This window comes from Magnolia sinica, chromosome 1, assembly GCF_029962835.1.
Source record: "Magnolia sinica isolate HGM2019 chromosome 1, MsV1, whole genome shotgun sequence".
Taxonomy (NCBI): domain Eukaryota; kingdom Viridiplantae; phylum Streptophyta; class Magnoliopsida; order Magnoliales; family Magnoliaceae; genus Magnolia; species Magnolia sinica.
Genome location: NC_080573.1, coordinates 55,328,734 through 55,400,822, shown reverse-complemented (window position 1 = coordinate 55,400,822; position 72,089 = coordinate 55,328,734). Strand labels below are relative to the sequence as shown.

General features: G+C 40.1%; 1 protein-coding gene and 1 long non-coding RNA gene across 2 annotated transcripts; one reads left to right on the top strand and one right to left on the bottom strand.

Annotated features, from left to right (window-relative positions):
• Window positions 1–1,966: 1,966 nt before the first annotated feature.
• On the top strand, window positions 1,967–2,416 carry LOC131246469 (uncharacterized). The gene has a single exon (XM_058246636.1). It carries the CDS (start codon window positions 1,967–1,969, stop codon window positions 2,414–2,416), a length of 450 nt encoding a protein of 149 aa, XP_058102619.1.
• A 9,765-nt stretch (window positions 2,417–12,181) lies between these two features.
• On the bottom strand, window positions 12,182–31,051 carry LOC131250196 (uncharacterized). Its single transcript, XR_009173130.1, has 3 exons — window positions 30,945–31,051; window positions 24,623–24,847; window positions 12,182–12,444 (listed from the first exon to the last, which is right to left on the bottom strand). It is a non-coding gene; the product is annotated as an uncharacterized LOC131250196 (long non-coding RNA).
• Window positions 31,052–72,089: the final 41,038 nt, after the last annotated feature.

Here is a 72,089-nt window from a genome sequence, read left to right as displayed (position 1 = left end):
AAATTCAAAGCAATAATGATGATAGAAGATAAAAGATATAGATGGAAGAGGGTAGGGGCGGATGGGGATGGATGTGGCTTCGCTCCACAGTAGTTAGCCCTTCGAAAAGGGAGGGCTTTGCACCCACTTTTTAGGAATTAGGGCAATAAAAGTTGCACCTAATTTTGACCCCAAAAAACCTTTTTCAAAAAATTCATTTATGAACCTGATTAAATCCTAGAAAATTTGGAAGAACTCTATTGGAAAACTATCCGGCCCAAGTGCCTTATCTCTCCCCAATTCTGATATAACCTTCTAAATTTCCTCTTCTGAAAATGACGTCTCTATTCTCTAACAAATCTACCACGACAGAAGATTAGGATGCAAAGGAGAGATTGTCGAGCTTAGGTCTACTCATTCTTTCCAGATAATTGTATCCTAGACATGGTGTGTTGTAAAGGCCGTTACGTAAAGGTAATGTCGACAATCGTCACACATTACGGGGTCGTAACGGTTGTAACAGCCGTTATGGAAAAAAATGACATATAATTGCCGTTAACAGCACATTAACTCCCCTATAAAGGCCATAACAACCCCGTAATTGTCTGTTATGGGGCAAATATAAGTTTTCCATACTTTTTAATCAACATTATGGGGCAAATACAACTTATTCATGATTTTTTTTTTTCATTAAAAAAAGAGACCGTAACGGCCGTTATGACCCGTATCGTAAAGGTAACGGTGGTGGCCGTTATGGCCACCATTACCGTTACAAAACACCTTGGTCCCAGATAAGAGGCTTAATAGCTGACTAGTGGAATTCCTTGGAAGTTGAAAGTTTTGCTAGTTTCAGACTGCATAGAAAGCTGAAGTTGTAAAAAAATAAAAAAAAAAAAATAATAATAATAATAAATAAATAAATCAAAAAATAAATCAAAAAAATCAAAAAATAAAAATAAAAATAAAAATAAACAAAAATCAAAAATCAAAATATGGAAATAAGACGGTGCTAGGGGCTCGGGAGGCAAAGTTTGATAGAACAGATAGGGAAGTGTACTACCTAGATCTTATAGAGGACCCATACGAGCTTTTGACTAAGGATAGGGATAAGAAGGTTGCCCTCTATTTAAGTTAAACAAATTGTTCTAAATAGGAAATTAGATGGTGGCAACATTCTAGAGCGGTTTAATTAAAGGAGGGGGATAGAAACACATTATTTTCATAGTATAGCAAGTGCTCAAGCTCGTTGTAATCGAATTGGCAGTCTAATTATAGATGGTGAAAGAATATCAGACAAGGGAAAGATTTGTGACTCTATTATTAACATCTACAAGAACTCGCCCTCGAGTGACATTTGGAATAGGCCGTGGCTCATCAATCTTGATTTTCATAAGTTGTTAGGGGACGAGGCTTCTTCCCTTGAAGCCTCATTTTCAAAAGATGAGGTTAAAGCAGCCATCGACTCCTTAGGCGGAGATAAGGTCCCTAGCCATGACGGTTTCCTAATAGCATTCTTTGGTAGACTATCAACAAGGACATTATGGAGTATGTGTCAGAATTCTTTGAGTGCAATCGACTTTTTATGTATACAGGGCTTCATTAGCTCTTATCCTTAAGCTAGAAGGGGCCAAGCAATTGAAAATCTTTTGTCCCATAAGTCTTATTGGGGGCCCATACAAGATTTAATCCAAAATCATTGCTTTGCAGCTTCAGAGAGTTTTGTCCAAGATTATTGCCGATAATCAAGGGGCTTTTGTTATGGTAGACAAATTCTTGATAGTGCTCTCATCGCTCATGGATGCATCAACTCTAGATTCAAAGATAGAAGTAGCGGTTTGGCTTGCAAGCTAGATCTGGAGAAGGCCATGATTGGGAGTTCTTAGATTATATATGTTGGTCCGAGTGGGTTGTGTTAAAAAATGGAGGGGTTGGATGAGATTTTGCATGCAGTTCACCTCTTTCGCCGTGTTGATTAATAGGTCGCCTAATGGCTTTTTCAGGGCCTCAAGGGGGTCTAAGTCAAGGGGACCACCTTTCCCCTTATCTTTTTGTGATTATTAGAGAGGCGCTGAGCAAGATACTCTACAAGGGGGAGGAGAATGGTCTTATTAGCGGCTTCAAAGTGTTTGAAAACAAAATTCAAGCTAGCCACGACACTTTGCTATTTTGTGATGCATACACAGATTTTATGAATAATTTGGTCAAAATTCTTGTTTATTCTAAAGTTATTTCAAGGCTTAAGATTAATGTGGCTAACAGTGAAATGCTGGGAGTTCATGTTTTCGATGAAGAATTATCACAGCTTGTGAATGTTTTTGTGTGTAAGAAATGTTTGTTCCCCTCCTCATATCTTGGTCTGCCTTTTTGCATCGAGAAGCCTGCTAAGCGTCTATGGGAAGGGGTAGTCAAAAGAATCAAGAGGAAACTAGCAAGCTGAAAGTGTTGTTATCCATCTTTGGGGGGGTAGTTGACCCTCATCCAATGTGTCAAATGCCATCGCATATTTGCATAAAAATGTGTTGGATCGCAATGTCCAACAATCATAAATATAACCTGTGGGACCCCCTTTTTTGGCATTTGGGGCACTTTTCCCTATAAATAAGCACTCATATCCCTCACGCTTTTTTCTTACTGTAATGTCTCTACAAATCATTGTCGCTTTAAAGTTTCTCTTACTATTCATTTCCCATTCACAAAATTACGCTTGGAACTCTTCCAAGTTTCTCTCTTCATTCTTCAACAACAACAATCAAGGTCCAAGAATTCAAGATTCATCATTCAAGTTAGAATTTGAAGTTCAAAGTTTAAGTGTTGAACCATCCAAGTTTCGACAACAATCAAGTTTCATCCAAGATCAGGATTCAAGAATCAAGATCATTTGATTTCTTATTCTTTTATTTTTCATTCATTCATTAAGAATTAAGAATGCCATTAGCTCATATACATATAGTAATTACAAATTAGTAATATTCATTTATTCTTATTTTTCTTTTACTTGCCATTCTCTCTCTCTCTCTCTCTCTCTCTCTCTCTCTCTCTCTCTCTCCAAGTGTAAGTGTGTGTCTCTCTCTCCCCCTCTCTCTCCTTAAGAATCAAGACCATGTCTTCTTCTTCCCAATCTTCTACTTTGAAACCCAAGTCAAATGACTTTGGTTGGAAGTACGAGCAGTATCGTAGTGCTACTGAAAAGACACATGGCATGTGAGTTATGCAGGTTTGTAAGTGTCAGTGGCATTGCATGGCACAAGCAACACCTTACGCACATACCGAGATATAGATATTGTTGTCAATGTAGATTAACCTACCCCCTACGATCACCAGGAGATCTAGATCACCAACCGCAAAAAGAGCTCATGTGCCAATAGGTAAGTGGCATAAACCACATCCCAAGGATGTGGTTGACCAAAGAGGTAAGGGAAAAGACCTACGCAAACCACTTTAAAAACCGTTATAAGCAACACAAAAAAAGAAAAGAAAAGGAAAGAAAGAAAGAGAGTAAAAGAAAAACCATGATTAAGGTTGTATCAAGTGGGAGTTGCTTTCAACACTATCAAATTGAAAAGGTTCGAAGTTATGGTGGAAGCAATGGGTCAATTTGGACATGGGCTTAAGCCTCCTTCATATCACAAAGTGAGGAAAACGTGCCTCAAAATTACTATTGATTTTACTAAAAGCTTCATTATCGAATATAAAGAAGCATGGAAAACATATGGTTGTACTCTTATGGCTGATGGATGGAACAATGAATCCAGTCAGACATTGATAAACATTCTAGTGAATTGTCCAACTGGGACAGTGTTTTTGAAGTCCATGGATGCATCAGCCCATTCCCACACAGTCGGCTATTTGTTCATACTGTTAGATAGTGTAGTTGAGGAAGTAAGAGAAAAATACGTTATCCAAGTTATCATGGACAACATACCTTCATATATAGTTGTCGTTAGCCTTTTTATGCAGAAAATGCATCGTTTATTTTGAAACCTTTCTATGGCACATTATAGAAATATAATATTAGAAGATATAGGTAGGTCGTACATTAAAGTGATTGCTAGGGCTAGAAGAATCACGATCTTTATATACAAACATGTCATCCTTCTTCATCAATAGAAAATACATTTGATGTTACTTGCTTCGTCCAGTTGTCACCCGATTCGCAATAGCCTTCTTAAAATTACAACGGTTGTATTCAAAGAAAACGGAGCTTAGAAGATTTATAGTGTCGGCCGATTGGAATAGTGGGTCTCAGTCAAAGAAGGCCGAAGGGAAGCCAATCCAATAAACCATCCTTCCACAATATTCTTGGACACAAGTGTTAAAATTCCTAGAATCATTAGAACCCTTGGTGGGTGTGGTGGACGGAAACAAGAAGCCACCAATGAGCAACATCTATGATGCGATGGAGAGGGGTAAAAACATAATCATGGATCAATTCAACTATAAAGAGCATGATTATAGGCCATTTAAAATATTATAAATAAGAGATGGGGCATCAAAATGTCATCTCCATTGTATTCAGCTGCTTATAACCTTAATCTGATCGTATTCTTCGCTTTCGTCGATCGAACAGAGTCAGAAGCGACACATATGGTTGGCTTTCTTAACGTCTTGGAAAGAATGGTTTCAGATAAAGAAGAATAGGACATGATTTCAGCTCTAATGGACTTCCTATATAAAGAGTGCAGGTATTTTCTCAAGAGAAATTTTCATCAGGCATAGGACTATGAAATTGCTTGGTAAGTATGAACGTCTTAGCAAGTTGGTCTAAGTAACTTAGAAATAGTTTCTTATCATATACAAAGTCAAACCTACTTCAATTGTTATTTGCAGTTGACTGATAGTTGCATGTAGAGTGGACCCAAACGAGAAGAATCCAACACTAAAGAAGATGGCCATGAAGATTTTAGGACTTATGTTTTTATAGCAGTTGCAAGCTAGAGTACATTCAAATTGGTAAGTTTCGTAATTCACTCCTTAATGTTGATTTTAATCTTAAATCTTAGGGGGTTAAAAGTAACAACCATTGTTAATACACTTTCTTAATACAAATTCAGAATAAAAAATTAATCGTCTTAAACATAAGAAGCTCAATGACTTAGTCTTTGTCCAATATAACCAAAATCTACAAGAATGATTCAAAGTTAGGCGAGAAAAGCGGATTTTTGTGATCCTATCTACCTAGATGATTTGGATGTAGATCATGAGTGACTAGTAAAGATAGAGGACCCGGTCGTTACAGGCGAGGACTTAACATAGGCCCAAGTCAAAAATGTCGCATTCAGATTGGCACCTCAAAAAAGTTATTTTCCACTTGAAGGTAGAAAAAAGTAGCGAGCAGTAGCAATCAAGGCTAAGCAGTGGACAAGATTGAGGTGATAGACAAAGAAGATGATCAAAATTAACCAATGCATGTGGTTGAAGTACTAGTGTGAACCAATAATGAAGATATAAAAGAAGATGAAGTATATATCGAAGAAGGAGATGACTCGATGACGATGGTGTTGATCAAATGCCACAATGGCAATTGAATCAATGTATATAGTAGTCAATGTTAGTATGTTTATTTTTTATATTTTGGAAGTTGTGGGTTTTTTTTTTTTTTTTTTTTTTTTTTTTTTTTTTGTAAATTGTAAATTTTATTGTAAATTAAGTTGTAACTTGTAACTTGTAAGTTGTTCAAGTTATAAAGTTATCATTTATTAATAAAATTTCTATGTTCAAAAATTTTAATAATTAATCTCTCTTAACATAACTTGTTGAATGTTTGTTAAATTATATGTAAATATGTTTTAAGTAATTAAATATATAACTTAATTTATAGATGGTCTAATAGTTTTAAACACTCAAACTACAATGAAATAGGTAAAAGAACCCAATCCAATCACTTATACTATTTTTTTAGGTTTTTTTCATTTTTTTTTTTCAAAATTTCCCCTTCTTAAACTTTTTTTCATATAATTAAAAAAAATAAAAATGTGCGATCATATATGCAAGAATGTGGTCACATATGCGAACAATATATGCTAATCACATACAATCGCATATGCAATTTAACAACATTGCCCTCATCAAAGCAGCCTTCTCCAACATGCCGGTGTATTTTATTTCTCTTGTAAGTGTCCCAAGTCAGTGTTAGAAAGACTTGAAAAGTTGAGAGGGGACTTCTTTTGTAAAGGGGCTAAAGATGGCCAGAAGTTTCATCTCCTAAATTGGAGGAAGGTTCGTAAGCCGATTACAAAAGGGGGAGCGGGGATAAAAATTTTGGGCCTTTCGAACAAAGTGCTCCTTGGGAAGTGGCTTTGAAAACTAGGCTCCAACGAGGGTAGGTTTTGGAGGGAGATCATCGTTAGCAAGTATGAAGTGTAAGAGGGAGGATGGATGGTCAAGACCTCTTCTCTATATCGAGCCTCAAGTATTTGGAAGGCAATAGCGATGACAAAACATTTAATTCATAGGAGAATTGCTTTCGCTCTTGGAAATGGAAAACGCATCCGCTTTTGGGTAAATGTTTGGTGTGGTGACAAGGTGCTTCACGATTCCTTCACTAGAATAGCTTCTTTGGCTTCGGATCGTTTAGTTTCAGTTGAGCGATGCTACCAAGGTGTTCCGTTGCAGTATCGGTAAGGGTAACGATGCCCACTGTTACCAATACGGATACGCCCCGTATCGGCCTGTGTAACGGTGCAATTTTTAATTTTTATTTTTTGTCAAAAAATTATGGAAAAATATCCATTAAATCCGGAATATTCTAAATATTTCAAATATGCATTCATTTATAATTTGGAACATGTTTATGGTGGTGCAACGGTCCACTCTTTGGTGAGAATTCTATATCGGGTTGTTTGATGAATTTATGAACCTGTCAACCTGGAATTAATTGCAAACCTTTTATATTTAGTTTTCTAACTATATAATATCTATATAAATTTGCTATAATGAATGTAATACCAAAACATCTTATATTTTTAAGTTTTCCTTTCATTTATAGTGCTAGTGCATTGCATACTTCGTGACTCACATACATTTCATTTCAATATATAGAGTTTAGGGACCTTTGTATCCTATTATGTAATTCATATACCTAACAATTTGATATCATTTTCCCCCATAAATCTTTAAAAAATTAAAATTAAATTAAGGTAAATAGTGTTGTCGATTCAAGGCTGATTTGGGGACCATTTGATGCCCTAAACTAGCCTTAAATTAATGCAATCTATTGGCACTTATCCCACTAATGGATTGGTGGACATTTATTGGACAGTGAAAAATGAAAAATATCAAACGGTCCTATTTAAAAAACAAGTGTCTGCAAACTAATGGTGAAAATTGTAGGAGTTATTTAATTTTGGGATTGTGACTTAGCAACAATGGTCCTAAATTTTAATTGGTTAATTTTGAGTTGATATACACCCCATGTATAAATTTTTAGGGCCATGTACTGGGGTCCACTCAATTATGCATTATATATCCATGTCATCCATCCGTTTTGGCAACTCATTTAATGGCATTGGAAAAAAATAAGGTAAATCCATATCTCAGGTGGACCACTAGTGGGCCAGGCGGCCACTTCGATGTATTTGTATATCCATGCCATCAATCTGTTTTGCCAACTCATTTTAAGGCATGGTCCAAAAATTCAGGTAGATCTAAATCTTCGGTGGACCACTACTAAGTATCCCTTTAAAAGTGGGGCCCACCTTAATGCATTTGTTGTATATCCATGCGGTTTATCCTTTTTGCCAACTTATTTTAGGGCATGGTCCAAAAAATGAGGTTGATCCAAATCTTAGGTGAACCATAAAATAAGGATTTAATTCCCACCATTAAAAATTTCTTATGACATTTTTTTTTTTTTGGATCAAGCTGTTATTTGTGCTCTCCCTTCATCAAGGTCAAAGTCTATGTGACCTTATCAATAGGTTGGATGGAAAACAAATATTATAGTGGGCCCTAGGAAGATTTTAACGGTGGGCATTCAATCCTAACTGTGTGGTCCAATTGAGATTTGGATCCCTTCACTTCAAGGATTGTGCCATAAAATGAACCGGAAAAATTAATGGACGGCATGGATATACTACACATAAATCAAGGTGGGCCCCATGTTACAAAACAGTGCATGTGCATTGCACTGCATGCACCGCAAAGCGTTTAAAAAATAAATAAATTGAAGTGCATGGTTGTGAAACAGCCACGCAGTCCATTCATTTTTCAAGACTGGAAATGAAAAGGAGAGAGAGAGAGAGAGAGAGAGAGAGAGAGAGAGAGAGAGGGAAACTGAAAAGATAAAGAGGGAAAGAAGAAAGAGGGAAAGAGAGAGGGAACTGAAGAAAGAAGAAGCAGGGCAGCAACTGCTCCCACTGTAGCCACAGCAGCCTGGCAATAACAAGAAGAAGAAGAAAGAAAGGGAAAAAAAAAAAGGTATGTTGTTTTTTTTTAAAATTTTTTTTTTTTTTTTTTAGGGGGTTTATGGCTTGTAACAGTTGTTACGGTACCGTAACGGCCTTTATGGACTGTAACGGCCGTTACAGGCACAAAAAAGAGGGGTTGGCCATTACGACCACGTAACGCGTAACAGTCACGGCCGTTACCATTACGTATCGGCCGTTATGGCCAATACATAACCGTTTTCGAACACCCTGAGTGCTACTCTGTCTGTAGCGTCTCGGTCGTTTAGAGCCCTCCTTGCTGTAGGAATATGACGGATGACACGATCATAGAGTTTGTCAACCTTTTGGAGTATCTAAAAAACGTAGCTCATTTGCCTCGAGAAGACAATTCGCGCTCTTTTTAGGCTCTTATCTGAGTCTTCTCGCAATCCTAAGCCCTCTCATCCGTTTCATCATTGGTTCAATGGTGCCCCTCGTGTTGCTGTGTTCGTGTGGTAGAAAGAGAGTTATAACTATTGACAATTTGCAATGGAGGTCTCTGATTCTTCTCAATGTATGATTGATTTGTATGGCAAAAGCGGAATCTATTGACCATTTATTTATTCAATACTATTTTATTTTTTTGGGTTAGTTTGTTAGTGCACACCCATGTCAGTACGCACACTCCATGTTAGCCACCCCCACTAGGGATCGATACCAAGACCTCAGGTGTTCAAACGAGGTATCTCCACTTAGTCTGCCTTCGCTCGAGAAGTGTGGGATTATTTCCTTATGGCAACTCATACGTATTGGGTGACATTGGAATCAGTGGAGGCTCTTCTTTGGGCTTGGCATGGTGGGGGTGTTGAGCAAGCTGGTAAAGCAATTGGGAGGCTCCTCATTATGACTGGGTTTTAGGTATTTGGAAGGAGCGGAATGGGCAATGCTTGAGAAATGAGAAGACCACGGTAGATGGGGTGATTAGCATTATCAAGGGCTTTGTTTCAGGTTGGGCTCACTTATGTCGAAGTAGCTAAGGCTGCTATTTCGTCTTTTGCTTGCAAGCTTTAGTGTAGCATTGTATTCTTTTTTGACTTTTGGTAGGCGTCTTGATAAATTTTCAGTTCTCTCTCAACATGAGACACACACACACACACACAGATTACAAAAGGAGAGGTTTCCAAACAAGAGAGCATGGCGATGGACCTGTTGCCTTGTCAAAGAATCTACCAATGGTCCCCATCTTTACCACATTGGAGGAATCACCATGACAGCACATGCGACCAAATTAGATCACCTATCCTAATGAAATCTGTTTCCCAAAAGGCAAGCAAAGACCCTACAGATTCCTCCCCCTCATCCTGAATAATAACCCCCAATCCCAGCAAGGCCGCAAGGGTCAGATTACAACATGAAGTAACATCAAAATTAATCTTCCACAAACCCGAAGGAGGTGGATCCGATGTCGATGTTTTTATTATTTGTTTTCTAACAGCCCCTATGATCTTAAATGACTTCCATCCATCCTCTCCTCAGATCATCCCGAATAGCATGGGAAGACCATTCACAAACTAATGGCCAACAAATAATCTTAGTGATCTCCCAATAAAGCTCCTAGAACTTTTTTAGTGTTACTTCAAAGGTGTGATTACTGTGCTCCTTGAAGTCAACCAGAACAAAATAAGTAGGGTTAACCTCAAGGGGGGAAAAAAAAAAGGAAAAGGAAATAGACAAAGAAAAGCTTCCCTTGGGGGATTTGAACCCAAAATTCTACACATCCAAAAGTCTAGCAATTGAATTAGATCATCCTATCTCAAACAAATTAAATGCCAGCAAACCTCAAGAGAGAAGGGTGCGACAAACAAATGATTGACTGATTCTGCTCTTAAGCTTGGACCGCGACAACTGACAATCATGTTGCCTGATACAAAGAGAACCAATAATGAAGATCTTGTCAAATCCTGCCACCCAGCAAAACATGCTGCCTCCAACCATGAGATGCACTTCGAAGGATTTAACTGAGAACATGACAATTGGCTTTGCAGATCTCTATCAGTTCCCACTGTTCACCCTGAGAACGAACACTCCCATCTCAGATAATAAACAAAAGAAACCATCTCCTCATCTCTTAAATTACTCTGATGAGAAGAGTTCCAAACAACATGCTCACCAATCCATCTAAAGCATTGGTTGATCAAAATTCCCCTCAGGGCCAACCTAAAAGTTGCGACCCATATTGGGCCTTCGGATGGCCATATTCTTGGTGCCAATACACTGCTACCTACCATGAGATGCTCTTAGAAGGATTTAACAGAGAACTCACCAATTGGCTCCCACATCCCGATCTCTATCAGTGCCCACTCATAAAATCAACACTCCCTCCCTCCAAGATAGAACATCATTTCTCTTCATAATATCAGATATTGATAGAACATCACGTGTCTTCATAATATCAGATATTGACCCATTCACCTCTTGTTATTCAACTCCCATTCTAAACTTACATCCAACATACTGCATAGCTCCTAAGACCTAGATGTTTTATAGGTCATGTCAACAAAAGGGACCCAACCCCCTCCACTTAACCTGTACACTGCATTAATCACCTTCTTCCATAAACGATCTTCTTCCTGGACAAACTACCACCGATATTTATCCTAATATAGCCATCTTCAACATTTTATTTCTTTACCACTTTGTTTTGTCAGCTCATAAACCTGTTTTCATTCCACGAAATGGTACTTACTTTTCTACTCCATCTCCAGCAAAGGGAATTCTGTCAGAAGCCTCTACAACCTATCCACCATAGTAGCTAATAAAACAAAGACATGAAGCAGATGAGCATGTTCAAAATAGATTATTTTTATTAGCTTGATTCCACCTCCAACGGACGAATACCGTCTCCATAGAGGAAAACATTTTCCACCAATTCCACCACGGGAACCCAGAGACCTTTTAGTGAATTTCCCGCACAGAGAAGCAAGCCCAAATATGCCAAAGGGAAGACTCCTTGTCTGCATATAAGAGTTGAAGCCAAAAACGCGTTCCTCTCCTCCGAAGGAACACAAACTGATGGTGGCAGAAAGTGCCAGCAGAGCCTCAAGGTGGCATTTATCAAGAATAGGGCTGGACAGCATTTGGAAGAATGGGGATATTGAGCAGCTCCAATATGAAGGTTGGGTCATTTCGTTTGTCTCCCATCTCCCCCATAACCCTTGTCTATTGGCTTTCAGGACATCTTCAAGATGGTAGGCTTGGTACAGGAGGTCATGCTGCCTTTGGGAGAGATTATGGTAATAGTATGGGTTTTCGCTTTGTGCAAGTGAACTTACAGGAGATGCTGTCAAAACTATCAACAAGATCAACTGGTGCTGATCTGAACTAAGGGTCCAAAGGTCCAGATGTGGACCATATTTGATGAAAAGCAGTCGAGGGCTGTGTTTTGAGAAGATAATGGTCAGAATCCTAGTGAAGAAGCATTATGTTGCGGCTCAAGTGCTTCACCAAGTGCAAATGCACCAAACCCACTAGAATGCAAGAGAGACACGAGGGAAGGGTTGGGGTGTATTCTTGAGTACTTTACACCTCATTGATTGCTTGAATATTTAGATGTCATCAGTTCTTTCCTTCACAGCAGCAGGACCTAGCCAGACGAAGGGTCAGGGTGTTTTCTTGTTGATTGCTACAGGATTGCATAAAATCTAAAATTGGAGATTGCTACTTTTGAGTTTGCTGTTACAATGAGTTTGAGGTGATGTGGCACAAAAGATCTTTAGCATAAGGAACATATTCTCAATCCCGAGAAAGTTAAAATTCATAAAGCAATTAATGCGCTAGATCATAAAAACACAAATCAGTTAAACCAACAAGGAAATAGACTGGAGAACCGTATTGAATTTACCGAAACTAAAGCCATATGTGGCCATTAAAGCTTTATTGACAATGATGACTCCAACAGAAGTAACAACATTGAACATCCATGAGGCCACATCTAGAGCAGCCTTCTTGCCTGCCTTGCTTGCTGGTGCCATTTCTTCTACTCCTCTCTGCTTTTATCATGAATCTCTAACTTGTAACCACCATGAAGGCAAATCTTAGGCGCCTGAAGGAAAAAAAAACTTATCATCCAACAATGCTTCCGAAAAAAAAAAAAAAGTGAGATAAATAAAGACTAGATTCAAGCATGCCTACAAAATAGAAAGCTTCCACATGTTTTACAAATAGGAACTTTAACAAAGAAATCCAGATTGAACTACAGAATAAAGAATGTTCTTGCATATATATTCAAGATCCTCAGGATTTGACATCTTAATTTCTCAATGACCTAAATAAGAAACACCCCACGACTGCAATATCATTTCTAGTTTTCTGCACAACTTCAACAAAAATCCAGAAATTCATAATTCTAGAACCTTAGCAGGTACTATTCCTTGAAACATGTTCAGTCCAGTGAATCGACAATGCTGAATCCAATAGAATGAGTGGTGTCCGATTAGGTGTGAGCAGTGTTTTAAATAGTGAATAGTGTGTAGCATTGCGTTCACCCCTTTGAAGCATGAGGCATAAGCTACATAACGTGTAGCGTAAGCTACACAACTGAATTTTTAATCAAGGTGCTTGGTTGCACCTGTCACGCCCCAAACTCGGGAACCGGGCTCACAAAATTCTCAATTGCCAAATCTAGTGCCGACAGCCTCCGTAGTACCCCATTCTTGGCTCCCAGCTCCCATACGCCAGGTTCCGATCCTGGGATCCTATAAGGAGGATTTTCAGGATGATTTTTTTTTTTTTGGTAAAGGAGCATAACCACGTGTATCCAAATCACAAAAACTTCATCACCACATATCCACTAATATAATCTTTGAGTACAATGCTGGAAAGGGAAATATAAGATATAATCAAAACTCAAAAGAATGGGCTCATGCTCCGGGCTCAATGCTGTTGATACGCCCTAGCATCACCTGCAGCATAAACAAACGTGCATAAGCTTCCTACAAAGCTCAATAGAGTGTGTATGTGCATGCACAATGCATATGACAATAATACAGATATCAGAGTATGCGGAAGATGGAGAGCTAAACTACAAAGTCCATGAATATTATTAGCCATACCAAGGCTATGCAATGCAAGGCCTACGTGGCCGAATATCATATGCTTGGGATGCAACGCAAACATGTCAATCCTCAACTAGTCCACATATAAGTATAATTCGTATCTGGAAACATCACTGAGGTCTAGTACACTCCAACACTGGTTGCCTCCCCATCACGTGCATGACCAAGTGAGTGGAAGAGATCTCACTATCCGCCTACCAGTGGTATGTTAATGCCGATACGACTCGTCAATAGCGGACCAATTTGCGAGCTGGTCAAACTCAACCTAGCTTACAGCCCCCTACCCTTGGGCAGATAAGGTCACACCCCTTTTCAACTGACCACGATACAGTGGGAGACGCGACCTACTAGTATTTGGCACTCAGGCGCTCATGTTATCCACTCGGTCTCGACGTTGAAGCATCATACTGGTACCACAATGGTTTAGGGACTTTCACCCAAGAACATCTATAGCGCCCTAATGCTAAAACAGATATTTCCGGTATCCAATCCAGCCATCCACAACATGCCTATGGAGGCTATAACCCTGATGCTGATTGGGCGTGAAGTGATCGTGACATACAAGATGAGAAATGCATGAGTCATACTATCCAAGTCATGCATCAAACCTGCGCGTACCGCGCGATCATGTGGGGCAACCCTATCTCATATGAGGTCCCCTAAGTATCTCAAGCACAAAGGCGTATGCTATGACCAATCATCATCCACAACATGCATACAAATGATGCGTATTGGCATATAACTAGGCATGATATCTTTATACTAAGCATATTCTTAGTGTGTCCTATTAGGCCAAGTACACTAGCATGTTATCAGACATATCAGGTGGTAATCGGCCTTAATTGGCACATCATATACAGAGAGTGGGAATTGAATGGTAGACCCCACTAGAAATATAGAAGTCTATGTGGTGTGGCCCACATTAGACTAACATCGGCTCCTTAGGTAGCCTATAAGGCATGAGTAAAATACATACACTAAGGCGGGGTCCACTGGGAGTGACTCGGATGGACACCCACATGTACAACATGTGTGCCACTAGGCTACCAATCTATTTGGGCACATGGCTCAAAGATGATGTCCCAAAACAATTAGATTATCAACGGCATCGCTTAATTACTTTAATAGGATGATCTACACCATCTGATCATTACTAATGTAAACCGGTGGTTACAGATCATTGGTTAGTCACTAAGATGTGATCCTATGCTTATGGTCATCTGAGTCTTGGGATTTCATCATTTCGAGCAAGGTATATGCTTATGGATTTAATAAAACCATAGTGTCAACATCCACATGCCCACTAATTAGGGATTTGAATCCATGATGCCAAACATAACTAAAAATCCAAGGGATCCGGGATCTAAGGATTCCCAAGTCCAAGAAATCCCAAGTCTAAAGGTTTCTTCCCCCACATTTGGTGCATCCCACCTAAGATTTGGATTGGCCTAAAATTTTGGGACTTTGGTCTAACATGACCTGAGAGAAGGATGGGCGGCGTGGACGGCACATAAACCTCAAGGTGGCTACCAAAAATGGGCAGCACTCCCTGCCCACTGTTTCCCCTGGTATGATCGGCCTGGGAGTTGGATCATCCTAATTTTAGGGCTCAAGGCCTAACATGATCTAGCAAGATGGATGAACAAAGTGGATAGGATACATACGTCATGTAAGGTCCCACGTGTGGGCCCCATTCTCATGCCCCTGCTAGGCGTCCGCCCATCTAGGCGTTGGTAACAGCGCCAGCATGTGGCTGGCGTCCAGCAACCTCTTTTTTTTTTTTTTTTGTTGCACTTCTAAAGTGGGTCCCACTTGGATAATCCGACCTGTTCACCGCGTAGTCCAGGTCAAGAGAAGTCTAGTAGGCGCTGAGTTGGACTGATTTGGAAGAACGGAGACCCCACAGTGGGCCTTGGAAGGTTTCAATAGCAAGATTTTATTTCCCTTTGTTCCGCCCACTAGAGACTCAGATCTGCCTCATATTTCGGCCCAAGGCCTAAAGTGATCTGGAGAAGTCGGTGAACGGCACGTATTACACGAAAAGGATCAAGATGGGTCCCACTTGTGAGATCCATACCCGGCCAGAACGAGTTACCACCCAGCATGCATCAACGTGCTTGGCCCTTTTTTTTACTATTATATTTTTTTGTTTTGGATACACTATCAAAGTGGGTCCCATGTGGATGATCTGATCCGTCCACCACGGAGGCCAACTAGATTGGAGGCCAATGGCCCTAATTTGGGCTAGTTCGGATGATCAGGGACCCCATAGCAAGCCTTGGAAGGTTTCAACATATGGGCATTGTTTGCCTTAGTGCGGTCCACTAGATGGTTGGATCAGCCAGGTTTTTGGGGCTCTACAGCCAAAATGAGCCAGGAAAACAGATGGGAGGTGTGGATCTAAGAAATACATCACAGTAGGTCCCATGAGTGGAAACCCACCCCACGGCTCCCATGCAAAAGCATCAGTGACGCAGGCTTACCAGCCTCCTATTCTTCACACAGTGTGGCCTACCTAGGATGTGGATCGGCTTGGAACTTGAGCTCAATGGCCAAAATGGTCTAATGAAGCGTATGGACAGAGTGGATGGGACGCATACATTAACGTGGGTCCCACAAGTGGGGACGCCACTCCTCCAAGCAGAACTGCTACTGGGCAGCAGCGTCCAGAGACACTACTTCCATCCAGCAACCATGGTTGCTGCCCTTCCTTCTTTCTCAGTTGTGTTTAAGGGTGGTGGGGTCCACCTTGACAAATCTACTCCCTCCATCAAACTATTCAGCACATGGTGGGCCAAGGAGCTTTGTATCAATTTGATTTTTGGTGTATCCCCACCATCCAAATATGTACAATCTCTACTCAATAGGTTAAATGGAAAATAAACATCATGGTGGGCCATACAAGGTAATCCACACTGTGATAGCGTACGAGGCACACTCTGATACAATCTCTACTCTCTTAATCTCTCTTTACTCTTGCTAGAAAATGGTAGAAATGAGAGGGAGTGAGGGAGTTTTTGTGATAGAGATTTTTGGGTATATAGGAAATTATGAAAAGAAAGAGGGGTAAAATGGGAAGAAAAATAAGGAAAGATTGATGGCTAACATAGGTAGGGATATGGGTTGCATGAGAAAGGCATGGGCTTGTTTGACTAATGGGGAGAGAGTGACATGAGTGATGGATGGGTTGATTAATGGATATATTGATTTGACAACATTGGGATTTGTGCAAGTGGGGCCGCGTGCGTTGTGCGGCCCACCTCGGATTGTGCCAAAATTGCAAATTCTAATCTAGGGATAGAAAAGGGGCGTGCCGCGCGGCGTTGGAATCGTAGCGCCCTTGCGGTCGCTAGGGTACGAGTCTCGTCGTATTGCAGTACAAAAATAGGGCCACGATCAAAACTCGCTAATCTGGTCCATTGGGAATGTGTCGGCACTGAAAATGAAGCATTAAAAATGTTAATAATTTTTAACATTTTTATGCCTCACAGGGTTACGGGTCTTACAACACCAATGTCATGATATTCTATGCCAAATTAGACTGATTAATAATGAAATTTAACAAAATTTCATGATAATTCGTGCAATAAAATGCAACATAAAGTAATAGGAAAGGGAAACAATTAAGTATAAAGGTAAAGAAAGAGCAATGAAACTAATTTAATATTGTTATTTATATTATTTTATTGAAAGCATTAAAAATGTTAATTAATTTTTATTGGAAATGGAAAAATGTAACAAATCATTGAAAACATCATGTCATCAACATAGCGTGTAGCGTATGCAAACTATGATGTAGTGACGTGTAGGCTACATTCCACTTAAGCTATTTTCATGAGCTATGTAGCATTAAGGATTTGCTATGCTAATTAGCGTAAGCTACTCGATACATAGCGTAGCTATTTAAAACACTGGGTGTGAGAAGGGGCTTTGGTGAGGAGATCAAGGGAGGGGTTGAAAAATGCATGGAGGTTGGGTGTCGGTCAGCCATAGGAGGAAACCTTCTGAGGTTAATATAGGGGGTAGAAGGTCAGGACTACTGGTGGAGCTCCCTGATGAGGACATCACATCACATACACATTTGCATCCGTATCAGAGGAGGAGGTGAGCCACCACGATTTCTCTATAGTTAGATGAGTATCTATGTTGAAGACCCCATGTGCATGTGCAAGCATTTGGAAGACCCCACACTAGGAATATGCACATGGGTTGCTTTAGGGAATGATTTGGACCGTTGGATTTCGGGGACGTGACGATCAGGCTGTTGGATCGCATGGATTACATGATCGGGTTGTTGATCATGCACCCTTCTCGTTATCATAGAACACATTTATGTTTTAGGATTTAGTTTATGATTGATTTATGCTTTAGGACACCTTATGAGTGGTTTTATTTGATTTTTCATTAGACTAAGGTTATTTTGGCTGAAAGTTATTAAACAAGGTTTATTTTGTAATTTTGAAAGTTCCTGAGACTATATAAAGAGCAGGGGGACCTCCTTAGTGTGGGTTTTTGGAAATCGTGAAGCATGAGTAAAGGTCTTATGTCACTTCCTGCAGTCGAAACTACCGCCCGAGCCTCTCCCAGCATGTGGCAACTCGGGAGCATGCCACGTGTTGACAAGTGGGGCGACTCTCTTGCCTTTATTTACGACCGCGACATTTGGACTATTCAGGCGTGGGAAAAGAGTCTCCTTCTGACGTGTGTCCGTTGCTCGACGGGTGTCAAGCGAATCACAGTTGGAGCGAAATGGTTCGGTCAAGGCTTGCAAGGTTGGATTTGGCTCAGTATCCAAACCAAAGTTGAAAACTAGATTTAGAGCGGGGCACCACTCGCTACCTACTCCTGCGGCGCAATTAAGACCACAGCCAAACCAAAGTTGAAAACTAGGTTTAGAGCGGGGCACCACTCGCTACCTACTCCTGCGGCGCAATTAAGACCACAAGCTATCTCTACATTGGACAGGGAGCCACCAATCGTCTGCCTTTCAATCTGGGCCGCACAGATCCCTGCTCGAAGATCTGATATTCTAGGGGTGCAATTCGATTGTGCACCTTCTTCTTCACTATGCCAAATGACATGGCCTCTCATCTCCCTACCCGGCTCTCAAAGCCTCTAAAAGGCCCCCATCTTAGTTGTAGACCTTCCACTACCTCTCACTAGACCGACATCTCGATCTTGCTTTCGCTGATATACACCACAACAATCTATGGAATGCTTTGATCCTTCTTCCTCCTTATGCAAACTCTAGAAACCCCCATCTCTTCTTCATTTTCCGTCAGAGGATCTAGGAGCACCATTTCTGCCAAGCAGGAAGCTAATGGCGTTAATCGATTCTGAGAAACAGACCTCGAGCGAAATCCCCCATATGAAATACCATTCCTCCACTGAGCTGAACACTGAATACTCCTCCCATCTAAGAATCTGTTATATGGGGCCTTCCTTGTACAAAACTTTTGCCATGATCAACAAATTGACTATGATATCTTGGCACAAGGAGATCCATACCTCATTAAAGCCAATCGGTTTCAGCAAAAATTTGTCTCGCCCCAATCTGCAAGTATCGCCAAGCTAGTCCCTAATCTGGGAAAAGTCAGCCCCCTCTTTGGTTATAACAACCACCAATTGAGTCAAGGACTGCCAAGCATTGGAAATCACCTCCTATTTCATTCTAACCACCTGTTCTCCCCCACGTAAGTCCATTGTGATCATTTCCTCTCCAGGATTTTCTAACGGAATGATACAATCTGAAGTTTTGGCTAGCTTATCTCAGCCAAAACAACCTCTTTGTACATGAAATGGGATGGACCGCTCTTGGGAGGGTGCTAATGCTCCGATACTCAATTTCACTTCTCTGCTACAACCCTTTCTTTTTTCTTTCTTTCTTTTTTTTTTTTTTCTACAACCCTTTCTAATTGTGAAGATGTCTCTGCTACCATAAGGGGTCTCCTTGCATTCCTGTTGCATTCTGAACCGAAATGCGCCCTCTGTACCAGCAATTTCTTACCCCTAAAACTCTCTCCATGCAGTAACTTCACAACTCTGGCAAGCTCCTCCTTCGAGCTCATCCGAACAAACGCAAAATCCCCTGCTTGTCCCCTTATTCTTATCTCCAGGAAGGACTACATCCATCACAGCGCCGACTCTACGGAAAACCCTTGAGAATTTTATAGGGAGCCATCCCTCCGGAAATCCCTCTACAAAGAGGGTTGGATAATCTGTCGGTGATGGTCCGATTCGTGCCTTCTTGTCAGGATCTAGATTTCTTTTACTGATTTGCATCCAACCTTCTCCATCATCGTTCTTCCCCTTAGAATCTTCATTACTCCCACCTGGAATAGCTCCTTCGAAGAACGTCTCTCCCAACTGTTTATTCCCAACAAGAGCAGCTACCTCGCTTAAGTGTTTGAGGTTGGATCCCGAGTCAATGTTGGGAGGATGCTCGCTTTCACATACCAAGGTGATGTTGGGAGGATGCTTCTTATCCATTTTTTTGCGATTCAAGTATTAAGATCTCATTTTTCATCTTTGTCTTGGTTGCTAAAGAGAAGCAAAACAATTGGATGTTCTACCTACTTTATGAATATCAAGACTTGGTGCCCAAAGAACTCTCAGGTGAACGCCTAGACCTCCTCCTATGAGGAATTTTCATCACTATATTGACTTTGTACCAAGTTGAACATGCCGAATCTTTCGCATTACTGAATGAGTCCCCAGTCAAATAAGATGAATTCCAACTAATTGAGTGGTCCGGAATTTAAAAAATAAAAATAAAAATAAAAATAAGAAAGAGAAAAAAGAAAAAAGATTAAGGATATCAAAGGAGCAAGGCCAAGTACTGAGAAGATGCAAATGAACATCACTATGAGAAGATATATTAAGAAGGTAACTTGTGAGGTAGGATGAGTGAAACTAGCCTAGGATGAATGACGTGAGATCAAACTACGTGTCAATTTAAGTGTTCAACAAGTCAAGCACATCCATATTATAAGTTATGAAAATTCAGATTAACCACTCAATGGACCTAGGCTATCACTTACACAGTGCATGAAAGTATAAAATATCACAAGAGTGGCCCACTTGGAAGTTGGAACTTCCAATCTAGCATAGGTAGGGCAATATTCACATGAAGAAACAATGGCACTATAAAAATCAGATTTGGGGAAAATGGGTTTGTTTGAAAATCAGATTTTTTTTTATTTTTTTTAAAGGGGGTTTTGGGAATTAGGAATCGAGGTTTGGGGATTTTGGGAATTAGGGACTCAAGGACTTAGGGATTTAGGGTTTTAGGAAATTGGGGATTACGGTTCTAGGTTTAAGATTGATGCTAGGGTTAGCAAAAGGGTGTAAAGGATGATGTAAGGAGAAAGAATATGTAAAAAAGGAGGGGATAGGGTTGTCCATAAGGCTGATCCGTATGGACGCACATATGGACATGGGTGTGTGTTCAATGGATGGTTGAGTTTTGATGGGTTTGATGAGGAAAGGTTTCAAAAAAAAAAAAAAAAAGGATGTGGATGAAAGGGTTTTGGTTTTAGAGGAGTTGTAGAAAAAGAAAGAAGAAGAAAGTGAAGAGAGTTGTGTACCTAGTTGGAGAAGAGAGGAAGAAAAGAACTTTGGAGGAGTCCACCACCAAGCAATCTTCTAGCCCTTCCACAATCCGATTGGAAAGGAGGGTTTTCTCACAAACCCTAAAGATAAAGAATGGCTTTTCTCAAGAGAGACAAGTCTTTTGTTTTCTTTTACTCAAAACACCATCGACAAGATCCAATGGTCGAATCAACACAAAAATAAAAACCTATTACTAAAAATGTCTCCTAAGCAACCCACATGCATCATCCCAATGTAAGGTCTTCCTGATGTACGTCCAATGCATATAGGGTCTTCAAAGTGGTCCGACGGGCCCCATCTGGAACTCGTCTCCTATCCACAGAGAGGGTTGCGCTGATGTCGGTGGTCGCCTCTAACATACTCGAGTAGGTCCTCTGATGTCCCCATCAACTTGGCTATGGTTTATCTCCATAAAGAAAAGTTTCCAAGAAAAACTTACATCAAACTCAAGTCCAAAAAGATTGGAACGTGCCGTGTCAAGAGAAAATTGGGTTATAACATTTTTGTGATCAACTTGCAAGAAGACTTGGATATCTCACCAACTTTCGATGTAGTGGGTTTGTTAGAGTACCATGGTGAGGTGCTTGATATACAAGACAAAGTTATTGCCAATGTGGACAAACAACTCTCGAAGAAGTTGAAGAAGAGTTGCACATGAAGACTATTAACACCCAATAGAAGCAATACAAGCAGAGTACCTGGTGAAATCGAAAAACAAGCCATATTCTGGATGCATATAGATTACGGGCAACGAGTCGAAAAGATTGAATCCAGGCCTCCGCTACTTTTACGAAGCATCCAACTTGCCAAAGTCGAGTTCTTTCCAACTAGGGAGGAATGATGTAGGCCCATCATAGGGCCCAACATGTGCTGATTTTGAGTTATTTGTTGCGAGTTATGGGGCCTAAATATTAGAGATCACATATACCTTATTTGGAGGATAGCGGGATGATGTGGAAGATATCAATGAAGATTTTAGAATTATTTAGTAGATTTGTGCTATTTTAGGCCAAATCTTTGTATGTAGGATTGCTTTTATCTTAAATAAATTATAGATTGATTTAAAATCAATATAATAGTTGAGGGATCTTCATTAAAGATTCATAGGAATTGTCCTTATGGTCTATAGAGGGAGGGGGAGTGTAGGAGGTAAGCACCCCATATTTCTAAGTTTGCGAGTTTTCTTTAAGTATTTTTTTTTTTTAAGGTGAGAACACACACACTCTTACAACCCCACACACACAAACATGGGCTCTCAAATCCATGACCTCAGAGTGGAAACACTCAATGTTTACCACTGGACCCATGAGTGGAGATCCCTTTCTTAAGTTTCGTAAGAGAAGAAGTTAAATATCAACAAAGTTATTTTTTCCCACTACTCAAACATTCTTGTCTGTGTAATCTTGCCCATTACTTAGCGATTGACGTGTCGAGAACTCATTGACGTGATAACCGGGTTGCACCAATGTGCTAGCAAGTTCAACTTGGGTTTATAGAAGGGAGGCACATGGTTGCAAAATACAGATGCATTGTGGCAAGCCTCTCACTTCAATTGTCTAGGTTTACTAATCCCATGCACGCATAGCCAGCTATGTGTGCGTGATACAAGCTCTCAATCAGCTGGGTGCAAGTATGTACAGGTCACATCCCAAAAAATAGGATGTTCCACTTGTCATGTGAGCAACAACTCACGAGATAAATGGATGGTTGAAGAAGTTTGCCAGTCCATTCAATATACTTAAGAGCTTGAAGAGCAAACTGCCTTGATTCTTTGATTAGGCTATTAGCATCTTGGAGTCCATCTATAGGCAGGTTGGATCTCACACACATGTTCATTCATGTGGCAACTTTATTCATGCGGGGATATAGACATGGGTTTAGCAAGCTCCTGAATGCTATTGTTAGAATTTTCACAAACATAGGAAACTAACCTATGCTACACCACAATGTCTCTACAAGGCAGGTCATCTTCATGCCCCCACATCCACCGCCCATGTGTGCCATATGGCAAACAAGTATAAGATCCAAGTTGTTAGGTCATCCACATGTTACGAAAAAAAAAAAGTGAATGGCTGAAAAAAGACAAAAAAATATATAAAAAAATAAAAATAAAAATTAAAAAATTAAAAAATTAAAAAAAAAAAACTCGGATAAGTTTTTATAGGTCTACCTTTTCTAACATTGTGGCCAACCTAAAGAGTGGACCAAACTTTTGGGCCAGATCATCTTCATGGTCAAATCTATCTAATAGAGGCGTTGGATCTTGCTTATTCATGTTGCAATGACCCATCTTGAATGTCATACCAACCTTCAAGGTGTATTAAAGAGGAAATTATGTTTACTATTAGGTATTGTACGCATGTGCAAGATCTTGGCCATTGATCGGGCAACGCACATTGCGAGCATTTCCCCCGATCATTAATAAAGAAGCCTGACCTAGCCCACCTATTGAGTACTAATTTCAGCTGGTGCATGTGCAATTTAGATGCTTAATGAATGGCTTTGATCTCACATAAAAATCTCCTAGTTGGACTCCAATTGTACAAATCGCTTTTGAAATACAAGCTCGCATCTATTTTGTAGGGCCTTTTGGTTGATCAAATTGGATGAATCTTTGCGAATCGTGTTAGGCATTAGGCATCCGGTATGTATATACATATGCATATATATAGATGCAGCTACACACGCACACATGCATGCATACATATATACAGGCTAAAAACATATGCATGCTTTTTGTGGTATTCTCCATGCTTGGATATGACGGGCCATCGGCTTCCATATAGAAATCCCATCAATTCAATAACACAAGTTGAAAAAAAAAATAAAATTATATATATATATATATATATATATATATAGCTCTCACATTGATTACATATATGATTTCTAAGATCATTGTACATATGTGATGTGGATCTTCAGATCTTATCCATAGAGGTCTGCTACAAGATATCAAAGTATTGCTTCCGTTAGGTTGGGACTTCAGCCATTGAATCTCCCACATGTGCAACGTACATGTCCAAATGGGGGGGTAAAGACTTTGGAGATCTCTTAATGTAGCATCTTGACTAGTTTTTCAAAGCATTCCTAGAGCCTTCAACATTCCTATACACGAAGCACCCTCCTATTTTCTTCTTTTCTTCTCCTTTGGATTCAATTTTCTTTTACAAGTCTAAACCTCATGTAAATCATTCCCACTCTGTCCCCCACACTTAGAATGATAAGTTAATAAAAGTATGATTATCAAGCCTATTGCCACAAGAAATTAGCAAATCCTGCTATTACTAACAAATATGTTTATCGGAGTAATTTAGTAGAGATGTTGTCCTGCTTCACTTACATTTTGCATACACTAAAAACCATAAAAAATAAAGTAAAATAAAACTTATTTTCTACTTTAGGTTAAGTGACTAATGTGCCAAGGCTCCGGCTTTTATTTATTTGATAAACAAATTCTTTTGACGGAAATATAGATGAACTCAAAATTTAAGCCCTAAAGGAACAAAACCTTCACAAGTTATATTATAGAAGAGTGATCATAAAGCGTTCAACGTGCTTGCTTGAAGGTCGTACTAGACAACAGTGAAGAGTCCCTTGATTGAAGATTATCTTCATCTATAACGAATGGAATCTATTGCAAAGGCAACATGAACCCTCTTCTCAAATGTGTCCCTCTGCTCTAAGCGGAAGATTGTTTTGCTGATCTTCTATGGCTGCTGAGACATCAACTCAATGTAATTTTTAAGTGACTATAGACAGGAGGAAATCACTCCATTTCTGATCCAAATGAAAACAAATACATCACCCCCATATCATCATGCAAAGAAGAAAAATGTCAACTATCAACTGATAGCAACCACACCGCAGAAGTTCAACAACTTGCAGAAATTCCAGAAGCCTGCACTTTTCAATGTCTAAAATTAACAGAGCAATCCCCTAAAATTAGTTAATGTGAACATAGAATATAGCAAAGCACACAGCTACTAAAGGATACACCTATTATCTAGTGTCAACAACTTCGACAACTACCAAAAGCCAGAAATCGACTTATTGAGAAATTTCACTCATGAAAACGTACTAATTTTGTGGAAACCATTTAGTTAAGCTAGTCCTTTATTAAAGGGATTTTTCCATATAAATGATTTAACTTTTAATTGGTTTCCTCAGAAACCACCTACTTTAAAAGCTATTCAAAATAAACAATTAGATTTTAGGCTTATGGAGGAAAAACCAGCCACTTTGACTTCAACTAACGGAGACTTAACCAAAAGGGCCGTTAGTGGCTGAAAAGATGGTTTTGCCCCTGAGCTTAACAATTTCACCTTAGGCACCATTTTGCGGTTGGCCATTGAGATGGCATGGCCCACTGATGTTTCTATGACATCCATAGCCTCCATCCATTTAGGCTGCAAAAAGCCCAAAAAGTCGGTAGATTCAAAACTCAAGTGCGCCATACAAGAAGATATAGTGGGGATTGTCCCCACTGTTGAAACATTCTAGGGGCCTAGAGAAGTTTTGGGTAAGGATGACCTTTGCGCCCTCCCTTCAACTTAATGTGAATAAGCAAATGAACGGATTGGATTGCGTAGTAAATGGATAGTTGGGTGGGGTAACTTATTAGCTATGGGATTTCTGGCCATTTACAAAATAAGGTATGGAAAACATGTGGATTTTCTGACAGTATGGCTTTCTTGATCAATGGCTTAAGTAGGCATTTATTTATAATAAGTTTTGAAAGTAGGGGTCTTTTTTAGGTAATATTACTGAAGGATAGACGTTTATATGGAAAATCCCTTTATTAAACAAGGTATGGATTTAGTGCACAAAGACCAACAAAGCCAAGTTGACTTCACCAAGATCTGAGTCAATCAGTCAAATAACCAGTTTTGTAAGAGAAACTATTAATCAGTCAAATAACCAGTTTTGTAAGAGAAACTATCAATCGGTCAAATAACCAGTTTTGTAAGAGAAACTATGTCCTGCTCATACGAAAACATATAGTTCGCTATGTTTGCTGATAGTGGATTTTGTATATGTGCCATGATGTTTTGGTGATCCAATCAATTGATTTAGTGGTCATGTCATTAGAATGGGCATGAAGAGAATATTTTCCACATTGGAAGATACCCGTAGGCTTGATGGGATCGCTGCAGACATTTTTATGGGCAGTGTTGGGATCTTCACCCTCATTTACATCCTAAACCTAAGAAAGCGGCTAACAGTGTTGATGCTGAGAGGAAGCCTGTTTGGAATGCACCAGACCCAAGCATGGCCAGGACCCATTTCGGGCGAAAATGGACAAGCCCAAGCTCAGGCCATCCTAAAAATGGGAGGCCTCAGCACAAGGCCGAGTCTGGCCTGTGTCAGAAATGGGAGACCCGAGCCTGACCCTAACTAGGGCCCAATCTGAAAACTTTTCTAGAGGAAATTGAAGGTTTTATGTATTGTTGGGACCATGATTTGGTGAACCAAACTGTTTTGATGGACATACCTATAGAGATGGGATTCTTTAAAATCTTTACCATCAACCCTATAGATTGGAAATCTTATAGAACATGACAGCAAATAGAAGAAATCAGCCATTATTTTCTTTGCAGGCCTGATGTTTATATCTCTCCATTTGTCATTTCACAATTTCAGAAACCCTAATCTAACACAAACATGGGAAATTGCCAAAATGCCAAATTTCTACAAAATCTACCAAAAACATTTCAGCAAAAAATCAAATAAAATATATGATGTGGACATCCGACCATTTAGGGTGTACCAGAGGAGGAGGAAATTGGCCCAGCCTTCGCTTTGGCTCAATGACTTGTACATGGGCCCGGGTGGGCCGCACTGAAGACTTCAAGACCCCACATGCATGATCGTGAATCTTCGAAAACCCTACACTAGGAAGATGCACGTGGGCTACTTAGTTGAGGAGTCTTGACAGTCGGATCCCGAGGACACGACGATCGGACCGTTGGATCGTGTGGATCCTTCAATCAGACGGTTGGATCATTGTGATCCTTGATCTCTTTGATCATGAATGTTTGGATTAGCATATTTTATGTTTTTGTTGATTATTCATAAGTTTAGGATTAACAAATTTATGTTTTATGGCATCAGAGGACATGTGAAACATTTTTATTTGAGGGGCATTATTGTAAAAATGCATTATTGAAGCCATAAAGGAGGGACGTCCAGCCCCAACCCTTAGATTTTGGAATGAAAAACTCTCTTTTGCTTAGAAAAAGCATCCTCTCTCATGTGAAGTGGGAATATCTTGTGAAAAGATGCTATTTTGGTGTGACTCCAAGGGTGTGATGCCCATTATCTTATTCTTCTCTCTCATTCTCTACAATCGAGGTATTTTCTTCTACTTTCTCCTTCTCCATCTCTCTCAATCTCTCTTTATTTCTCTCTATCTCTTCCTTTTCCTTTTGTTCTCAATCAAAACCCATCCCCATCACATCCAAAACCACCTAAACCGTACGGACCAAACCCCTAGACCATACGGATGTATGGGTGTGACCGTATGGATGTACGGCCATCCATACGGCCAGCCCTCCCTCTCTCTCTTTCCCTCTTAATCCTTGCTCCTTTTCCCCTTTAAGATCCCTAGCCCTAAGCCTAAGACCAAAACCCAATACCCCATTTCTCCACAAACCTTAATTCTCCCTAATCCTAATTCCCAAATCCCCAAATTTCCTTAACCTAGAATTGCACCAAATCAGTCCATTGAGTTAGAACTATGCCTATTCTAATGTGAGAGTTCCAATCTCTCATTGGGCCTTAGGTTTTCATGCTTACATGATTCATGCTTGTGTGGGATTGTGAATTTAACATAAATCTGAATTTTATGGCCTTTTTGGTACTCTTTTAATCATGGTAGGATAGCATGTTATCATATTTGATCTACTTTGATTAATCTATTAATAATCTCCTGCATCCAAATAGTTCGATCACACGTCTTGCATCAATACGTCAACAAAATCTACTAAAAAAAGGAAAAATCACGAAGAGCATAAATAAAAACATACCAAAATAGGAAAAACGCAGCATTCGATCTACTCACAACAGAGAAAACGGATGAAGTAGACTAAAAAACCAAGTTTCTACAAAAATTAATCATATAAAACATAAAAGACCTAAATAATATAAAAAAGAACACAAGAAATCAACGGACAGCATCTGATCTACCAAAAACTAAGAATTCTGAATCGCAATTAAAACAGCAGCAGCAAATGCATCAAATCATGGACAATAATCAGATTCAATCGAAGAAAATTGGAGGTTTTTAAACAATGACCTTTAAAATCTGGTGAGAAATTGAAATCGCAAGATTTCAAAGGGACAAAGGAATGGCGTGATCACATTTTGGCTGTCAGTATTTATACTGGATCTTTTTAACAGTGGATATTAAAGGGTACTAAGACTCATATGTTAGTTCTGCAACATTAAAATAATTGGTGGTGACTCTTTGAGCATACTCATGGAATCATTTTACAGGAAACGTCCAAATCAATGTTCCAACTGTGGATGGATCATAACCGAAAACTAAACCAGCAAGATAATCCTAAAAGTCTGATTTTTTCAGTTTGAATGTTAACCTCTCTCAACTCAAGGTTGTACAGAGCGAGCAAATCTCTCTTCTTTGGTCAATTATGAATCGGGCTCTAGTTCATGTTCCATCATCAAAGGGCATAGGGGTAACTCATTGGCTCCATGAAGATCATGTCTTAGAGCATCTAGGGCCTAGATAGCAAAAGGAAAAGAGCCTAGGTGATGAGGACATCACTTCACGTACACCTTGCGTACATATCAGAGGAGGCGGGCTACACCGATTTCCCCGTGGCTTGGTGAGTATCCATGATCGTGCTGAAGAGGATTCCCTCATTGGAACTTTATCTGCATCAATAGTTTTAAAAAGTCAATCTTCTGATTTTACATGGATTTTCTCTTGTCTACGATCCTTGCTCTTCTTCGTTAAGACCTCTCCTCTGGAACGATCTAAATGAGATTAGGCTTAAATGGAATCTCCTGTGTTGCCTAGGAGAAGACTTAAACATTACTACACTTGCTTTTGAAAACTCGAAAAACAATTCTCTCAAAGTATGAAATGTGTTGTCTAACTGGATACGGGACAACGATCTAATAGATCTTCCTCTCTTGGATGTTAAATACATGTGGACCACCGGTCAGTCCCCACGATTGACAATCTTCAGCGTCGTAGTTTTCTCCTTCCCAACCTGTGCCTTCTCTGGTTCAGTGACGCGGAATCCATTACCCATCTCATCTCTTCCTCCACTGCCCTTTTGCTTTTATGAGGTTCACTTACCTAAGACCAATCGGATTCTATGGCGTTTATCCTTGCTGGTGTTCATTTGGAACATTTGGGAGGAGCGGAATTCAAGATGCTTTCGCAACAAGCGGAGCCCCTAGGAGGAATCTTTTTTGGAAAATTAAGAGGGATGTAATAAAATGGGCAGCTATTTGTTGTAATGTAGATATTCTAGTTGTGTGTTCTATTTTGGATTGTAACTAGTCCATTCTTGTTCTTTTCTGTGGCTTGTTTTCTTTCAAGCTGCGATGAATAAAATTAATGAATTATCCTTTAAAAAAAAAAAAAGAAGAAGAAAGGAACCTTCACTGCTTCCAAGACCATGTATGCTCTTCTGTTGCTGTCTCTAGGCTTTTGTTTTGGGATTTAAGGGAGTGGTTGTCCAATCTAAATCTTTTAGACAAGCTACCTACCTCCTCTCTAATATGCCTTCTATTATGTTTGTCTCTCGAGTTGTTTAGTGTTTTTTGAGGTTTTTCTTTTTCTTTTTGTGTTGTGCTTCCTCCCATGCACCCAAGCAGAACAACCTGCGTTGTTTTATTTCCTTTAATATATATATATATATATATATATATATATATATATATATATATATATATATATATATATTAGACCTCTCGCAAATCATACGGTTATGGTTCCTTGATCGGTATGATCCTAGAGATACGCTCCACCCACCATGGGACCCGAATTTGGATGGCCTAGATAGATGTCACTGGTGTTGCGTTTGAGGAAGATGAGTTGCCACCATTTTCAAGGATGCAGCTTTGGTGGATCCCTGGGGCCCACAGTGATGTATTTGTCTTATATCCACACCGTCAATCCGTTTCACCAGTTCATTTTAGGGCACGAGCCCAAAAATGCAGCAGATCCAAATCTCATGTGAACCACACCACACGAAACGGTGATGATTGACAATTAAAAGCTTTTTGCACCCTACAAAAGTTTTGCACCAGGCTGATATTTGTGTGGTCCCTTCATCCAGGTCTTTGTGACCTTATCAACAGGTTGGATGGCAAATAACATTTGGGTGGGCCCCAAGAATTTTTTAGTGGTGGGCGTTCAATCACCACTGTTTCCCGCGGTGTGGTCCACCTGAGATTTGGATCTGCTGTTTTTTTGGGCTCATGGCCTAAAATAAGCTGAAGAAACGGATGAACAGCAAGGATATAAGAAAAATACATCACGGTGAGCCCCACAGTCAGGGATCCACCGACCTCATTGGATCCGGGGATCCACTGAAGCCACATCCCATTTTCAAAATAGTAGAAACTAAGGATCGTTTGGATGCCTGTAAAATCATAAAGTGGTAATCCGATTACAAGGGGCGTTTGAATGGGTGTATTCGTAGATAAATTGCAGACTATAATCCGATTAAACATGGCAAAAAGTCATGTTCCAGAATACAGGTAAAAGGATTTCAGGTAACAGCTGTAATTTTTTAAAAATTCCAATGCGGGGAGAGTTGCGGATCTTCCAACGATCCAACACGCGAAAAAAAGAAAGAAAAAAAAGAAAAAGAAAAAGAAAAAAGAAAGATGAACATACCTTCTCTCCGGCAAGTGTCTGTAACTCAATGCTTCATCCCCAGCTCTCTCTGGTCACTGTTGCTAGGGTTGGAAACCCTCTCGTGCAAGAAACCCCTCAAACGGCGGGGCGTGGATTGGGTACTTGCCCCCACCAGGACCCAGCTAGAGACGGGAACGGATTGGCTACTCCCCCCGACACCAGCCCCGTGGCGGTGGTCGGTGCTCTGTGGGCCCCCCCCCCCATGATGTACGTGTTTCTTCCATTTTTACAGATCATTTTAGGGCTTGATACAAAAACTTATGGGCCCCCCCATGATGTACGTGTTTCTTCCATTTTTACAGATCATTTTAGGGCTTGATACAAAAACTTATACGGATATAGGTGGTCTACACCACACAGGACAAAAATAATGAATGGATATTCACAATTAAAATCCTCCTAAGGCCCACTGTACCGTTTATTTGACATCCAATCTTTTGATTTGGTCATAAGACCCAGATGAAGGGAAATAGTAAATATCAGCTTGATCCAAAATTTTTATGGCCCCCTAAACGTTTTTAATGGTCAAAATTCATTCAACACTGTTTCCTATAATGTGGTCCACGCAAGATTGCGATATAATCCATTTACTTAGTCATAATATAAAATGATATATAAAAATAGATGAACGGCATGGATGATACACATACATCATGGTGGGCCGCGCAGAGCACCGACCACCAGCCAATGGCTGGTGTCAGGGGGAGTAGCCAATCCGTTCCCGCTAGAGACGACGGTCCTGTCAGGGCTACTGTGTGGCCCACTGTGATATATTTGTATTATCCAAGCCGTACATCCATTTTGAAAGACCATTTCAGTGTATGAACCCAAAAAATGGTAAGCAGATCGAAGGCTGAGTAGACCACACCACGGCAAGCAGTGGTGACGGTGACCTACCGTTGAAACCTTCCTAAGCCAACGGTGATGCTTATTTGCCATCCAACCTGTTCATAAGGTCACATAGACTTGGATGAACATAAACACATAAATATCAGCTTGATTAGCTTGATCCAAAACGTCTGTGGCCCCATTAGGTTTTCAGCCGTAGGCATTCAATCCTCACCGTTTCTTATGGGGTGGTCCATTTGATCTACCTCATTTTTGGACTCACCAACTAAAATAATTTTCTAAGATGGATGGCCCGCACAGATAAAATACATTCATTACGGTGGTATGGATTGGGTACCACTAGGGGTGTACATTGAGTCGAACCGAGCTCGACTCGGCTCGAATACTAGCTAACCTCAGCTCGAACTCAGCTCGGCTCGGTCCTCAAGCCTAACTGGCCAGCTCAGTTCGGGCCAGCTCGGCCCAAGTTCGAGCCGAGTTCGCCATTGAGGCATTTCCACAAACACCTGAACTGCAACTTCAAAAACTCACTGTTTTACAAACAGAGGCAATGGTTTTACATGTATTTTATCAAACACCTTCTACATAACATAAAAGAAGAAAAAAAATTTAAAAAGGTATTTGTTTAATGTACATACCTTGCTTGCCACCGGCCAAACCTTCATTGCCACTAGCCAAACCTTCCTTGCCACCAACCACATCTCGTTGAGTCATTTTATCAAACAGTTGGTGAGCAACATCAATGGCAAAGTAACCAAGTCACCAAACTAATTTGATCCGAGTTGGATTCGAGCTGGATTCGATCCGAGTCAAGTCGAATTGGGGCCAGCTCGAACTCAGCTCGAACTCATTTTCGAGCTTAAAAAATCAACTCGACTTGGCTCAAACTCAACTTCGAACCGAGTCGAATCAAGCTTTTTCGAGTCGAGTCGAGCTAGCTCGGTTCGTGTACACCCCGAGGTACCACCCCTACATGGACCTAATTAGAGAGGGATGATCCCCACAGGGTTCTTTGGGCTACCACGATTAATATGTTTTATCCACATCGTTCATCCATTTTGAATGGTCATTGTAGGGCAAGAGCTCAAAAAGGTCGAGTGAACCACATCACATAAAGCAATGGTAATTTAATAACTACAGCCTAAAACCTCATATGGGCGCAGAAGTTTTGGATCAAGCTTATATTCATGTTTTACCTTCATCCATGTTCATGTGACCTTGCGATCAGGTTGGATGCAGATAAAAATTGCAGTGAATTGTAGGAAGGTTTCAACCATGGTCACTATCACCATTGCTTCCTGTGGTGTGGTCCACTCAAGCTTTTTATTTGTCTCCTTTCAAAGGTCATGCCTAAAATTATCTTGGATAAAACACTTAAATCATGGTGCCCCACAAAGCTACTTACAAGACTGTCGTACCCAATCCACGCCCAAATGGCAGTACGTTGTCCGAGGAACCGAAGAATGAGAATGGGTGCATTGTTTAAGGGCCCGTTTGGCCGGGCAGATTGGAAGGGATTGGATGGTATTGGAAGGGATTGGAAGTTAAATCTCGGGATTGGCTGGGCATGCCAAACATACTGGGTGATTTGATCCCAAGATATAGCAATCCCATGGATCTTAAGACAATCCACTAACAACACCATCATTACCTTTAAATCCCATCCAATCCACCCTAATCCGTTCCAATTTGCCTGGGATGTGTTTGGTTCGAGGTATTGGAAGGGATGGGAAGGTTTAATCCCGGGATTGCCCGGGCGTGCCAAACAAACTCGATATAGCAATCCCATGGATCTTAAGACAATCCACTGACAACACCATCATTACCTTGAAATCCATGCCATCCACCCTAATACCATTCAATCCCTTCCAATCCACCCGGCCAAACGGGCCCTAAAGGAAATCAAACAAAACTGTCCTATCATTGACCAGTTTAGCAAGCAATGGCTTATATCAAGTATGATTCATTGAGTCCCTCACATTGGTTGAAGGTATTTATTCATCAGCCAAAAGGCTTTTCAAATCAATGGCTGAGATTATCTCAAGTCTCAAGAAATTTATCCAACTCCCTATAAATACTACTAATAATACCATTTTAATGGCCATCAATTGAAAGAGCCAACAGAGGAGAAAACTACAGTAGAGCTATTATACACGAGTTTTTTTAAAGAGCTAGTGAAGGAGACGCACCACCATAGCATCCAACAAGTACAGTTTTAATCAGAATTTATTTTTCTTTTTAATCATACGTGTTGATGTTGATGGCCGTGTTGATGTTGATGGCCATCTATTGAGAAGTTTGGATTCAATAATTTTAATCGTTGATTGAATGAACAATGGCCAATGAGAGATGAATATTATAGATTGGTAATACGTGGGTCATGTTTACCTAACCGACAAGGTTTTAATCATTTTTTGATATTTAATCATACCTTTTGATTCCTACCAATTGAAAAGTTTGCATACGATGATTCTAACTAGCAATTGAGTGGCCCATGGCCAATAAATAAATGAATATTGTAGATTGATGTATATGTGGGCTATCTTGTTTCGATTACTAAAGACATGTTTAAACACATTAATTGTTATTAATTTGATATTAGTTTATAATTAATTACTTGTATTCAATTTTTTCTCATCATAAAAGGAAATTTAAATTAGTGGGCCCATTTTTGTGGCCACCAAATGATTGAATAAGTGTAAAGAATGACCACAAGCTTTATTGAGTTGGGCTTATTCCAATGCTACCTCTTAAATGAAGATTATTATTTTTTTTAAATTTATTTATGTCATTTGATGATTTTTAAAGAATTTACCACTCCAAGCTTTTGCCATGCATGAATACCCAATAACCTATAAAGATATTACGAGGGTGCACACAGGTCGGTTCGGTCCGATTCTGGGGTGAAACTGGAACCGAATTGTTCCTAACGGTTCTAAGAGAATCAGAACCGAAACTGAACCGTTAACACCCTATAACCGAACCGGAATCGGACCGTTAGCACCCTAGAACTGAACCAGATTGTTAAAATTGGTTCAGTTTCGAATCGATTCCACGGTTCTGGGCTTGAGAGAGAGAGAGAGAGAGAGAGAGAGAGAGGTGGTGGCCGTTGGGCAGAGGGTGGGCGGAAGGTGGGTGAGAGAGAGAGAGAGAGGAATGGATGGGGATTGGGGGTACCCGCAATAAGGGCAGCGTGAAGAACGAAGTGAAGGGAATGAACTTAGGGCTTTTTAAAAATATATGATTCGGTTCCTAGTTCAGTTCCAAATTCAGTTCCACAGTTCAGATCCACGGTTCGGTTCTACGGATCGGTTCACAGTTCGGTTCTACATACCCCTAAACCAAGAACCGAGCCGAACTAATCGGTTCTTTGATTTTTGGAATCGGAACCGAAATCGGTGCACTTTAGAACCAGACCAAACCATACGGTTTGGTCGGTTCTGGTCCGATTTACCAATTCTACCGATTCCATGTGCACCACTAATTACAAGTTATCTAAACACAAACAATTGTTTACCTTTAATCAAACTATAGTTTCAAGCCAAACAAGACAAGTTGTAAACACTTTACACGTGTACTTAGGTTATAACATTATGAAAATGATTTTACAGTCATCCAAACGATCCCTATATGTACACACCGTCTGTGTCCTATAAAAAGGGCTGTGATTCAGTGAGGGGCATCCTAGGATCAAGGCTGTCAATGGGCCTAATGACCCACGAGCTCGACCCACTTTATGCAGGGCTTGGGCTATAAAACTAGGCTCAAGGGCCAAACCCATTGTTGCACTCAATTCAATCAAACTGGACAACTCATATGATCAAGGGTCTAGATTTGGTACACGTTGTGTGAGTAGGATGCACGGGCATGCCAGAGTCTACCTGATTCAAGGGTTGATTGAATTATTGGTGTCCCCTTCACCGATACAAACAGATTAGAGAATGGGATTGAAAATCCAGAGTCCTCTGTCTAGCAATTTTGCGCTTCATTCAGGCGACTAGTGAAAAGAAAGGAAGCTAATCCTTCCAAATAAGTTCTTTTTGCCTTATGACAATAGATGTGAGTTTACGGACTAAAGGACTTGTTCTTATAAGAAATGGCTAGCGTAATGCTAAATAACATGAAATTGCCTAAATACTTATGGGTTGAAGCTATAAATACTAATTGCTATATAATTAATCATATTTACATAAGAGCAAGAAAAAAATAAAATTGCTTATAAGTTATGGTTCGAGAAAAATCCTACTGTTAAATATTTTCGTACTTTTGGAAGTAAATGCTTTATTTTATGTGATCGAGAATATTTGGGCAAAATTGAAACAAAAGGCGATGAGGATATTTTTAAGATATGCTTTAAACAGTCGAGCATGTCGTGTTTTAAATAAAAGAACTGGGGTTATATAAGAATTATAAATGTTGTAATTGATGATCAACCGATCAATCCCAGACTTGACCAAGATGATAGTGATAATGATATTATTATGATTAATCAATCTGACTGAACCAGATATTACTGAGTTAAGGTTAGTCAAAGACCATCTGATTGATCAAATACTTGGCAACCCTCATACTGGTGTTCAAACTGGAAGACGGTTATAAAATATATGCAATCATGTTTGCTTCAATTCTTAGATAGAAGCGGCTAATGTAAATGAAGCACTAGCCATTGAAAGTTGGATCATGACTATGCACGATGAACTAAATCAGTTTGTAAGATGTATGATATCTTATTCCCAAACCATCTGATAAACACATGATTGGAACCAAATGGATTTTTAAAAATAAAACTAATGAACTTGGAAACATTATTAGAAACAAGGAACGACTGGTTGTGTAAGATTATACTCAAATAAAAGGTATTGATTACGATGAAACATTTGCGTCAGTTGCACGTATTGAATCTATCAGATTATTTATTTTTATTGCTTGTTACAAAAAATTAAAAATATATCAAATTGATATTAACTTTTCTAAACAGTAATTTAAATGAGGAAGTTTGCATTAAACAACCAAAGGGTTTTGAAGATCCTAAACTTCCTGATTATGTATACTGTCTTAAAAAGGCACTGTATGGTTTAAAACAAGCCCCTAAAGCATGGTGTGCAAAATTGACTAAATTTTTGCTTAGTCATAACTTTCTAATGGGTAGTGTGACAAAATCTTGTTTATCAAAAAATATAATGATAATATCTAAATCGTTTAGATATATATTAAGGATATTATCTATGGATCTACTTGCGCTGATCTTTCTTTTAAGTTTGCGGACTTATAAAATATGAATTTGAAATGAGTATGGTCGGCAAGCTAAATTACTTTCTAAGACTTCAAGTGAAACAGCTTGAAGACGGAATTTTCATCTCTCAGACCAAATATGCATTGAATTTGGTAAAGAGGTTTGGTTTTGAAAATGACAGGAATTTTAAAACTCCTATGAGTACAACACTTAGATTATCAAAAGATGAATCAGGTAAAAGTATTGACTCTCGACTTTATCGCAGCATGATTAGTAGTCTACTTTACGTAATTTCCAGCATAATTAATATTTCTTTCAGTGTCGCCATTTGTGCTAGATATCAACCTGACCCTAAAGAATCTCATTTATTCGTTATTAAATGGATAATCAGATATGTTACGAGTACTGGTAACTTAGGTTTGTGGTATGCACATGATTCGTTTATTCAAATTGTAGGATACACTGATGCAGGCTGGGCAGGTAATGTTGATGATAGAAAATCTATAAGTGGTGGATGTTTTTACATTGGAAACTTCTTGTATCATGGATGAGTAAGAAGCAAAATTCCGTATCATTATCCACTGTAGAAGCAGAATACATCGCTACAAGGAATGCATGCACTCAGCTTATATGGATGAAACGTATGTTAGCTGATTATGGAATTGTTCAAAATACGATGAATTTATATTGCAATAACATAAGTGCGATAAATATATATAAAAAAATCATGTTCAACATTCTCGTACAAAGCACATTAACATAAGAAATCATTATATACGAGAATTAGTTGAAGATAAGACTATCATACTAGAATACATTCAAATTGAGAAGCAGCTTGTAGATATTCAGACTAAGTTGCTTGACAGTGTCAAATTCTCTAATTTAAATCATGATATTGGATTATGTGTTGTTAAATAATGATAATTCTATTTTTGCTTTTCATTTTGCATTTATTCTTTATTATTTATTTGTAAATAATTTGTGCATGAAAAGGAAAGAAAAATGGAATATATATATATATATATATATATATATATATATATATATATATATATATATATTGGATTTTTCGACCAGCTCGACGTTAACCAAGTTATTCCGCCAACAGAGTTCATACTCGGGCTCGCCGAATCAGGCGTGGAGTGCTTCAAAAAGGGGGGAAAACCCCATTTTCCCATTTCCACTTCTTCTTCGGTCCGTCGGTGCTCCATTCGGTCAACCTATCTTCCTAACTCTCTTGTAAGTTAATTTTGAGCATTTCTTTTCTAGATTTATTAAGTTCCTAGTTGCATTATAATCTTGATTTTATCATTTTTTTTTTCTTGAATCTAAAAACCCATTTTTTGTGGGTTTTCCTCAAAATCTGATCTATGTTATTCTACCTCTCTATTTATGATTTCTTGTTGTTCTAAAGCATGAAACCGAGAGTAAAATGCACCTTATGCAAGGTTCAAGCGGGTTCTTCATCCCGTTCTGAGCCACATGACGTGTGACCCTACATGCACTGGAGGATGACCCAGAAAATATTTGGGATTTTAGAACAAGAACACATTGCTCAATATGGTCTTATTGAACTCCTTTCTGAGGTAGGATGGGAAAAAAATCTTACAATGCAATGGGACAGCCTATAGATCCATTGTGCAAGGCATGTACACATTTATTTAAGAAGTTTCATTAGATGAATTATTCTTCAAAGTTAAAGTTTTGGAAGAAATCGTCACCATGACACCTTCCACCATCTCTTCATTGACGAAAATAACACATATCTCATAAAAGGACCCACAAAAAGGGGGAGACAATGATATATGTGTAGTGCATGTGATTCTTATATGTGATGATATACTTGATAATGCATGATATATGTATATGTGATGCTTGAAAATGGATATATCTTTTGAATATGTTTGGATGGAAAACAACTTGGTATATTTCTCAAGGGAGCCACAGGTGGTATACAAGTGAGTTTTTGAATCTACAGGTGGTGTACAAATGATTTTTGAATCAAAGCTTCAAATTGATGGATGAGTCCATGAGATGTGTATGTTTAATATATGTTTGTATGGTATGATGTGATGTGTATGTATGTATGCATTTTGTCACGAAATTGACAAAGGGGGCGATTATATGTAACGCCCCGAAAATTGGGGGTCGAGTAAAGCTCAACTTCCGAGTTCCAAAGCATCACTTATGCAACATAGATAATGATGTTTAAATGTTGTCCATATTAGTGTATTAAACATGAGTGAGATTACACTAAACCAGCATATCATACTCTAGGGTTAATGTAATTAAGCAAGCGGAAGACTAAGATAGGTATATAAAGTATATGTACGTGTTTCATAACCTCCAGAATATGATCATGTAGCTGGGCTGAATATATACAAATCTGGTTTCAAAATACATAAAGTATCAAAATGTGAATGCTCAACTAATCCAATATCCCTATAATCCCGGCGACGCAGCTCTAGGTTTACACAGACCCACCTGAGAGCTGAACGTAGGAGAACTCCTCCTCCTCGTCAAAGAAGTCTGGCTCCATCACGTAAGCCTCATCACAACCTGCATCTAAATCAGAGTCTAGTTGGTGTTTTAAAACACCGTCCTAGAGTGGGAGTGAGTGATCAACTTAGTGGTACTATAAGGCAAAGGTTAACATGTTATCAATTCAATAAAGCAGTAATGATAAAGCAATACAACAATCAATTCCTAATTACTCTTGTTAATGCAAGAATGACATGTAGTAATGATGGATGCCCTCGCCTGTACTCATTCAGCGACTTCATCTAACAATCGCACATGACAAACTCTCTAAAAGTGCGCTTCCTCACCAAAGCACATGCAATGCGGTGCATGGTCGTGTTAGCCAAGTAATTTATTAGGCTTATTCATACAACAGATTTAGAAAGCTAAGTTACTTCCCTTTTTATCATTTATCCAAGCAAAAATTCATATAGGGTTGTCAATCCTAGTTTATTGTTTGATTATGGTGCATTGCATTCCTTTATGGCCGATGATTTCTACCGATCGACTGGTTTGTCGATGGAGTCTGCCCATGAGGGTTTGTCTGTATCGACGCCCTTGGGAAAGATTGCAGTGATAGACTGATTTTTTCGTCTTACCTCGTTCTGATTGGGGATATCTTTTTGCCTGCTAATCTGTTCATATTGCCGATGTTTGAGTTTGATGTTATCCTGGGCATGGATTGGCTCCTTAAGCACCATGCCATATTGGACTGCTTCACGAGGAGAGTCACGTTCTATATACCCGGTATGCCAGAGTTCTAGTTTGTCACCGAGCCCAGAGGAGAGAAGCTTTCCTGCCTATTGTCATGTGCCATTGAGGAGTCAATTACTTTGAGTATCGACCAGCTGTCGGTCGTTTGTGGTTTTCTCGATGTATTCCAAGAGACTCTGGGGTTACCACCTCGTTGGCACACTGAGTTCTAGATTGATCTCGTGCCCGGTACCGGGCTTATTTCGAAGGCCCCATATCATATGGCACCGTTGGAGTTACGGGAACTACAAAAGCAGTTGGACCAGTTGTGCGAGCTAGGCTTTATCCGTCCAAGCAGTTTACCATGGGGAGCGCCGGTACTTTTCGTGAAGAAGAAGGATGGCTCAATGATGGTTTGTGTAGATTACCATGAGCTCAACAAGGTCATGATCAAGAATAAGTACCCGCTCTCGAGAATCGATGATTTGTTTGATTAGCTGCAAGAGGCACAATTCTTTTTAAAGATAGACTTATGGTCCGGTTATCATTAGGTTCGGTTTGAGATGAAGATATCCTGAAGACAGCCTTCAGGACGTGTTATGGTCATTTTGAGTTTCAGGTCATGTCCTACAGACTGATCAATGCGCCCATAGTATTCATGCAGTTGATGAACGAGGTCTTTCGTCCGTATCTCGACCAGATTGTTGTGGTGTTCATCGATGACATTCTGATATATTCAAAGACCTGCGAGGAACATGAGTAGCATCTGGAGATTACCTTGCAGACCCTCCGTGCCACCAGCTTTACATGAAGCTAGAGAAGTACGAGTTCTAGCAGGAGGAGGTGAAGTTCCTTGGTCTTGTAGTGACGAGGTAGGGCATCGCTGTGGACTCCTCAAAGATTGATGCCGTGCGTCAGTGGGGCCAGCCCACGAACGCATCCGAGATCCGTAGTTTCCTTGGTTTGGCAGGCTACTACTGATGTTTCATTGAGGGATTCTCTCGTATTGCAGCCCTGTTGACCAGGTTAACCCGAAAGGGTGCCGAGTTATTTGGAGCGACGCTTGTGAGTAGGCATTTATGGAGCTGAAGGACCGTCTCACGTCCGCTCCTGTCCTCACTCTTCCCTCTGGGAGTGATGGATTTGTTGCATTTATTGATGCCTCACGAGTTGGCTTGAGTGTTGTCCGGATGCAACACGGGAAGTTAGTGGCTTATGCGTCTCGCCAGCTCAAGGTCCATGAGCTGAACTACCCCAGGCATGATTTGGAGCTGGCAGTAGTTGTCTTCGCACTGAAGGTGTGGATGCACTATCTTCATGGGGTGGGGTTTGAGCTCTTCTCCGACCACAAGAGCTTGAAGTATCTATTCTCTCAGTCCGAGCTGAACATGAGGTAGAGGCGTTGGATGGAGCTCCTGAAGGACTATGATTTTGATCTTCAGTACCACCCGGGTAAGGCGAATGCATGTGTGATTCAGGAGTGGAAGATGCTTAAGGATGCAGTCTTCTGTTGTGCAGTTGTCGAGCCTGTCGATTCAACCCTCTCTTGTAGCATGGGTGATCGAGGCTCAGCAGGCAAGTGAGTCAGTACAGAGTTATCAGGCAGAGGCGGCATCTAAGAGTCAGTTAGACTGGTAGATTGGTTCTGATGTGGACTTCACTTCAGAGGCCAATTATGTGTCCCCAATATTCCTGAGTTGCGCAGAGATCTTATGACAGAGGCACATTGATTGCGGTTCTCTATCCACCTTGGCTCGACGAACATGTATCACGATATGAGGAGTCAGTATTTTTAGATGGGGATGAAACACCAGATAGCCAGTTTTGTGGCCAAGTGTGACACGTGCCGGCGTGTTAAGGCTGATCATCAGAGACCCCCTGTTCTATTGCAGCTGTTGAGTGTCCTGATGTGGAAGTGGGAGCATATATCTACTGATTTTATCATAGGTTTGCCAAGGACACAGCGTAGTCATGACGTCATTTGGGTTATCATGGATTGTCTAATGAAGTTGACACATTTTTTTACGATTCGTAAGACCTGACATGCAGACCGGCTCACTAAGTTATTTGTTGATGAGATCATGAGACTGCACGGTGTTCCTGTCTCGATCGTTTCAGATCGAGATCTGAAGTTCATGTCTCAGTTTTGAGGGAGCTTCCAGCGAGCGATGGGGACTGATTTGTAGCTTAGCACCGCGTACCATCCGTAGACCGATGGTCAGACCGAGAGGGTCAACCAGATCCTTAAGGATATGCTTCGGGCCTGCGCGATTGATTTCTCGAGTAGTTGGGACGAGCACCTGAGATTGGTTGAGTTCATGTACAACAACAGTTATCAGGTGACCATTAACATGACTCCTTTTGAGGCATTATATGGCAGACCATGCAGATCTTCGAGTTGTTGGACCGAGGTGGGAGAGTGGCGTCTCCTAGGTCCCGAGCTTGTGCAACAGACGTTAGAGGTCATCGACATCATCAGGCAGAGGATGCGCACAGCTTAGAGCCGACATAAGTGTTTTACTAGTCGTCGGTGTCGTCCCTTGGAGTTTACCATTTGGGACCATGTGTATCTCAAGGTCTCACCCATGAAGGGTGTGGTACGTTTTGGAGAGAAGGGGAAGCTTGCCCCGAGATTAACCTTTCGAGATCACTGGGTGCATTGGCACTGTGGCTTATCGGCTTGCCTTGCCTTCTCACTTGTTTGGCGTCCATAACGTTTTTCATGTCTCTATGTTGAGGAAGTGTGGGTTAGACATCGTTCCCGTTATTGATTAACAGCTGTTGGAGGTTTGTGAGGATGCTTCTTACATTGAGAAGCCAGTTCATATCCTCGATCAGAAGGATCTGGTCCTCCAGACCAAGGTCATTCCCTTGGTGATGGTGCGGTGGGGCCATCATAGTGTGGATGAGGCGCCTTGGGAGTGCGAGGCTGAGATTCGAGAGCGCTATCCACATCTTTTCGATGTTTGATTGTATGTTGTATTGTGTTTTGATTATATATGATGTTATGTTTCCTATTCCCTTATGAGTTATGATTAGCTGCGATGGTAGTATAAATTTCGAGGATAAATTTTTTTATTAGGTGGGGAGATCTGTAAGTCTCATATCCTAGTCTGTACTATTCAATCGACTCCCATGATCCTTCTCGATGAATTCTGGCTATCCACGACCTATGATCAACATTTGCACATGACCTTAAGTTGTATCCCTTAGATTTGAGTCGATTTAATCCGAGACTTGTATCATTACGACCGCACCATCACTGCGGTTCCAACGCTGCGTCTTACATACCGATCCGATACCCTGGCCAGGAGATGTGGGCCCGCATTCAGTTTAAGGAAAACACCACGTGTTTGCAATCCCAAGAGAATCTCTACAACATGTCCCATCAATCAATCAATCAATCAAAGTACACAACCCATGCTTTCTTTCTCCCCAAGTCAAGCAATCTACCCCAAAAGTTAACAAATCTCTCACTTCACCCATCACTCACCTCACATCCATCACTCACACCCATCACCTCTCTTACAACCACCCCTTCTCTCTCTCTTTCTCTTCAATTTTCCAAGCAACCAATGCGGTGGACGTCCAAGCATCCCAAGAGAGAAAAGTGCATGTGTGTGGCCCACTACCCACCCTAAGATCCATCATCCTACCCCTTCCTTTCTCATCATCTTCCATCAAAGTGAAGCACAAGAAGATTGGCTTTCCATCAGACCAAGAAGATCAAACGGTGGGTGCTTCATAGGCCTAGATTTTCATGTTTTGATGATGGGCCAAGTGAGGCCTACCGATCGATGGTATGGATCTCACTTTAGACCCTAGGTGTGGCCAATGGCCCACCTTGATTCTCATGATCATTCCACAATGGGGCCATTCTCTATGAACCCCATCATGATGTTTATTTTCCTTGCATGAATAGGGTTATCTAGACCTTTCATTTTTATGGAGAAAGGATCTCCACCGTTGATTTTGATCAGTGGGCCCACATGTAATGGGACCCACTTGATGTATGTTGTAAATTATGGAAGGGAGGGCCCATAGTGCCGGGGTCCCTCCATCACTCGATCTTACTCTCTTTCTCTCTCTCCCTCTCTTTTTCATTTGTTTTTGTGTGTAATGATGTGGCTATGTGGCCCACTCGGATGGACCCCACCTGATGTATGTCTTATCCACACCATCCAGCCATTTAGTGGCCCACCTGAGCAGGGCCCACCTTATATCTATGTGTTGTGCCCAAACCGTCCAGCGTCGACGTGAATTGAAAACAAAAACATTAGCTTGATTTAACAAGCTTTGGAGAGGGGCACTCATGCAGGCCCCACCTTGATGTATTGGTCCAATCCACGCCATCCATCCTATTTCTAGGCTCATTTTAGGTGTTGAACCGAAAAATGAAGCTAATCCGACTATCTGCCGGGCCATAGCATAGAAAATAGTGTTTGTACCGTTGAAATCTACCTTGATGTTTCTGTACCCCAAAACATGTCGAATATTGGGTTTGATAGGTCTGACTTGGGCCATAAAAACCAATGGTCGGGTTGGATTTTACTCATGCGGACCCCACCTGTGAAAAACCACAGAAAAATTGTGTAAAAAAATAAAAAAAAAAGCAGCAAGTGCTGCTGCTAACGTCTAGGGACGCGCAACAGTGTCCTACACTGGGACGTGAAGGGGAGGCAGGGATCGTTGGGTCCCAGCCGCGTGATGGGTGCTATACATCAACACTGTGCATTTGATGGGTCCCCTTTATATATGGGGTGCCCCCAAATATTAGCCGTATACATAACTCAGGTGGCCCACATCACAGGAATAGTGAGGATGGAACGTCTGCCCTTGAAACCCTTTTGGGTTGTCACAGAGGTTTTGGATTGATATGAAATTTATTTTTCCTCTTTATCTGGGTCCGTGTGACCTTATCAACAGATTAGATGGGAGGTAAACTTTATGGTGGGCCCCATGTAAGACCCGCTTGCAAGAGGGTTGGCTGGTGCACGCATACAGCAACATAATAGCTGCTGTATTGATGTCCCCAGGCCATGTGGGCCCCACACACGAGGTATGTGTTATATCTATGCCGTCCATCCCTATGGGACCCACCATGATGCATGTGTTGCATCCAAACCGTCCAACCATTTTGAAAGATAATTTTAAGGCTTGACACTAAAAATAAGACAGATCTAGGATCAGGTGGACCACATTACAGAAAACAGTGAGTTTGAATGTCCACCATTAAAAACCCTTGGACCATAAGGTTTGGACCAATATGATATTTGTTTTCCCCTCTTAATCTAGGTCTTTATGACCATATGATTAGATTGGTTGGAAAATAAACTTTATAGTGGGCCTTGTGAATTATTTAACCGTGAAAATTATTATCCCCATTACTATTTGTGGTATGGTCCAAATGATCCTTCCAAATTATCCTTCCATATTATTCTTTTGGGAATGTATGAGGCCCACCTTGATATATACATAAGGCCCATGTGATTAGGCCCATCTTAATGTATTTGTGGCCGTCTATTGAGGCTCACCTTGATATATATGAGGCCCATGTTATGCGGCCCATTTGATGTATCTAAGGCCCATGGTTCGAGGCCCAATGGGACGTACACAAGTCTATTGTAATGTGATTATACCATGGTTTATGTAATGATATTTATGGCAGGCTATGCCTTGGGAGCAATGATGGTTTGACGCCCACATTGTAAGTACAATGTTGGTTAAATGTCCGCATTGTAACTCTCCTTAGGGCTCATTAATAGGCCCATACTTGTTGTGTGTAGGCCATCTAGGCCTATCTTCGTTGTGAGGATAGTTCGTCACCTTATAACATGCTTAATGTAACTCCATGATTCATGCCCATACGCATCATATGTATGCTTGATATGAGTAGTGACTGATCATAGCATATGTCATTGGGCAGACTTTTCATGGGACTCATTGATAGGAGTTGCCAACATGAGCACATGGTACGCGCAGGATTGCTGCATGACTGTACGGTATGATTCGTGAACTCGTATATGTGTGACTTGATCATTGAACGCCCTAGCAACATCAGGGCCGTAGCCTCCACAGGCACATCGTGGATGGCCGTATCGGATATCAGAAATACTTGGTTCTAGCACTGTGGGCACTTAGGATGTCCTTAAAGAAAGTTCTAGAACCTTTTTGGTACCAGGAGATGCTCCAACGTTTAGACCGAGTGGATATACGAGCGCCCAAGTGCCGAATACCAGTAGGCCACGTCTCCTACTATGTCGTGGTCAGTTGGAAGGGGGTGTGACCTTATTCGCTCAAGTGAGGGGGTTGTAAGCTAGGCTGAGTTTGACCAGCTCGTAAATGAGTCCACTATCGACGAGCCGGGTAGGTATTGGCTAACTACTAGTCAGGCGGATAGTGTGGTCTCTTCCACTCGCTGGGCTGCGCGGCTAGGGAGGCGGCAATCAGTGTGGAGTGTACTAGACCTCGGTTATATCCCAGAGAGAAACGTACTGATATGTGTACTTGACTGGCATGCTTGCTTGACATCTCGCATATGACATTTGGCTACATAGGCCTCATATCGCATGGTCTTGGTATGGCCGATAGCATTCATGCCTTGCATCATATAGCCTTGGTACGACTGATTGTATTGATGGACTTACCCGCATATTTTCGCATTACTCTGATATTGTATACTTGACACTTACCTTGCGCACACACTTACACCACCCTCTAAGCTTTTGTAAGCTTATACACGACCGTTGCGTGCAGGTGTCATTGGATCGTAGCGGCGCTGAGGCAGGAATGTGTATAAGATTATTTTGGAGCTTTTTAATCACCTTGTATTTCTCTTTCCACATTGTACTTAAAGTTTTTGATATAGTGGATATGTGGTGATGTTGTTTTGTGACTTGGTTATGCTTGTGGTTATGCTCCATTACAAAAAAATTCATACTAAAAATCCTCCTTGTAGGATCCCAGGATCGGAATCTGGCATATGAGTGCCAGGATCCGAGAATGGGGCACTACAGAGGCTGTCGGGAATTTTGTGAGCCCGTTTTTCAAGTTTGAGGTGTGACAATTGTAGTCCCAATCATACTCAAATGCAACATGTAGATACATGTGACAATCATATAAGCATTTAACAACAATTCAAGTACAACATTCATTTGAGCATTTTATCAAACATATTGCACATGTTACTGAACTTTACAATTCATCCATAACTTGCGTAGTTGAAATTAAGGTCACATAGAGGAAATCATACATATAATTAAGGTAATTGAGAATCCTATTTCAACACCCTTATTAAATATAATTCATCAAACAATTTCTCATTCGAATTTTTTATCAAACACTTAGCTTACACATTACCAAATACATATACTAGATTAGTTATGACATGAACTATCGCAATTTCCTACGCAACATATGCTATAATGCATATAACAAACATGGATCTTAGATTAGATATCATGACAAGTAGAAAATCATAATTTCAAGTTCATTCAAACATTTCAACAAACACATGGAATGCATATTTGTCCAACATAGTTCATACATGTATAATATATGGAAAACATCGTAACTAAGATCATATGGCAGCAATCAAGTCTGACATAAATCATTGTCGACATTTGAAAGCCTTGAAAACCATAACCTAAATGTTTATAGTCCACGCCTTTCGTCGGAATACCCAATTTGAACTTGGTTCCAACACAACGTTCCCTAAAATGGAACGACGACACCTATACGATGAAATAGGTTAGCTATTTTGTCGATTATTCTATTTGGATTTCTAATCAGATTAGAGTTAGGATTTCTTACTCAAATCGTAACCGGAGACGATCGTGTAGCGAGGTGGGGAGGTGAATCGAGGCGTGGAGTTGTGGGAGAGAATCCCAACAACGATCTCCCACTCTTTCTCTTCTCTCCTCACACTTTTCTCTTCTTTTCTCTCTTCTCTCTCCTAGGGTTAGAGACTTTCGTATGGAATGGGAATGGGGTGGTTTAAGGTCTTTAAATAGGCCCAGAACTGATGTCAATGTCCCCAAGGCCATGGTATACTTAGGTTATAGCCAAAGGGTGCTTGTTTCTGACGAATGAGGCTCATCTGGAGGTCCATTACCTATCTATGTCACAGTAAGTTCCTTGACGATGGATCTAGGTCAGGATGCGATTTCTGCTCGTTTGGATGAGCCGATCAATCGTGACAGACCGACATCAGATCAACGGTCGTTGTCACTTGATTAGGGCCACAAGTATATGGATATGTGTAGGGAAATTTCCCTGATCCATGAGTGAAGTTCGGTCAGAAACTGATGGTCTGAAGTTTTCAATTTCGCTCATAAGCAAATGGTCCAATTCACTTAAGTTTGGGTTCATTTTCTAAAGATATTCGCATTTCTCACACACTTTGCTCAGGGCTCAAGTTGTACGTTTCCTGATACTATTTGGGCTCGATTCCCGCGATGGTTATCAAGCCTAATAAGACGGTCGTAACCCTATAGTTTTGTCGTCCTTGGACTTTCGACGTGCGGTCCAGGTCTGATACGGAGTTTCAATGTGCTCTCGAGAACAACTGGGTTTTGGGATTTCCTCGAGGTTTTCAAGTAATGTTCAATTAGCGATTTTAATGGTTTTGTGTCTTGCAGTTTGTATAGATAGTGGTTCAAGCTACTCCACCGATTAATTTAGTTTAGTACTTAATTAATTTTCGTATAATTTCCACAGTATACAGTCTTTAGGGATTTCTGCCTGAGGTGGTACTCAGGTCTTTGTACGGATTTTTCCGCGACGTTACAATCTACCCCTCTTAAAAAAAAATTCATCCTCGAAATTAGTACCTTTTCGTACTCCTCGAGGATCTGAGGGTAGTTCTTATGGACTTCGACTTCCATTTCCCAAGTAGCCTCTTCTCAATGTGGTGAGTCCACAATACTTTCACAAGTAGGATAACTTTGCTACGTAGCACCTGTTCTTTCCTATCCAGAATACGTGTTGGTCGTAGTACATAGGTAGCATCTTCACTTAGCTGCACCTGCTCCCACTTGATAATGTGAGTGGGATCAGGAACGTATTTCTTCAGCATAGACACGTGAAATACATTGTGCACGCTTGCGAGTGGTGTGGGTAAGGCGAGACGGTATGCTACCACACCCACTTGGTCTAGAATCTAGAATGGACCAATAAATCTCGGCGTGAGTTTCCCTTTCTTGTCAAATCAAAGGACTCCCTCCATTGGGGAAACCTTAAGGAATATATGGTCCCCAACTACAAATTCCAGTTGTCACCGTCGTGTATCGGTGTAACTCTTCTGTCTGCTCTGGGCTACAAGTAGTCGATGCCTGATAATATCAATCTTTTCTGAGGTCGCCTGAACCAAATCTGGGCCAATGACGCTCTTTTTGCCAACTTCCGCCCAACAGTGTGGTGCTTAACATGCGTACTTATACAATGCTTCGTAGGGAGCCATGCCAATGCTCGCTTGGAAGCTGTTGTTATAAGCAAACTTAGCATAGGGAAGGCAGTCATCCCAACTGTCCTTGAAATCAAGCACACACGCCCGCAACATGTCTTCTAATACTTGATTTACCCATTCCGTCTGCCCATCGGTCTATGGGTGGAACGTGGTACTGAACTTCAGTTTTACTCCCATTGCTTCCTGGATTCGAGTCTAGAAAATGGACGTGAATCGCGTGTCCCGATCTGACACAATCTCCATAGGAACTCTGTGAAGCCGTATGATCTTTTTAATGTACAGCTTGGCTAAATCATCTACTGAGTTTGAAACTTTAATCGGGAGAAAATGAGCCAATTTCGTCAGTCGTTCCACAATCACCCAAATGGAGTCATGCTCCTTTCTCATCTTCAATAACCCAGAAATGAAATCCATAGATATGAAGTCCCATTTCCATTTAGCTATGGGCATGGGCTGAAGTAAAACAGGAGGTCGGCGATACTCGGCCTTGACCTATTGCCACGTGAGACATCGGGATACTTAATCTGCTATGTGGGCCTTCATGTTGTCTCACCAATACAAATGCTTCATGTCTCTATACATATTCGTACTGCCCGGATGCAATGCCATCCTTGAATTATGAGCGGCGTCCAGGACTTCCTTTCTCAAGTCATGGAGATTTGGGACGCATAGGCAGCTGCGATATCTCAACCCTCCATCTAAGCCAACCTTCCATTTGGAGTCTTCACTGTCACTTGCTCATTTTCTCATCTTCACCAACAGTTCATCTTCTTTCTGAGCCACAATGATTCGGTCATTAATAAGTGGCTGTACGTGGATGTGTGCGACGCTGTCAAATGACTCCTCTACTGTAAGCTTCTATTCGAAGTCTCGCACAAATTCTATCATGTTCCATTCTTCTATCATCAGTGGAGCTACAAATTCTATTATCTTCTTACGGCTTAACGCATCGGCCACAAAGTTGGCCTTACCAGGATGGTAGGAGACCTCAAACTTTAAGTCTTTTAAGGTCTCCATCCATCGTCGTTGCCTCATGTTTAGGTCCCTCTGTGTAAAAATGTATTTGAGGCTTTTGTGATTGCAAAAGAGTTCAAAATCTTCTCTGTAGAGGTAATGTCTCCAGAGCTTTAATGCAAAAATGACTGCTACTAATTCTAGGTCATGTGTGGGGTAGTTTTCTTCGTGTTTCCTTAATTATTGCGATGCATAGGCGATCACTCTGTCCTTTTACATATGAACATAACCCAAACCAATATGAGATGCATCGGTGTATATAGTATATCTGACCCCTTGCTCTGACATACTAGCATGGGTGCGGATGTCAGCTTGTCCTGTAATTCTGAAAGGCTGCTTCCGCTTTCTCATTCCAAGCAAACTTAAGATTCTTCCGAGCGAGTTGAGACAACGGTTGGGCTATCTTGGAAAAGTCTTTAATAAATTGATGATAGTAGCCTGCAAGGCCGAGGAAACTCCTTACTTCAATAACCGAACCGGGCTGTTCCTAGTCCTGTACAGCTGTCACCTTGGTAAGGTTCACGGTAATTCCTTCCTTTGACACCACGTATTCCAGAAACTTGACTTCTTCCTTCCAGAAGTCGCATTTCTGGTATTGAGCAAACAACTTATTCTTCCCAAGAGTAACGAAGACTGCTCGCAGGTGCTCTTCATGATCCCTTCGGCTCTTGAAATATATCAAAATATTATTTATAAATACGATGATGAACCGGTATAAATACGGCTAAAACATCTGGTTCATGAGGTCTATGAACACAACCGGTGTATTTGTAAGTCTAAACGACATCATAATGAATTTATAGTGCCCAAAATTGGTTCTGAATGTTGTTTTCTATATGTCTTCATCCCTGACGCGCAACTGATGATACCCGGACTACAGGTCGATCTTAGAGAAATATTATGCCCCTTTCTACTAGTCAAACAGGTCATTTATCCTGGGTAGAGGATACTTGTTCTTAACATTAACGTGATTCAGCCTGCGATAGTCAATACACAATCGTAGCGATTTATCTTTCTTCTTTACAAACAATACAAGAGCTCCCCAAGGAGATACGCTAGGCGGTATAAAACCTAAATCCAGCAGATTGTCTATCTATTTCCTCAATTCTTCTAATTCACACGGAGGCATGCGGTATGTTGGCAAGGAAATGGACGTCGCACCAGGCACAAGGTCAATAGTAAAGTTGATCTCGCACTGAGGAGGTAGTCCAGGTATCGTCCTGATCATGTCCGTGAAATCTTGGACTACAGGCGTGTCCCCAAGTGTCAGACCATCAACATTCTCCAATAAGGAAGCATAACAACTTATACGTTAGGGCCAACTAACCTGAACTGCAAAAGTAAAGGTCGTGCCCTTAGGTCCACGGGCTGTCACCAATTTAGTTTCACAATCGATCTTTGCCTTCATTTCGGTGAGCCAATCCATGTCAAGGATAATATTGTAATGATGCAATAGAGTGACAATCAAGTCAATGCGCACTGTTCTGCTCCCTAAGTATATTGGGCAATCTTTACAAAACTTAGTAGTGTTGGAGAAAGTCCTTGTCGCGGTAAGGACTCTCACCCTAATTATAAGGGTAGTGTTCAACCCCAAACGTTGACTGTAGAGCATGATACTATCGATATAGTGGACTCAGTGTCCACCAATAGGAATACAAGTGTACCTTGAATATGGGCAGTGACTTCATAGGCTAAAGTCACTGCAGTTGCTGACTCAGATGCTTCAGCTGCAAGGGCATATACACATGCTTGTTGGGAATGATTAGGTTGCGCTACCATAGTTCGTTGAGGCAGCCTATTTCAAGGTACGGTTGGTCTGTAAAAAGGTTGTGCTAGCGGTGCTGATCTCATCTTAGTAAAATAATAGGTGTCTATATGGCTCATCTTCTTACAGTAGGTGCACTACGAATCTGATTGCCTCAGCTGGGTTGGTGGAGCCATAATCCTGGGAGGCAAATCTGCACGTGGCCTCTTGCTGAGGAACGGTTAGTTCGGCAATTTAGGCCTCAGCCTCGGGCCCATTAGTAAACATGTGTGAGACAGTCTGTCTCCATCCTGCTCAGCTCACAGGGACATGTTCACTAGTTCAACATACTTAGGAATGATAGTGCAACACATCTTCGTACGGATATCGAGTCGCAGCCCTCTGAAAATTGCCGCATTCTCATCAGCTCATCTGCTAGGATCAGTGGAGCATATCTGGCCAGCTCCGTGAATCTGTTCTCGTATTCTGACATGGTCATTCCTCCCTGACGGAGGTGGAGAAATTCGCCTTCCTTTTCATTACGGTAAGTGAGGGGGAAATGCTTTCCATGAAAGCGTGTTTCAAACACGTCCTGCGTCCACACGTATCCTGAGGGAATGGTTCGTAGGATGCTGTCCCACCAGAGGTTGGCCTCCTTCTCGAACATATAGGTCACGAGCTCCACTTACTCTGCCTCAGTACCGTGTAATGGCTTCAAAATCTTGGATATGCGATCCAACCAATACTCTGCCTCCTTTGGTCGGTGAGTACCCGTAAAGGTAGGAGGACGAAAATGCTAGAAGCGTTCAAATAAACCGCTTGTATTCATATTTCTAGCAGGCTGCATAGGTAGTGTAGGCGCGACCATACTCATGTTTTAGGTAATGGCCCCCGCAATAGTGGCCCAAACTTGCTGCTATTGCTATATTAGGAGCATCATTTGCTCCAACCTATCAGGGGGAGGTGCCGCCTAAGGCATGTGTGGCGTCAACGTAGACACACGGTTCTATTCCAGAACAGGTGGTGCACAAGGTGTTGGCCCATTTGTGGGGCCAGTGGCCGGCTGTGAATCCGACATAGTCTCAATGTCTGGGTCGAAACTGGGGTCTGTATGGCTATCGCTCAGGGGAGGTGCCCCGTCAATCGATCCGCCAAATGCAAGACATCCTCTTGAATTTTTATTTTAGGTAGGCCTGATTCTCCTTGAATTCCTGTCTCAGGGTGACCTAGTTTCTTCTATCTTGGCCATACTGGCTTCTATGGTAGCCCGATCATGGCGGTCCTCATGTGCAGTAGTAGGAGGGCCCCTATCAGAATTTTGGGCATCCTCTCCTTCTTCCTACTCTTCGTCCTCACTTCCCTCATCATCACTACCTTCTTCCTCACTTCCTTCCTCTATTTCATTCCCTTCCTCTTCTTCACTACTTTCTTCCTCTTCTATCTCATCTCCACACTCATTGAGGCGGGCTTAGCATTGTCTAGGGCCAATCCCCATATTGTTGAGCGTAGTTTCACTGATAAAGTGGATGGGTGCAAGATTATCCATGTTAGGCCTGAAACCAAAGTTACAAGCAATCTTGCAGATAAGTCGGCCAAATGGGAGTGAAGCGTCTCCCCTAGTAGAGCATGCGGTCCTAACTATCTGTGATATGACAAAAGCAGGCTAGCATAACTTGTCTCCCTGTCCATCCCTATAAAAGAAGTCAATCATCAAGCAAGTGAATTCGGTACGGTTGCTCCACCCAGGATACACGTTATACATGCATATGTGGTGAAGTAGGCAGAAGTCTGCCGTCATCTTGGTTGATGGGAGGCTGCTGCCTTGCCTCCAATGAGCCAGTCCGCCATAAAGAAATCGCGTGCAGTGATCTCTCTCTCATACTAGTGAGATGAGATGCACTAGCTTGTACCACACCATGATCAATTCCCATGATTCGGGCCATCATATCTACATCGTCTATGACTTCCTGCCTCCCCAAGGGAATAGTAAACCGAAGAGGCTCTAGTAGTGGGTTCCATATGTGGCCATAGAAGGCTTGGACAGTGCCTTCACTTGCATTAGACTTGTCTTTAAATATGGGGCCCCACCCAGCCTCCAACAGGAGGTCCATCACTAATATAGTCCAAATAACTTCTCATCCACATGTGCTTTAAATACAACTCTGCGGTTACGGAACCTACCTAGTTCGGCACCCATCGGTAGTGATCTCTCCAACAAAATTTGAGGATCGAGGTCCCGTTTCGTCCTTCACTCTCGCTTGGCACTTGTAGTAGCCACGACGCTTGTCTGCTTCCTTGAGCGAGTTAGACGGCTTGGCCCGGCCTCATCTGGGGCCGCTCTTCTCTTTCCCATAAGGGAAAGGAGCGTTGAGATGGAAAAGATGGCGGTGACGAGCTCAAAGAGGGCCATGGAGTTGGAAAAGCTTGAGAATAAGGTGGATTTAGGAAGTTTGAGAGTTATGAGACACAAAGGATGGGTTTGGGTGCTCAAATGAGGGGAAATGAGGAAAATAGAGAGTTGTAAGAGAGGTTTTGAGGAAATGGTGGAGATGGGTGTAAGATATGGAAGAAGATGAAGCTTGGTGTATATGGAAGGAAGATTTGGAAGAGAATGAGATTTTGGAGGGGTTTAGAGGGCTAGGAAAGGGGTAAAATGAACAAAGGGGAGTAAAGAGGGTTCAAATAAGGTGGTCCCACATGAAAACGGGCCCCACATGTGTGTGTGGAGGGCGGTGGGCAGCCGGAACGGCGGGCCCGCTGTGAAGGCAGGCAGTGCTCCGCGGCTTAGGCGGTGGCGTCGCGCCCCCCTGGGCTGTCAGCGGTGCCTCCACCCAGGGGCAGTGGCCACCCCATCCCGGCATGCCAAAAATGTGCGGGGGATCCCCTGGGTCCCATTAAAAATCGTGCAATGGGCCCCTTCGCCCGTGTGAGGTGTTTTTTCGGTCCAAGAAGCACGTATTCACACTTTTTGATTTGTTCCAAGTCTGGGGTTCGCCTAATTTTTGTTCAAACCTGCCTATTGGTGATCTTAAAGGGATTGAGATCATTTCTCATGATCTCAGACGCGTATAAGCTATGTTCACCGGTCAATTTCGCCCATCGGCAAAACCTTGGGATCTTACGATCATTTATACATTTTATCACCCTCTCCTAAGTCAAAATGCGTCAGTATGCGTCATGTTACCATAACCCAGGTCCAGTTTAATCCAAATCATGTTCTGATACCAACTTTTAATGCCCCAGATTTTGAGGGTCGAGTAAAGCTCTACTCCCGAGATTCAACGCATCACTTATGCAACATAGATAATGATGTTTAAATGTTGTCCATATTAGTCCATTAAACATGGAAGGGATTATATTAAAACAACATGTCATACTCTAGAGTTAATGTAATTAAGCAAGCGGAAGACTGAGATGGATATATAAAGTATATACGTGTTTCACAACCTCCAGAGTATGATCATATAATCGAGCTGAAATTTATACATGTATTGGTTCAAACTAAACAAAATATCAAAATATGGAGTATTCAGCTAATCCGTATATCCCTGTAATCCTATCAAAGTAGCACGAGGTCTACGTAGACTTGCCAAAGAGCTGCAAGTAGGAGAACTCCTCCTCCTCGTCTAAGAAATTCGGCTCCGTCGCGTAAGCCTCATCATCATCTGCCACTAAAATAGAGTCTGGTTAGTGTTTTAAAACACCATCCGTAATGACCCGAAAAATTTTGTGCCAAGACCCGAGTACTACCTCTATTCTTTCCTTAGTAATTTTTTTAGGGTAATTAGCGCTAACTCGATTGCTTGTGAAATTTGCATCAATCACTTTAAATTGGATCTGCATGACTCTAAATCTGTAGAATAGTTAGCGCTAGGTTACTCTGAAATCTGGGATTCATCGCTAAAGCCAGTTGCTCTTAAAAATTTTTGGAAGTTCTGGATCGGACCTGGACCGCACGTCGAAAGTCCGATAGCGATGATCTTAGGCTGTTGCGGTCACCATGTTGGGCTTGACCATCACCTCAAAAATCAAGTCCAGATGATGTTCTGGGTCAATTTGGTTGAGTCCGGAGTGAAGAGTGTATGAACGGTTGGAAATTAATTAAGATTTTATGAAATCTGAGTCGTGTCGCTTGCGCGCCGATTTTAAGCAATCTGACTGTTGGATTCTGACCCAATTTCACCCTCTAATCAGGAAAGGTGGCCCAGGCATGTCCTTGTGCTTGTGGACCTGATCGAGATTCGGTGACCTTTGAATTGAGTGTGGTCCGCCACGGCTGATCTGAAGATCCGGTCGGTACGAAAACTTAGTTTGACCTAGATCCATGGTCAGTGAGCTTAAGTCCGACCTTTCGTGGTAATAGGCCCACCGGAAGTGCTTCGTTGGATCGAGAGAGGCCTGTTTTGGTTATACCCTAAGTATACCTTGGCCCTGGGGTTATTTTCATCAATGTTAGGCCTATTTATAGACCTTAAAACCCTAGCTCTCTTTTCCATACGAATTTCCTAACCCTAGCTAAGAAAGAGAGAGGAAAAGAGAGAGAAAGTGAGAGAGAAGTTGGTGAATCATATTAGATTCTTTCCTGTTCTTCTTCATCCTTAAACCTTCACTTTTGAATCGTTATTCCGGCAATTCTGAGTTCATCTTTGGGTAAGTTAACCTAACCCTAATATGTTTTAGAGCTTAGAATAGCTTTTGTGTTGTTGCAGCTCATTTCTATTCTTGCTTTAGGTTATCTTGTCGCCGTTGACGAAGACAAATCGTCTGAAATCATTTCGGTGTTCTTTTCTGGATTAAGGTGCGGACTTTAATCGTATAGGTTATGGCTTTCAATGCTTTCAATGCCAGTGGATGGTTTATTCTTGCTATGGATGAGATTTCACATGCCAAATGTTATGTTTATTTTGCATTCCTGATATGCATGTGATACATTGACATTTATGTATTCTATGTGTATGTATAAAGTACCGTATGCGTATAAAATATGAACATGTGATTGCCATGATTATTTGTCATGTACTTATGCTTATTGTATGTGCGGCAACTCCTTGGTAAAAGGAATTGTCCAAATGTGTGTATTTCAACATATGTCATGTATGTGGAACTATGTATTCTAAGTGTTTGTAGAAATGCCTGAATGATCTAAAGTGTAATTTATTATGCTATTTGCGGGTGTTGAGATGCGATTCTCTACTATCCCACTAGTGTGTATGATTTCCTTCTTGCAAGTTACATTCCTTGTTGTTTAATTTCAAGTATTACTTATGTGAAATTCCATGTTAAGTTGATATTCTTTAAATGCTCATGTACCATATGATTTGAGTTGTTGTTCCATTACTATTCTAAATTGTTGATATCAATATCTGTTATAGTGGAATGTGTTTGGGACTATGAATAGTCCAGGAAATCGGTAATCGGCCTTAAGTTCGTGGTTGAGGTTGCTTTTGCCATGTAGGACGTGATTAGACGAACCCGAGTCGTATTAAAGTTGTCGGTAGTGGTTGGCCACGTGGAGTGTTTGCGCACTCTATGTTGTTCAACCCAATGTCCGCTCATGCTAGTCGAGTTCGTCAAGTTACCCGATTGTCTGATGTATGTTCACCATGTATGGACGCTACTGTTTGAATCTAGGGTATCAAACTTACCGATGAAATCCTATTAACCATGGTACCTTGATCCGCTAAGACTCATGAGCCGGACATGGTGATATGGGACATCGTAGTGGAGCTGTTGGCCTATGCTGGGGTGACGAGCCTCCCCGTAGTGACCAGTGAGCAACTAAACTCGTGAGCCGATTATGGTGGTATGGGACACTATATTCGTGCTGTCGGCCTACATTGATTGGTGACGAGCCCTTTGTAGTGACCTCGAACATACCTAGATATCGCATTGAGGTGACAAGCCTTAGTGTAGTAACAAAGGTATGATAGGCGTGCATTAATTGGTGACGAGCCCTTTGCAACAACCTACAACCATATGATCGCATGAGATGTCTAGGATTGACGACCCTAGAATGGATCACTATTTGGATGGTGATATGAGGAAGGTACCTTAGCTTCCTAATCCTGCTGTATGAAAAGGACTAATAACAACTTGGTAATCATGTTCATGCACCGCATTTGCATGTGCTTTGTAGACGTGGCGCACTTTGAGGCGATGTCATGCGTAACGTAAGATGAAGACGCTGAGGGTGTACACGCGAGGGCACGCATCATTCTGCATACATCTTTGCATTAACAAAAGTACTTAGGACATGTTTAATTGTTCTGCTTTATCATTACTGCTTGATTGAACTAATAACATGTTAACCTTTGCTTTATTATTCCACTGAGTTGATCACTCACTCCCACGTTCTGGGGCGGTGTTAAACACCCACCAGACTCTGTCTTAGCTGCAGATGTTGATGAGACTTCTGAGGCAGAGTGGGAGATCGATGATGATGAGGCTGCTTTCTCTTTTATGCAGTTTTCAGATGGGTTCTAGTGAGCCTTGTTCTGATGCGCAGGATGCTGGGATTTCTTTTGGGAATTAAATGATGTAATTTGATACTTGTAGTTTTGATAACAACACTTGTATTATGACCTGGTATGTATATGTATTTCAGGGATTTGCACATGTACACATATATTTCATTAAGTCTTCCGATTGCATTCTTCACTTATCCCTGAATTATATCTGCAGTTTGGCTTAATCTATTCCATGTTTTATGCACTAATACAGACAACATACATTCATCATTCAATATGTTGCATAAGTGATGTTTTGAAACTCAGGAGTTGAGTTATGTTCGACCCCCGAATTTCAGGGCATTACAGAACAGGTGTTGCGCAGTAAGGTGATTCCATGTGTGAAGGTTCTGTGGACACACTCAATCAAGCAGTAATGATAAAGCAATACAACAAGCATTTCCTAACTACTCTGGTTAATGCAGGGATAGTATGCAGTAATGATGCATGCCCTTACCAACACTCCCTCAGTGACTACGTCAACCATCGCGCATGACAAACTCCCTAAACGTGCACTTCCTTGCCAAAGCACATGCAATGCGGTGCATGGTCGTGTTAGCCAAGTACTTAATTAGACTTGTTCATACAACAGATTTGGGAACCTAAGGTACCTCCCTTTATATAATTAACCCAAGCGGGGTTCCATCTAGGGTCGTTAATCCTAGTTAATCATATATGATAGACAAGTTATAGGGCATCACCCCTAAGAAAGCAGTGGATAGGTAAATTCAAGTGTTTATACTCGAGGTCACTACGGGAGGCTCATCACCTGAACGTAGGCCAATAGCTCGAATACAGTGTCCCATACCACCATATTCGGGTCACGAGTTTAGGTTGCTCACTGGACACTATGGGGAGGCTCATCACCCCAGCGTAGGTGGATAGCTCGACCACGGTGTCACATACAACCATGCCCGGCTCATAAGTCTTAGCGGATTGTGGTACCATGGTTGAAACAAGTTTTTCATTGGTAAATGGTACCTTAGATTTAGGCAGTAGTGTCTATACATGGTAAACACATAATAGGCCAATCGGTTTAATAGACAAGTTCGATTGGTACGAGTGCACGCTGAACTAATCGACATGGAGCGTATAAGCACCCCATGTGGCCTAACCACTATCAACAATCATCGTACGACTCGGATTCATCGAACGTATCCAATGTGGCGAGACTAATTCGGCCACTTAATCGGAAACTATTACCGCTTGCCTGAACTACATTGTAGTCCTAATCATACTCAAATGCAGCATGTAGATACATGTGACAATCATATAAGTATTTAACAACAATCCAAGTACAACATTCATTTAAGCATTTTATCAAACATATTGAACATGTTACAGAACATTACAATTCATCCTTAACTTGCGTAGTTGAAATTAAGGTCACATAGAGGAAATCATTCATATAATTAAGGTAATTGAGAATCCTATCTCAACACCCTTATTAAATACATTTCATCAAACAATTTCTCATTCAGACTTTTTATCAAACACTTAGCCTACACATTACCAAATACATAGACTAGATTAGTTATGACATGAACTATAGCAATTTCCTATGCAACATATGTAAGTGCTATGGTTTTATGCTCCTTTGGTTGCCAAATTCTATAGTGCCAAAGCATCAATCTATGTCTTATGTAGCTCATTTGTATATATGATCAAGACATTGTATCACCTCTCTAAACATTTTGCTTCAAGTCAAGAACAAAGAACTACTTCAAAACCATTTCAAGAAATGCAAGTACAAGCTACAACAAAAGAAGTGATCTTGTTCAAAGACTCAAGTTAGTGTATAATGCAAGATGAAGTGTAATTCAAGCTCTAGAAGATCTAAAGCTCAATATTACATCAAGTAGAGAGATCTCAAGCTTCAAAACTTCAAAGGTCAACTATCATCTGAAGAAATGAAGTCTCAATGTTCATACCTCACTTTCAAGGTATGATTGACCTTAGATTGACCTTAGGGTAGGTCATTTTGTATATATAATTTAAATTGAATCATTTTATAAATGTTTGGTTTGTTCTAATACTAGTCCTGAACTCTTTTTGACTAGTCCTAGCTCTGGCTTGACCAGTCCAAGAAATTCCCAGACCAGTCCTAAGTTGTTGCAATTTTTCAAAATTTTTTGGTTGAGCTACGACCAGTCCTGGAGACTGCTCGACAGGTTGTAGGAATAGTGTCAACTCGTTCTAGGACTGGTCGGGCACCTTCGACTCAAACTACAATGATCAAATCAGGTGCCTCACGACTAGTCGTAGGATGCTCACGACTAATTGTGGAGGGCTCACGACTGGTCGCGGACATCCCACGACCAGTCGTGAAATGGTTTTATCCGATCGCGCTTAAAATTTTAAAAATTATTCGGTCTACAACCAATCGTAGTGTCTTAAGGACTAGTCATAGATGCGATTTTTGTAACTATAAATAGAACACGAATTTCAAAGTTTTATATCGAATTCAAGTAAAATCAAGGCATCACTCTGAGATAAGTATGTGTTCATTCTTAAACGAATTGTGCATATTTAATATTCTCTTTTGTTAGCTTTATTAATTTGATTTTATTTCTATATTTTAATCTAAATTGAAAAGAGGAATTGTTATATTCCTTCTTCTTGGAATCAAAATCAAATATAGCTAGCCCAACTGGTTTAATTTAAAATCAATTAGAACCTAGAACCATTTCAAAGTGAGTATTGGACATTGAACTTCCACATTCGATCTTCTACTCCGATTAGTTCTTCCAGGTTGTTACAAAAGGAGAAATCCAGGTATTTTACCGTTTGTAAATTTCCTTCATTTTGGTTTTTGTTTGAGATTAAGCCAAAAAAATCTCTATCTCTTAGTTATCTAAGGAGAGCTAGGAAAACTCAGAAGTGGGGTTTTTGAATTATGTAAGCCCATTGAAAGACACAACTGTGAAGGTTTTAGGTGAACCTGTGATACCTATTTTCATAGTGAACGCTGATATCTCCTGTGTGAGGATATTAAGAGTGGAGTAGCAATTTGTGTGGCTGTTGTTTAATAGTTGGTGAACACACAGGTGAACCATTATAATTCTTTGTGTATTGTGGTTTGAATGTTTGCTTAATTTCTATATCATTTATCATTCAAAATTGTAGGATGTATGTGTGGATGTGAATGTTGTAATATTTACATTTCAAGCACTATGGGGAATGTTGTAATAGTTTAGATTTCAATTCTTTCTATTTCCTTTTTGTTCCTTTATAGTTTTAGCTTTTAATTATCTAATTGTTCTAGTAAGGTTGTCCTGCCATAAACCCTTGGTTTTTATGGTGAAAGGTTGTCCTTAAAACAACTAGATTTTGTGATTGCTTTACATTTTGTATTGTGAATTATTATCTTTCATATTCTTGGCTATCTTATTGTTTTATTCTGCTATTATTATTTTAAATTTGGCATAGTCCTAGTCACCCCCCTCTAGGACATATAGCTAGGCCTTTTCAAGTGGTATCAGAGCCTAATAGCTCATTTTAATTATTATATTTTTGGATTTATTTCCTGAGCTAATCGATCTAAGCTATTTATAAGATGTAAAATTTTGATAGCCTTTTAGTCACTAGGCCTCCACCATTTGATGGCTCCTATTATGCCTATTGGAAAGCCAGGATGAGGATTTTCCTTAAATCCATGGATGAGAGCATGTGGCAAGCCACAGTGACTGAATGGAACCCCCTACCACTGAAGTAACTGGATCAAGAAAATGTGGTGACCGATCTGGTTTGGGCTATGATAAAAGTGTTCATCCTATATAAAAGAATACTTTTCTTAAGTTTGTGAAAGGAAAATCTTCAAACTCAAAAGGAAATAGTTCAAATCAAAAGTTTTCTAAAAATGTTAAAACTTTTCAATCTTTTAAACCTAAAAGTAATTATATCAACTATAAAAATCAGAATCAAAACCCTTTGGTTGAAAAGATAGTTGATTTGTTTAAGGAGCTCTTAAAATCTAACTCAGTGGGTCATTCCTACAACAATTACAAATACAAGAAGACGAACTATACTCCTAAACCCAAAGCAATTATGAAATGGGTTCCTAAGGTTAGTAGCTTGGTTGCCCACATGGCTTTTAAAGCTTCAAGCCGTTTAAAGTGGTACCTAGACAGTGGATGCTCAAGGCATATGACTGGTGATAAAGGTCTATTCACCGATCTCAAAGACATGGATAATGGTTCAATCACATTTGGTGATGGCAGCAATTGCAGGATTATTGGCCAAGGTACGGTTCAACTTTTTAACCTCCCCTTATTTGAGAATGTTTTGTACATTGAATGGTTAAAACATAACTTGTTAAGCATTTCTCAAATATGTGATAAAAATCATAGTGTTAAAATTTCTAACCTAGGGTGTAAAATTTTAAATCAAAAGGGTTCGGTAATATTAATTGGTCGTAGAACGTTTGAAAACTGCTACATCGTAAGTGATTCTAGCTCATCTAATCAACTCTGTTACATGGTCCATACCGATGAGACCGAGTTATGGCATAAATGCTTTAGACATGTACACTACCACAATCTCTATAGATTGAGCAAAAGAGAACTAATAAGAGGTTTACCTAAATTGTAAAAAGTAGACAAAATATGTGGTGAATGCCAGATTGGCAAACAAACTAGGTGTGCTCACAAAAAGGTGGACTCTAATGCCACATCTAAGCCCTCGAACTTCTCCACATGGATCTTGTACGACCAACCATGATGGAGAGTTGAGGTGGCAAAAAATACATCTTAGTAATCATGGATGATTTTACCAGATCCACTTGGGTAGCCTTCCTAAGGGAAAAATCAAAAACCCTTGATGAAGTAAAAAGGATTATCAAACGGATCCAAACTAAAAAAGGTTCTCAAGTCAGTAAAATCTGTAGTGATCATGGATCTGAGTTCGAGAATAGTAGTTTTGAGAAATTCTGTAGTGATCATGGGATATTACATGAATTCTCTGCACTTAAAACTCCACAACAAAATGGAATTGTTGAAAAAAAAAATAGAGTGCTTTAAAAAATGGCTAATGTAATGTTAAATAGTATGAAGCTCTCTAAAAATCTTTGGGCTAAAGCCGTAAATACTGCATGCTATACTATCAACCAAGTTTATATAAGTAAGTCAAATAATAAATCTGCTTAAGAACTGTGGTTTGATAAGAAGCCTACTGTTAAATACTTTCGAGTTTTTGGCAGCAAGTGCTATATTTTACGTGACCGTGAAAATCTAGGAAAGTTTGACACTAAAAGTGATGAAGGGATGTTTTTAGGATATTCTTTAAATAGTCGCGCATATTGTGTACTGAACAAAAGGACCGGTGTTATTCAAGAATCTATTAATGTGGTTATAGATGATCACTTGAATACACCTGCCCCAAGTTCAGATAATGATGAAGTTCTTTTAATTGACAAACCAAATACTTCATCAAATCAAACTGACTCTAAACTGAGGACTATTAAAGATCATCCAACCACTTAGATTCTTGGAAACCCTCTCACTGGTGTATGCACTCGTAGACAACTAGAAGACGTGTAATTACGTATGTTTTACATCCCAGATAGAATCGGCAAACGTAAAAGAAGCTCTTACTAACGAAAACTGGATTGTTGCGATGCAAGAAGAGCTTAACCAATTTGTGAGAAATGATGTTTGATATCTTATTCCTAGACCTAAAGATTAACATATTATAGGAACTAAGTGGATTTTCAAAAATAAGTCTAACGAACTTGGTAATATAATTCGAAACAAGGCTAGACTAGTTATACAAGGGTACACTCAAATTGATGTATTGATTATGATGAAACCTTTGCTCCGGCAGCTCATCTTGATGTCTTGAGTCAATCAGACTATTTATATCCATTGCTTGCTTTAGAAAATTTAAAATTTATCAAATGAATGTGAAGAGTGCCTTCTTAAATGGTGATCTGCATGAAGAAGTATATGTTGAACAACCAATGGGTTTTGAAGACCCTAAGAACACTGATCATGTCTATCACGTTAGAAAGGCTCTCTAGGTTTAAAACAACCTCCAAGGGCATGGTACGAGAAATTGACTAAGTTTTTAATAAGTCATGATTTTCAAATAGGAAGTGTAGATAAGACTCTCTTTGATAAGAAACTTAATGATCACATCTTAATAATGCAGATGCTTATTTATGGATCTACCTATTCTAATATGACTGTTGAGTTTGCAGTTTAATGAAATCTAAGTTCGAAATGAGCATGGTTGGGGAATTGAATTATTTCCTAGGGTTGCAAGTAAAACAACAATTTGATGGCATTTTTATTTCTCAAATATGCTCTGAACTTAATAAAAAATTTTAGATTTGAGAATGGTAAGAATTTTGATACTCCTATGAGTATAACTTTAAGACTCCCAAAGGACTCTACAGGTAAAAATGTGGATCTTAAATTATTTCGTAGTATGATTGACAGTTTACTTTATTTAACTGCTAGTAGACCTGATATTGCCTTAAGTGTTGGTATTCGCGCTAGATATCAATCTAACCCTAAAGAGTCATATCTAACTACTGTTAAGCGGATAATGCGGTATGTCGCAGGTACTGCTAAATTGGGTCTTTGGTATCCATATGATACTAGTGTTCAACTGGCTGGGTACCTAGATGCTGATTAGGCTGGTAATATTGATGATAGGAAATCAACCAGTGGTGGTTGTTTCTATATTGGAAATTGTTTGGTTTCTTAGTTTAGCAAGAAGCAAAGTTCTATATCATTCTCTACTGCTGAGGCTGAGTACATTGTAGCTGAAAATGCATGTACTTAGCTTGTTTGGATGAAACATATGCTAAGCGATTATGGAATTACATAGGAATCAATGATATTATATTGTGATAATTCCAGTGCTATAAACATTTCAAAAAATCCAATTCAGCATTCACGTACCAAGCACATTGACATTAGGTATCATTACATTCGTGAATTAGTGGAAGAAAAGCTGATATCTTTGGAACACGTTTCTACCGAGACTCAACTTGCTGACATTTTCACTAAACTACTCGGCAAAAGCAGGTTTAATAAATTGAAATTTGATCTTGGTATGTGCAATCTAAATTAAATATTCATGCATACCTGTATCATAGTGTATATATATTTGATAATTTATTGGTTTAAATTTCAAATTTTTATGAAAAATGCATATTTTAATTGGTACATGACCAGTCGTGGATGTACACGACCAGTCGTAGCACGACTGGTCGTGGACATCCCACGACCAGTCGTGTAGCGCACTGGACATTTTAAAATTTAGGAAAAAACTCATCTTCTTCATTTCATCTTTCCTCTCCAACGAGCTAACGCCCGACCGGTCGTACCCACCTTCCTAGATCTTCAAGGTTAGTGCGTCTTTTACATTTTTCTTGTAGATTCTAGTCAATATTACTTCATTTTTACTCTTGGAGTAATTTATTTTGTCATTTATTATAATTTTAGGGTTTTATCTTGAAAAATTTGATCTATCAAAACCCTATTTCACATCTTTTGAAGTGATTTATTTCTTTGATTATTTTATTGCAAATGGATGCTAAAGGGAAAAAGAAAACTTCCCGTGGTCCATCTTCTTCTCGATCAACCCTTATCACTCAGCACCATCTTCGGTGACCGAAGATGATCCCTCATATGTGTGGGATTTGCATTTGCGTAATGTCATTGTTGAGCGACTGTTGATCTTGATCACATTGCTCCTTTTGGTATTCTCTTACTTCAAGCTGTAGGATGGGTTAACATCTTACATTGGGATGGGCCTGCATACCAATCTGTGCAGTCCATGTTTGCATGTATCTCTGATTTTTCGACTTAGAATTTATCATTTAAAATTGATGCTAGAGAAGGTCCATTTGAAGTAGACCGCCTTTTAATTTCGGGTCTTATGGACATACCTGTCAATGATGAGGGAATTCCTATACATACTTTAGTTGAAAAACCCTCAGAATCGGAAAAATGCATGCTCACTAGAGATCTATGTAATATGAATGTGCAATGGACTCATAAAGGGAATGCACTCCCCTCAAAGTATTTATTACCTAGATACAGAGTTCTCCACAGAATCTTTATTTCAAATCTGTATCCTCGTTCAGGTAACATAACTGAATTGACTTCCTTTATGGTTAGAGTTTTACATTCTGTCATCTCTGGTACTAAAGTTTGTCTTCCTTCATTGACATGTCATTCCGTCATTCAGTTTCATCTCCATCCAGGTCATAGTGATATTCCATTTGCTTATCTTATGACTGTGTTAGCTAATCATATGTTAGTTGCTATGCCGATTGGAGAGGCTCCTATCTATCATCTTATTTTTAACAATTCGAATATTAACAAAATGAAGTTGGAATTGGCTCCTGGCCTAGTGGATGTTGGTGTTGGAGGAGCTGAAGCGGGGAATGGAGAAGAAGCTAGTGATCTTCCTCCTGATGATATTAATATGGATGATATTTTTGATGAAATTGAATCTGATTCTGCTAATGATCCTGACTATGAGCCATCTGATTTTGATGCTTGTCTTCGTGCTCAAGAGGAGAAGGTAGAGAATATGAATGTGGCCCATGATTTACGATTTAAATATATGCGCAAGTATCTTAAGCACTTAAACAAGGGCCTTCATCAACTTGATCCTACCATACCTGCTCCTTCATCTGGATCTGATTAAGTGTTTTATCCTTTGGTCTGTATTAACTCTAATATTATTTTACCTTTGTTGGTGTGTGAACTTCATTTTTGAACTGGTTAATGGTTTGTGGACTTTAATTTACTTAAATCTTAACTAGTTAATCCTTTTCTTACTCCTGTTTCTTATCCTTTTCCATTTCTTATTTGCTTCCTTTATCATATTGTGACAAAAAGGGGGAGAAGATTTCAAGTAGTTTGGATTGATTGGAATGGATAATGGATATGGATTGAAGGGTAGTAAACATTAATTTTTACGATATATATGTGTGCTCTACTCAAGGGGAGTAAATAAGTAAGGAAGAATTTGTGCTAGTTAATGACAACTGGTGCATGATTCTTTAAACAGGCTGTAATTGGTTTTCTTATATATGACTGGTGCATGTTGTGCTTCTCTTGTTTTTTTTTGAAGTGTGTTTTGTCACAGATTTGACAAAGGGGGAGATTGTAAGTGCTATGGTCTTATGCTCCTTTGGTTGTCAAATTTTGTAGTGCCAAAACATCAATCTATGTCTTATGTAGCTCATTGGTATATATGATCAAGACATTGCATCACCTCTCTAAACACTTTGCTTCAAGTCAAGATCGAAGAACTACTTCAAAACCATTTCAAGAAATGCAAGTACAAGCTACAACGAAAGAAGTGATCTTGTTCAAAGACTCAAGTTAGTGTACAACGCAAGATGAAGTGTAATACAAGCTCTAGAAGATCTCAGGCTCAAGAGAGATCTCAAGCTTCAAAATCTTCAAAGGTCAACTTGAAATGGCCAAGCTATATTTCCTGGAGGGGGGGGGGGGGGGGGGGTTGGTGAATAGGACTATGCCGAATTTAAAATAAATACAGCGAAAATAAAGAAAGAGAGATAGCCAAATAAATAAATCAATACACAAATGCGGAATGCAATCTCAAAATATTGATTGTTCTAAGGACAACCATGCACCATAAAAATGGCAGGGCAACCTTACTAGAACAAATAGAGAAACTGAAGCTCAAACTGATAAAGAGATAGCAAGGAATAAATTATAGAAATATAAATCTAAACTTATTACAACATTCCCCACTGAGCTTGAAATAAAATGATTACAACATTCACATCCACATATACATTCCACAAATGAATAATTAAAGATATGAAATATAAATCACACAACCACAAAACACAAGGGATTATAGTGGTTCACCTGTGTGTACACCAACTGTTAATAAACAGCCACACAACTACTCCACTCCTAATATCCTCACACAGGGGATATTAGCGTTCACTATCAAAGATAGGTTTTTCAGGTTCACCCAAAACCTTCACAATTGTGTCTTTCTCTATGGGCTTACATAATTAAAAAAACCCCTCTTCTGAGTTTTCCTAGCTCTCCTCAGATAACTAATACAGTGAGATTTTTCTGGCAAATCCCAAAAGAAAATCAAATGATAATAAATTACTTAAACGTAAAATGCCTGAATTTCTCCTTCGTTATAGTAGCCCAGAAGAACCAAGTCAGAGTAGAGAATTGAATGTCAAAGTTCAATGTCCAATACTCACTTTATAATGGTTCTAGGTTCTAATAGATTTTAAATTAAACCAAATGGGGCTAGCTCTAATTGATTTTGATTCCAGAAAAAGGAAAAATGAAACTTCTTCTTTTTCAGATTAGATTGGAATACAAGAAACAAAATCAATTTTAAAAGCTAAAGAAAGAGAATATTAAACACGCACACTTAGCTTAAATGGAGCACAGACTTATCTCTCAGAAGGCCGAATTAACTTAGCATGAATTTCTTATTTTATTCTGAGATTCGTGCTCTATTTATAGGTGAGTAAATCACATCTTCGACTGGTCTAAAGATCTCTACGACTGGTTGTAGAACCAACAGATATTTGAAAATTTAGGCACGATAAGATCTGGCGGTTTCACGGCTGGTCGTAGGTGGTCTACGACTGGTCGTAGGTCTCCTTCGACTGGTCGTAGGTTTCTCATGACTAGTCGAAGCTAGCCAAAATTCAACACTGTACTTTGAGTCGTAGGTCTATGACTGGTCGAAGAAATAGTCGACACTATTCATACGATAAGTCGAACAGTCCCTGAGACTAGTCGAACCCTAACAGAAAATTTCTGAATTTTGCAACAAACTTACGATTGATTCAGGAAATTCTTAGACAGGTCGAAGCAGTGCTAGGACTAGTTGAACAAAGTCCAGGACTAGTCTTAGAACAGACTAAATTCACTTATATAAAATATATGAATTATGTATCCAAAATGGCCTACTTTAAAGGTCAACCTAAGGTCAGTCATACCTCAATAGTGAAGTAAAGACATTGAGAACATTGAAACTTAGAGACGAGTGACCTTTGAAAGTAATGAAGCTTGAAGTCTTGACGTAACTTAAACTTGAAAGGTTCTTGAGATCTTGACTTGTGAACAGTGCTTTTCAATTAAAGCTGATCTTGAGTAGAGCTTTGTTCTTCACATATGCAAGCTTCATAACAGTGTCTTTGGCATCACAAATTTGACAACAAAAAGGGGCTATAAACTATAGCACTTACAATCTCTCCCTTTGTCAAATTAGTGACAAAACACACTTTCAAGATATGTTACATAACGCAGAATATCTGATTAAAGAATCATGCACCAGTCGTTATCAACCGGCATACTAACATGATCCTACAAGCCTATAAATCAATATTTAACATAACATACAATCCACTTCTGCACATACTCCTCCTGAGTAACATACATCAAAAACACGCAATGCTACTCCCTCCTCATAACATAATCATTAGACACATACATCCATATCCATCCTCCCCCTTTTTGTCACAAGAGGACAAAGGAAGTACAAAACAGATGACTGAGGAGAAATAAGTAAAGAGATATATGAGAGGTAACAAGATAAGATATGAGTAACAAGCATAAACAACCCACATAATTCATAAACTAAGCTAAGTCAAAGATAGCTACAATCTCAAAACCAGTTAATTAGCTAGCACAAGAATAATAAAGTTATAACAGACTAGTAAACTTAAAAGAACTAATCTGAACCAGATGAAGGAGCAGGGATGGAAGGATCAAGTTGATGCATGCCCTTGTTCAAGCACCTAAGATATTTGTGCATATACTTGAATTGTAAATCATGGGCAATAGATATGTTTTCCATCTTAACATTCATATTCTCAACCTTATCTTCCAATGCACATAGACGTGCATCAAACTTAGAAGGTTCATATTCTGGATCAGTTGCAGAATCAGATTCAGGTTTGTTAAAAATATCATCCATGTTAATATCATCAGGAAGATGATCACTAGCTTCTTCTTCATGTTCACCTTCAACATTACCAACACCAACACCTTGACCAGGAAAGAAATCAAGCTTCATCTTATTGATATTGGAATTGTTAAATATCAGATGATGGATAGGGGCCTCTCTAATCGGCATATCGACTAACATATGCGTAGCCAACACAGTCATCAAATAACCAAAAGGAATGTCATTGTGACCTAGATGGAGTCGAAACTGAATAATGAAGTGACAAATCAAGGATGGTAGACAAACATGAGCACCGCTGGCAACAGCATGAAGAACACGAACCATGAAGGAAGTCAATTTAGATTTATTACCTGATAGAGGATACAAGTTAGACACAAAGATTTTGTGAAGAACTCTGTATTTGGGTAACAGATACTTTGAGGGAAGCGCACTCCCTTTATGTGTCCATTGAACATCCAAATTACATAAATCTTTAGTGAGCATACGTTTTTCAGTTACTGAGGGTTTTTCAGATAAGGTATGGATAGGAATGCCCTCATTATTCACAGGAATTTTCATAAGAGCTGAAATTAAATGACGATCAATGTCAAATGGTCCTTCTCTTGTGGTTATCTTAAAAGATAAATTTTCCAATGAAAAATCACTTATGCATGCGAACATGGACTGGGCAATAGACCGGTATGCTGGCCCACCCCAATGCAATAAGTTATCCCAACCTACAGCTTGGAGCATAGGAAGGATATCAAAAGGAGCAACATCATTAATATCAACAGGATGTTCAACAATAACGTTACACAATCTGATGTCCCGAACATAAGATGGATCGTCCTCGGGAGCCCGAAGATGACGCTTAGTGATAGGGGCTGATCTGGAGGAGGAAGATGGACCACGGGATGTTGTCTTTCTCCCTCTAGATGACATTTACAACAAGGATTTCAAGAAAATAAAGAGTTGCAAAGGAATGAGAAGAGAATTTTCTCAAATCAGATTTTACAAAAGAAAAACCCCAATTCTCAACGAAATTTGAAATAGATAACTTTAAGAGTAAAATAGAAGTAATCTAGACACCAATCTACAAGAAAAAAGAAAATGGAGCACTAACCTTGAAGATTTTGAAGGAAGGGTTCAACTAGTCATGCGTCGGCCCGTTTGAGAG

Excerpts from the sequence above, each read along its gene's own strand:
- LOC131246469 (XM_058246636.1), top strand. The coding sequence starts at position 1,967 with ATGGCTTTTTCAGGGCCTCAAGGGGGTCTAAGTCAAGGGGACCACCTT.